Genomic DNA, 67,288 nt, shown 5'->3' on the forward strand with positions numbered 1-67,288 from the left:
CAGAGCTCACCTCAGGACTGGATGGATCCCGGGGTGAGGTTCATGAGCCAGGTCCTGGCTGGCCCGGTCAAGGCTACATGAAAGTAACTTGCCATGACAGCTTCGTTACCTCCAGCCGCCGTGATGGCGGTGATGTAGACCTGCAGGAACTCTGACGGGTTGGAGGACCCGTCATATTTTTCCGGCAGGTGAGGCCGAAACTTGGACGGCCATGCAACCGCGCGAAGGTGGTCTGCGAGCGCTGCGCAGCCCACGCCCAACACCGGCGCCTGGGGGAGTCCCTGCGGCCTGGCCGCAGCCGCATCGAGCTCGGGCGCGAGGTTCCGACCCTCAATATTGAGTCGTCGGTTGCGCGCCCGCTCGATGGAGACCCTGGCGTCCTCTCCCGCATGCCTGCGGTTGAGCTCCGCCCGGAGGTCTTCGGTCCGTGCACTCCTCACGGATGGTGAGTGCACGGAACCGGACGCACCGCCCTGGCGACGGCGCTGCCTGGAAACAGACCCCCCCGCCGAGCCTGGGGAAGCCTGTGCCAGGTTAAGGAGACGGTCGACGTCGTCACGCCATTGTCTGTGCGCGTCTGGCGACGCTGTCTCGCCAGGGGGGTTGCGGAGCAACTCCCTGGCTGCCATGAGGGGCCCGCTCGGTGGGAGCACCGATTGGGCCACTGAGGCCCGCTCCGCTGCACACGGTGGAGCAGCACGCGGGGCCACTCTGGAGGCGGGATGGCGCGAGGCGTGTGGCGCCGTTGACGCCACTTCTTCACCGATCTGGAGGTCATGGTGACCATTTTCCTGCGCCATTGAGGCCGTGAAGGTCGACCGAGCGCAAACCAAACCTAACCCCCTACCTGGCGCGCCAAATGTCGGAGGAATTCTCCAGCCGGGTGGCGGAAAGCACCCGCCTAATCTTAGTTAAGGATGGGTTTGGAGGGGATTAAGGAACGCTCGATCGGTATGCGAATGAACACAGGAAAGACGCAAGGGTTTTAGAGTGGTTCGGGCCGCCGTGGCGTAATACCCTACGTCCACTTTGGTGTCGTATTGGCCGCGTGAGCCTAAATGGAAGGCAGCATAAGCTTGTGTGTTTCTGATTGCTGAGCCCTTTTTTCTAACGAGTGCACTCTCACTTTTATAGTTCAAGGGGAGTGCTTACACTGTGCGGGACCCCGACAGGTGGGCCCGGCCAACAGGGGCCGTTCTACGAGAGATAAGGAGGTCTTCTCCTCGAGCTCCTCTCCGTAGTCCTCTCGATCGAGAAGTTGATGTGCGTATCCATAGCCAGGATATGGCCGTGTACAGCCTTGTCTTGCACAGTGTCCGGTGTCAGCGCCGCATAATAGTGTAGCCGTGCTGTCACTGTTGAGATGGAACCTCCCGTCAGGCGGTGAAGCAGCGCTGACCCGTCGCGCATGCACTGTTACAGCGCATGCCGTGGCTCGCCTATTACAGGCCATCATCACCCGTGCAGCGCCGTGACGGGACTGTACACAGCCCGCGCACTGTGCATGGTGATATGACGCGCCGCCTTCAGAACGGGCGGGCTTACCGTGGTGTCAGCCTACCTGCCCCGTGTGTCAGTGGCAGGCCGCACCTTTTGACTTTGGCGCGCCCGACTCAGCTACCGCATTAAATGCTGGTAGGTGGGGAGGCGACCCGCAAGGGGCCTCGGGCCGCAGGCACGCGGCGGGGCCAGCCCTGCTCCTCCCGCTGGGCAACACATGGCGGCACCGGACCCCTTCCCGGGGGAAGGGGGGCCCGGAGCCCCCGAGGCCGGTCGGAGTGGGCTGGCCTGTGATGGTCCGGTCATCACACGTGGCGGCCCTGGACCTCCAGGGGAGGCCGGGTGCGCAAGGGCTACCCGAGAGCTCTCCCGCCCACCTGGGTGTGCAGAGACCCCGGGCCTTATGGAGCTCGGGGGAGGGTCCGGAGACCGCGGTCCCAGCTGTCAGGCCCGGAGGCCGTATGCCATGTGGCCCAGGGGCGAGGAGGAGTATGGATTATGGGAAGCTGAAGGCCTGGACACCCTAGCGGGAGGTACCCCTATCTGTATGTACCGACATAGTCCATATAGAATAAATTTATTTTAAGCTACACTTAAAAGTATGACTTCAAATCAACAAGCTAATAGAAAAATATATAGCATATTGATTTCTATAATCATCTAATGGTTTAGGTTAATGAAAAGAGTTTGTTGAATACAAATAATTTATACATTATCTTGAAATTAAAAGGAAGAAGTGTATTTTCATCCATTAAGTATTGTAAAAGTGTGATATTTATCCTTTATATTTCAATTGGCTTAAGAATTGTTTAGTAACATCTCACAATGATTTAGGCTATACAATCATATGACGAATCACTCTATTGCCATGTGGACCGAGTAAAGCCACGCTAGAAGGAGTCGCATTGCCATGTGGACCGAGTAAAGCCACGCTAGAAGGAGTCGCATCGTTGTGCAATTTAGGGGAGCATGCCAACAACCACGAAAACTCATTAGAATGGCAACAGAGAAGCACAATTTAATAGTAGTATCGTACGTAAAACAAATAATCAAAAGAAAGAGAAAAAAGTTAACATGTATCAGATTGCGAGTGGGTGATACCAGCTGCAATAGTGAATTTATAGATCCTGTGCATGACATGTGATGGAAAAAAGATGCAATTGGTGAAAGACTAGTTATCTGTGCTATTTACGGGGGCCATCTTACTAGCTATTGTAGGAATAGACCGCCTAGCATGATTTGAGATTTTATTAATAGGCTGTGTGCGTTCCTTGATTTTTCAAGCATCATCTGGCATGGTTTGCTATGTTTCTTTGCTTCGTTAGCTCTATACCGAGTTAGTGTAAGAGACTATGCATCCTTGAGGGAGGCTAAAAGATTTCTTTTGGTAACCTCCATATGGGTGTACTCTATCTCTCTTCCCGTTCGTTGGATTATTTGTTTTAATTAGTAGCATCTGTGTATCATAGCAAAATCTCCTTTATCCAAAAATATATAACCTTCGGTTTACGTTTACCAGATTTACTATGGGCAACATTTCATCATGTAATATCTTTTCTAGGAAATTAAGGCATGTAATAAAATGACCAGCGTAACCCATATGCAACGTTATATATACACAGCTCGTAGGATAAGAAAATTGGCGTGCACAATTATTGTGTCCAGGCAAAAAAAGAGAGGCTTAGCTTGATCGGTCAAGTAAATTAGAAGCTACTCCCTCCATTTTAAATTATTATTAGTTATTTTGATTTTCTAAATTTGTAGTCTTTGTTATGCACCTAAACATAATTATTTATATGTAGATGCATAATAAAGAGTATAAATCTTAAATCTAGAAAAGCTAAAAGTCTATTTGGGACCGTGGAAGTACTGCCAGGTAGCAGCAGCACGCGTGGGTGCGTACGTGATTCACGTCATCACTCAACAAAGATTCATGAGTACCAACCCCTGCATAGTTTATCGGACTACGGAAGCAGAAGCTGCGCCACACATCCTCGTGTCCACAACCCAGAAAAGTCGAGAAGATCGAGGGCAAAGCTATACGCACGCTGTATCCTCGCGTGCGACACGTCGCGTCAGCACCTACGCGCAACTACACCAAGCATGAAGCATCAGTCGGCTGCAGACATGAGGTTAGTAGCATCACTGACGAGCAGAGGCGCCAGCAGGTCATCAGAGACTTGGTAGCTCGTTAATCCATAGCTGAGATCGATCACCGGGAGCAACTAACCCCACGCTAGGGTGGATTGGATTAGTCTGCTGCGGGTGCATGCATGCAATTGCAATCACCAGGCCGCCCGGGCTTTAATAAAGCTACTACTGGCCTGGCCCGGCCCGCCCGGCCCTCTCCCGCACTCATGCTTTGCGCTGCAGGTTAAGCAAGCTAAGCTAACCACCACCACCACAGGGCTGCTGCAGAGTAATTAACGCGCTAATAAAGCGGATTAGCGGAGGAGTAGACCGGAATTAAAGATGGAGTAGACCCGCGCTGCGCCCCACTGCACGGCCGGCCGGATTGACCAGCTGCCTGCCTTTGTTGCCATGCATCCGTTTGTTTGTGATCAATCCGCCCTTCATTAGTTAAAGTGGCCAACCACACGCTTGCTTTAGTTTAGCCTGAGGGTGCCTTTAATCCTTCCTGCTAATCATGCATCTCTCTCTCTCTCTCTGCTCTCTGTGCGTGTGTGTGTGTGTGAGAGAGAGAGAGGGGGGGTAAAGTGGAAAAAAGGTGCAGATAAAGGGGAGCAGCAGGCAAGGAGAAGTGCCAATGTAATGACGGTGTGGGGGAGATAAACTATTAGGCCCCAAATCTTCTGCTTTAGAGGTTCTTCAGATTCGGCGTGCGTGCGTGGCCTCCCTTTTGTGCGTGCGTCTTTTAAATACTCGGAAACTATGGCCTCTCTACAAATTGATACGCGGCCACGCGCGCTTGTCTTACTATATTATATGCCACACTCCAAAGTTTGCCCATCCGTTTTGGTTTCTTAGATTTTTATTTTGAATATTGCAGCATCATGGTCAGAGATCTCAAGTTTGATTTTGTATCTTAACGCTGCATTTCTCTTTTGTCTTTCCATTGAAAATTTAATAAAACTTCCGCCGAATGCGTGCTGGATGATCAATCAAAGTGTCTAAGAAATCAGATTTATCTACTCATTTGCATTCCTGATGGTGTGAACGTAGTGTTTTGGATGCATCGTAGTCGCAGATGGACTCGGTCCATGGGTCCGCTAGTGGTAGGCTGGACGACGCCACGGCTTGGGATACGCGTGCAAGTACCGCACGAACCACGATGGACGGCAATGCATGGGGGAGCGGGCCGGGGCGGCGACGCCGTAGCAGGTAAAAGCTAGCTAGCGGCCGGGCGACGGCGCCGCGCCACTAGTCCTCGTACTACCGCCGCTGCCGGGGTATGGGCACAGAAATTAGGCCGTCGGCCCCGGCCCCTCTCAGCTTTGACCTTAACTCGAGTACGATCCAGTCGTTACCTTGTTGGCTGCGTTGCGATGAAAAAAGGGGAGCACGTCTACGCACGGCGAAAGGAGAACGGAGCGGGGGCCCACAGCCGGTGTCCTGTGTCGTCGGCTTCTCCGTCCTCGTGGACGCGGAGTGAGCGAACCACGGCACGGTGGATGTGTCGAAATCCCTCGCAACTGTGTAGTAGACTTTGTACCAGCTGGCATGGAGCTCCACCTCCCTCCCTCTATCTACGGGCTCTTATCGTCGTTCGCAAAGGAACGGGGAACAAGAACCAGCATGAGAGGAGAGGGCAAAAAGCAATCGAAAAAGAAGAGAGACCGGATGCGGCAGAGGAAGGAGTTAATGCCCGGCGGGTTCGTCATGCATGCCTGCCGTCTCCCCATCCTCCACAGGAACAACCAGATGCAAGCGCACACACCAGAGTGCACAGTACCACACGCACACATGCACACACAAGGTCGCAAAGTTGGCGGAGCCCCCACAGTGACGGCGACGGAGGGGGTTCTGCCTCTGCAGGACAATTGATGCCACCACACCACCCATCCATTGGGCAGGAGAAAGAGAAGAGAAAAAGGCAGCAGCTACCGGGAGGGGCGCGGCCACACGCTGACACGCATACGCATACATGGGGCTACCATACAAAATGCGCGTGGCTATAGAGCCTGATTGGTTTGCTTCCAAATTTTATCTTGCTAAAACTAGGGCATGCCAAAACAGTGGTAAGAATTGTTTACCAAAATTTTAGCAGGTACTTTGTGAAGTAGGCTACTTTTCCGAATTTCAACCAAATGAATGCTAAAATTTATAGTTGCCAAAACTTTAGCAAATCAAATTTTGGAACCAAACCAATGAGACCTTTACTGCTCTATGGCTTCTTCCCCCGCCTTCTTTTTCCATTCACCCCTCTCTCTCTCTTCTTTTTCTTTTGCTCAGTGCATGCATGCATGCTCACTTCACTAGTTCACTTCCTCGCTCATCAGCCACAGAGAGAGTGGGAAAGCGTGCAGGACATGCATGTCATGCCACGGCATGGATGCATGCTTCCACGCTTGATGCTTGGGTGGTGGCGTGGTGGGGTGGAGCCGGGGAGGATAAAGGAGAGGAGAAGAGTGAAGGGGTACGTCTCACCCTCACCCTCACCGAGCAGTCGAGCACGCACCCTACCCACAGGCAGGCAGGCTTGTTTGGCGTGGCCTCGCAGGAGCCTTGAGGCTCGAGGCATGCGGTTGTTTTCTTGCAGGCAGGCCCGGCATCTCCGGGACATGCAATGCAAATGCAACAGTGCAAGTGGATGGTCCTGCCGGAAACCAGCCGGCTGCGGCTGCACGCGTGCTTCTTTGGGGCCGGGCGGGGGATCTTTAATCTCCACCGCCCAACCTTTCCTTTTTTTTTTCTTCCTGATGTGTTTTCCTCCTCTCCTGTCAGCGTCGCAGCCACCCGCATGCTATGCTAGCAGCTTAACTGGAGTGGCGCATTCTGCTTGATCTTGAGAGTGACACGACGGAACTAAATTGGTGCTCCATTTTTTGAGACAAAAAAGCAATAAAGTTGCTCTCATACTACCAGCAGCTCAAAATTCTGAGATCGAAAAGAGGATCGCATCCAATGAAACCACAAGTCAATTCCGATTTTGGAAAAAAAAACACTCCCATTCCAAGTCATGCGCCGCCTGCATAGCAGTAAAATCATATCAGGCCTCCTTCAAAAAAAAATCATATTAATTAGGTGCTGTTTAGTTGGGGGGGGGGGGGATCTGGGCGTTAACGAATTACGGTGGCAACTACGTACTACCTTTAAACGTGTTTGTTTGAGAAGGGCAGTAATCTGTTCGTAATAGAAAGCGACACGGTGGGTAATAAAACGACACACTAGTATTATTTGGCAGTGCCAAACGGATCATGATAACAATTTGTAAGGTACCTTGGAAGATTCCATTCCCATAGTTCATCATGCATGCAAACATGCGTGGAAGGAGGAAGGTGGCTTGCCACGTACAAAAGAAGGCCCGTGCATCATGTCGCGAGTATTGCAAACTCGTCAACCTCCGCTGCGCGTGCGGACTCCGGTTTGGTGCCGCCGAGCCCGCTGACTTCATGCCCATGCAGCATGCGTATCCTCCTCCTCCTGCACTCCTAGCTAGCTACGACCTAGTAGCACTACCAAACCTAGCTAGCTATTCGAGCACTGGAAACAAACAAACCCACCTCCTCTTCCCCCGACGAGGAAAAGCGACGAATTCCGTTGCGTCGCCCGCATCTTCCCCACCCTTCTTCTCTATCTTTAAGAATTGGGAAAAATGATGGCCATTAGCCCATCGTGCACCAGCTTTATAAATCCACGGCCATCTAGAATACATACAGTTGCTAGTATGCATACTAAGTAGTAGCAGCCAAACAAACTGGAAGTCGAATTAAAATAGGGAGCAGAAAAACACCTTACAGACCTGGAAATTAAGTTCCGGGGCCGTAACAGCAGAGTAGCTTCTTCTGTCATAGCCCCCTCGTCACGGAGAACTTGGACGTTTTACCACTTGGCTGCCGACAAGTGTCCTGTCCAAGAATACGCGCGGCGTCTACAGTGCATGTTACCAGTTGATAACAAAGCTAGGCTCAAGCGTCGCTAATCATACGCTCGAGTCTTGACGTTTCCTGGAGATTTTTTTCCTTCGCGATGCTAATCTTCGAGCGGCCGAGCTGGAGGAATGATGGCCACCGCGGGCGCCCTCCGAAAAGCCACCGGGCTCGCCGTCGTGGCACGGCTCGGACGGTGCACGCGCGCAAATACCAGCACGCCGCGGGGGTATTTCCGTCCAGGCCCGCCCCATAAGACTCCACCACTCCACGCGCCTGCCCTGCCTCCGCGCAGCCTCCGCCTCTGCCTTTCTCGTGAGCCAGCACGCGCGGCCACGCACAGCCCACAGCCTCGTCGTCTCCCCACGGAGGCGCCGCACGCCTCGCCTCCAGTCCGAGGCGTGCACGCTCCTCCTTGCAGAGCCCCCGTCTCTGGCGCGCGTGCTTTCTTCAACCCACCCCCCTCACCCTCGGTCGCCTCCCCTCCGCTCCATCCGGCTTGTCGCCGCTGCTTTCCCTCCCGCGGCGCTCGATCTGGTGAGTGCCCTGGCCTGCCTGTGCGTGTGGTTTTTCTGAGGGAGGCTTTCTGTGTGCTATGCCGTCGGTTACTGGTAGGTTCGGTCCCAAATTCGTCGATGCGGTCATCGTTGAGAATGGTGTCGAACTGGTTGGTGATTTGGAGCTCCACCCCCCCCCCCCCCCCCCGAGATGTTCGTGTGGGGGTTCGCATTGGGTTCCGTTGCGCTCCCTTCCGCTCAATTACGGGTCCGCCTAAATGGCCAGATCGATCTGTACACTCTTGTGTTGGAATCGGGCCTTCCAAGGCTTACTATCAGGTTTTATTTGTGTGGCGTTCAAGTCCAACGGGAGGAAAAGCGTGCTAAAGACCCAGCATTTCCTTTTCTCTCCAGCAGCTGTCCCGGTGTAAATTCCGCTCGTAGTTAAACCTTTGCTTCGTGTTGACTGACTATGCTTATGGATTCATATTCTGCTCTAACGGAACCTGGACCTTTTGAGCAAGCCTCCCCATTTTAGCCTGAATGGGTTGGACATTGAAATCCACTTTATTAGCCTCATTTTTCTCAGATTTTACTGGGATCAGATTTCTGCTCTGCAAAATACTATCGTCTACTGCACATCTCAGGGTGGTTATGTATCGATATACTTACCAAGAACCGAATTTCCATTCGTGCAGGTAATTTGCGGTGAAAAATAAGCAGAAGAGCTGGCGACTTGACACTAGCGTGGTGCGCTGGCAGCATGCGGTGGCTCGGTCTTTCGGTCGACGTGTTCCGCAGGGGGATCTCCTTGAACCTCTACTGCCGCGTGATTCTGTAAATCACCTCCGTGGCTATCGGAGACCTTCCTTCGCGCGCTTCCCGATTCATAGGCTTGCGAATGCAGTTCACAACTTCCCCATCCTGTCTCTGGCGTTGCTGTTAAGGTGCTGTGGTTGCTTGGCCAAAGCTTCTGAGGAGAACGGAGTGGAGTACTAATGGTGTGGAAAGCAGCTGCTCAGACGAGATTCCGCGTGTTTAAGCATGAGAACGGAATCGCTGTGAGAGTTTTTGCTTGCTTCCAGCCGCTGCAGAATTGCCAGGTAATGTGGAAAGAAGCCAGCTGTTGTTAAAGAGTTGCCTTTCTTCACCTGACGATCCTGACATTGCTTGGGCGTATTTTCTGTAGGCCGAGTACTTCCGCCATCTCCTCAAGCCCGTGACGTAGCTTCGCTCTGCTCTCCATTTGCTGCTGAAGAAACTTTCTGCTTTAGGTTTTTCTCCATCACAATTCAAGTGGGAGAATTTCCCGTTCATCTGAACTTTCTGCTGGTAATTACATATATCCTTCTCTCGTTCATGTTGCAGCTACCTGTTGTTTGATATGGTTATACTGATGCTCAATTTCTGCTTGGTAATCTCAGGTATTGTTTGGTGGTTGTTTCTTCATGGGGGACAAGGATAATCCTTGGTGCCATTGGCCTAATTCTCCATGGAAATTCAACACTGAAAGCTCTGCAGGCAATATCTGCCCACCTGATGTTGGGCTTGTTGACGCTAATTTGGTGGCATTGCCTACATGTCTGAACACAGTTGCTGCACCTGTGCCATTTTTCACAGCATCCATTGCTGAAAGACCTCTTCCAATGGCTCCGAGATTTGTCACGACATTGGTGCCCAGTTTGGAATTGTCTGCACTGTATCCCTCACATAAGAGACCTCTGGTTTTCTACCAGGAGAGTCATACTCCTATTGCAGCTCCTTTGGTGAGGAAGGGGACGCTGGATCCTGTGCCAGAGCTCCAAGGTAGCAATGAGACTAATCTAACTGATGTTGGAGCAGAAGAAACCGAGGGTATTCATGAGAACACAGATGAGATCAATGCACTCCTGGATTCTGACTCGGATGAAGGGTGTGAAAAGGTGCAAGAACTCAACAGAGTTAGGAGGCCATCTCCTGCTGAGAATGACACCTTGAGTGTGGAATCAGTGGCCAGTGCTGGTGCTAGTGCAGCAGGTTCTGCGCAACCGGCAAAGAAGAGAAGGCTCAGCTCTGGCACTGACAAGTCTGTTGTGGACACGGCCAGTTCAGCAAGGCTCGATCATTCCATCGAACAGAAGCTTCTTGCCAATGGCTGTGATGCACAGTCCTGTTGCATTGGTGAAGTGGAGAGCGACCACAAGTTTGCTCTGGGGGAAGGTGAAGCTGCAGAAGGCGACAACCCCGACGATCAGAAGCGGAGAAGAGAGAGAATCCAAGAGACTGTTGCTGCGCTCAGGAAGATCGTCCCTGGGGGCATCGCCAAAGACGCCACAGCCGTTCTTGACGAAGCAATCTGCTACCTGCAGTACCTGAAATTGAAGGTCAAGACGCTGGGAGCTGCCTCGCTCTAGCTCCTGCTGGACACTTGTAATTGGTTATTGAAGCCACTAGCTTCTACATGCATAAAGTGCTAGTATTAGTAATAAGGTGAAGATGCCAAAGGAGCTCAATTCGGTGCTTGATGAGGCCGCACTGGATCAAAATGAAAGAAGAAATGGATCCAGTGGTGCTTGCGTAGCTTCCCCTGTACCCAGAAGAAAGCTTTAAAGATGAAGTGGACAACGAACATGCAGCATGGCAATGCTACTTCAACTGAACCGTGGCATGCAATGCTTTCCTTCATTGTGGTGGAGTGCTAGTCCTGGAGGCCACAAGACCCACCTAGCTCGCCATGCCACTCTCCGGTGATGAGCTAGCCCAGCAGACTACCACCATCTTTCTGCCACAGCATCGACCTTCTTCTCCGTCCCAGGGAGTCCCTGTCGGTGGCTCAGTGCCTCCTGCCTCACCTTCCTCAAAAGGGCATCATGGCGTTGATAGAGCAACAATATGTTTATGCAAAGCTACAAGGATCTTCCGCCGAGCGTGATCCAAAGCAGCAAAGGGTGGGAGGGAAAGGAGCCCATCCCATGCAAAGGGCGCTGTTGTGCTGTTTGCGCCCATGGCTTTTTGACCTAACTACCAAAGCCAAAGGCCAAAGCGGAGGAGATGGCTCGAGGTTAGGTTTGCCGGCTGTATGGTGAGTTCCTGGGGTCCAACTCCAACCGGTCCAACACTCCAGCAAAGTGTTCCCCTGTGTGCCTGATGTGGAGCTCAGCCTCAAACGCCGTCATCCAACCCCCCTGCTTTGTTGTTCCTCTCTCTTCTCCCGCTACATACGCCACTACCATATTTGTAAGCAAGTGTGCTCGCTTTGCCGCGGTTTTGTGCGCGTTGCAATGATGAGCAACGCTTTGCTTCCTTTGGTGTACTACGTATTTACTGTTGTATTCGACTGGAAACGGCGCACTGTTCTACGTGCACGTCCCAGCCGCAGCAGCCAGATGGTAGAGTATCCTCAAGGATTCCCCTGTTGGAGCCTTGTTCATCAAGTGTGCATCGGGCTCATGATTGTTTGGAGGAGAGGCTGCATCATGAGCTTTCAGTCCTACCTCGTCCGCTGCCCTTGGAGGGTGCGTGGTGCCAGGTTGGGAACCGCCTGGCTGCCTGGCTGGCCGGCCGGGAACGGGACGGGACGCGGGGGGGGGGCGGGGGTGCGGCGCGCGGAGTGGGCGGCACGCGTGGGGGGACGGGGCGTGCGGCGAGCCTCGCGACGGGCATGAGTGCCGGCGCCTGCCCCTCTGCTTTGCTTTGCCCCGAGTGCCGTGGGAGGTGGGGGCCGTCCCCGCCCCCGCCGGCCAAAGCGGAATGGAACGGGAGGCCCGGTTCTCTTCCGTGGGATCCTGGCAGCAACCCGCTCTCGATGGCCCGTCGCGCGCTCGTGCCTGCCTGACATCATGGAACGCCAGAGGCCAGAGCGGCTGCGCGCCCCGGATCCCGGGTCCTCCACCACGCCGCCTCGACGGGGGATGGAGCGCGGCGGCGTCGTACGAGATCCCGCACAGCTGTAGGGACGGCCGGGCAAGTGAAAAGGCTGCGAGGAAGTTATTAGGCGTGTGATTTTCCCCCCCTGCACCACCCCAGGCGCTGGGACCGGGACGTGGGCAAGTGCGCAGCGGCCGGAGCAGCTTTCCGGCATGCGACGAGCAGGATCGGCGGCCGCGCCGGCACGCTTGCTTGCCCAGCTTGCCGCTGTCACCTTGGGCGCCCGTCCCGCGTGCGCCCCCCGTTCCCCCGCGCGCTCCTTCACCTTTGACCCCAACTCGCGTGGCGTGGCCGCGGGGGGTGCGTGCCTCGACGTTAGGCCCGCAGCGCCGCGCCCTTCCCTGCCTGGCTGCCTGCTCTCTTTTTTTTTTTTTCCATTTTCGGGTCTCCCTCGCTCGAATTCGTCCTAGGAACGGTGGCAAAGGTGTGTGTGGTAGGCCGCTCTCTCCCTGCGTGCATGCGATGGGCCAGGGCCCAGCTCCCTAAGCTAGGAGGAGGAGAAACAACCGGCTATCAAGTTTTTTCTACGCAGCCCAAACAAAGTAACGAAGTTATTTAAAAAATAATAATAAAGTTTTCTAAGAAGCTCCGCCAACGTACTAATATGTTGCTTAACATACTATTTTTAATTTCTAAACATCAATTAGTAGCTGGTCAATGGATTTTGCAATTTTTTGGGTGAGGGGGGCATGGCCCCCTTTGAGCTACATGTAGCTCCGCCCGTGCAGCCACATTTCTCCTAAAAAAAATACTTAAACCTTTGAGTCAGTCTGTGTCGGTACATACAGATAGGGGTACCTCCCGCTAGTGTGTCCAGGCCTTCGGATTCCCATAATCCATACTCCCCCTCGCCTCTGGGCCACGTGGCATACGGCCTCCGGGCCTGACAGCTGGGGCCGCGGCCTCCGGACCCTCCCCCGAGCTCCATGAGGCCCGGGGCCTCTGCACACCCAGGTGAGGGGGAGAGCTCACGGGTAGCCCCTGCGGACCCGGCCTCCCCTGGGAGGTCCGGGGCCGCCACGTGTGATGGCCGGACCATCACAGACCAGCCCGTTCCAACCGGTCTCGGCGGCCCCGGGCCCCCCTTTCCCTGATTAGGGGTCCGGCGCCACCACATGTTGCCCAGCGGGAGGAGCGGGGCTGGCCCCGCCGCGTGCCTGCGGCCTGAGGCCCCTTACGGGTCGCCTCCTCACCTACCCGCATTCAATGCGGTAGCTGAGTCGGGCGCGCCAAAATAAAAAAGGTGCGGCCTGCCACTGACACACGGGGCAGGTAAGCTGACACCACGGTAAGCCCGTCTGTTTCCAAGGCGGCGCGTCGTATCACCGCGCACAGTACGCGGACTGTGTGCAGTCCCGTCACGGCGCTGCGCGCGTGATGATGGCCTGTAATAGGCGAGCCAAGGCGTGCGCTGTAACAGTGCGCGCGCCACGGGACAGCTCCTTCTCGCCCTCTGACCGAAGGTCCCATCCCAACAGTGACAGCACGGCTTCACTGTTGGGTAACGCTGACGCCGGACACTGTACAAGACAAGGCTGTACACGGCCATATCCTGGCTGTAGATACGCACATCAACTTCTCGATCGAGAGGACTACGGAGAGGAGCTCGAGGAGATGACCTCTATATCTCTCGTAGAACAGCTCCTATTGGCCGGGCCCACCTGTCGGGGTCCCGCACGGTGTAAGCACTCCCCTTGCACTATAAAAGGGAGAGTGTACTCATTAGAATACAAGGTTCAACAATCAGAAACACAGCCAATACAACACCAAAGTGGACGTAGGGTATTACGCTCCGGCGGCCCGAACCACTCTAAATCTTCGTGTCCTTCCTGTGTTCATCTGTCCACCGATCGAGCGCTCCTAAGTCTCCTCCAAACCCATCCTTAACTAGGATTAGGCGGGTGCTTTCCGCCACCCGGTTGGAGAATTCCTCCGACATTTGGCGCGCCAGGTAGGGGTTAGGTTTGGATTGCGCTCGGTCGACCTTCATGACCTCAATGGCGCAGGAAAATGGCCACCATGACCTCCTGATCGGTGAAGAAGTGGCGTCAACGGCGCCACACGCCTCGCGCCATCCCGCCTCCAGAGTGGCCCCGCGTGCTGCTCCACCGTGTGCAGCGGAGCGGGCCTCTGTGGCCCAATCGGTGCTCCCACCGAGCGGGCCCCTCATGGCAGCCAGGGAGTTGCTCCGCAACCCCCCGGGCGAGGCAGCGTCGCCAGACGCGCACAGACAATGGCGTGACGACGTCGACCGTCTCCTCAACCTGGCACAGGCTTCCCCAGGCTCTGTGGGGGGGTCTGTTTCCAGGCAGCGCCGTCGCTAGGGCGGTGCATCCGGTTCTGTGTACTCACCATCCGTGAGGAGTGCACGGACCGAAGACCTCCGGGCGGAGCTCAACCGCAGGCATGCGGGAGAGGACGCCAGGGTCTCCATCGAGCGGGCGCGCAACCGATGACTCAATATTGAGGGTCGGAACCTTGCGCCCGAGCTCGATGCGGCAGCGGCCAGGTCGCAGGGACTCCCCCAGGCACCGGTGTCGGGCGTGGGCTGCGCAGCGCTCGCAGGCCAGCTCCGCGCAGTCGCCTGGCCGTCCAAGTTTCGGCCTCACCTGCCGGAAAAATATGACGGGTCCTCCAACCCGTCAGAGTTCCTGCAGGTCTACATCACCGCCATCACGGCGGCCGGAGGTAACGAAGCCGTCATGGCAAGTTACTTTCATGTAGGCTTGACCGGGCCAGCCCGGACCTGGCTCATGAATCTTACCCCAGGAACCATCCAGTCCTGGGGTGAGCTCTGCGCGCAGTTCACTGCGAACTTCGCCAGCGCGTACCAGCAGCATGGCGTGGAGGCCCAACTCCACTCCGTGAGGCAGCAACCCGGGGAAACCCTCCGGGCCTTCATCTCCCGCTTCACCAAGGTACGTGGAACGATCCCGCGTATCTTCGATGCGTCTATTATCACGGCCTTCCGACAGGGGGTCCGAGACGAGAAGATGCTAGAGAAGCTGGAGACCCACCAAGTGGAAGCCGTCACCACCCTGTTCGCTCTGGCGGACAAATGCGCCCGGGCTGCAGAAGGTCGTGCATGGCACTCTGCAACCCAGGCAGGACCCGCTCAGACGAGCGGACCCAGCGACGCTGCCCCCGGCAGCGGCAAGAAGAAAAACAAGAAGGCCCGTGGCTTTGACAAGTCACGGATTGGGGGTCCGGCCGTTGCAGCTGCGACGACCGGGGGCCAGAACTCCCGTGGCAAGCGCCCGCGACAGCAGCGCACCGACCCCGGGTCGTGTCCTGTTCATCCGGGGGCTCGCCACAGCGCCACCGAGTGCCGCGAGATCCAGAAGCTCGCGGAGCGCCTCAGCAAGAGGCGAGATCAAGCCTCCAAGGAGGGCTCCTCCCCACCGCGCCGGTCCGGTAAGGAGAAAGCCTCCGATGCCGACGCAGCCGCGACGGAGAGAGAGTTGGGGTATCAAGCCCCCAACAAAGACCTCAAGGGACTTTTCCAGCAGTCCGATTCCGAGTCCGGCGGGGACGAGCGCCGCAAGAAGCTGTACGTTATGTACGGCGGCAGTTCGGAGCTCGTCTCCCGGCGGGACGTCAAGGCCCTTCGCCGGGAGGTCCTCTCGGTGAAGCCAGGGGTGCCGAAGGCGGCGCCCCATCAGCGGTGGAAAGGCACCACCGTCTCCTTCGGGCCATCCGATTGCCCAGAGAACATGGCGGGCGCGGGGGTGCTGCCGCTCATCATGGCACCCACCATGGCCAATGTTCGCCTTCACCATGTGCTGATCGACGGAGGAGCCGGCCTCAGCGTCATCAGCTATGCAGCGTTCAAGCACCTGTAGATTCCGGAGTCCAAGCTGGCTCCATCACGCCCATTCTCAGGAGTGGGCCCGGATCCCGTGTACCCGGTGGGCACCATCACCTTACCGGTTACATTCGGGACGGAGGACAATTTCCGTACCGAGAACGTGCAGTTCGAGGTCGCGGAAGTTAACCTCCCCTTCAACGCCATCATCGGCAGACCGGCTCTGTACCGGTTTATGGCCGTCGCCCACTACGGGTACCTGGTCCTGAAGATGCCCTCTCCGGCAGGCGTCCTCACTGTCCAGGGCGATCGTGCCGCGGCTGTTGTGGCGGTCGAAAAGCTCCATGCGCTGGCCACGGGGCTTACCCCTGCAGCCGGCGCCCAGGGGTCCGACCCCTCGACCTCACGTGCCAAGGCTCAGGCCAAGGCACCGAAGGTCCGTCCGTCCGACACGGACGATGTTCCCGTGAAGACCGTCCAGGTCGGAGCGGAGGCCTCCCAGACCACCCGCATCGGTGGCAACCTGGGGGAGAAATAGGAAAGCGCGCTCGTCGCCTTCCTCCAGGCAAATGTCGACGTGTTCGCCTGGGAACCGTCACAGATGCCCGGGATCCCTAGGGAGGTGATTGAGCATCATCTGAAGATCCACCCCGACGCCAAGCCGGTCCGGCAAAAGCCATGCAAGCAGTCCATCGAGCGGCAAAACTTCATCCGTGAAGAGGTCCGCAAGCTGCTGCAGGCTGGCTTCATCGAGGAGGTCTACCATCCTGTATGGTTGGCCAACCCGGTCGTAGTCCCAAAGGCCAACGGGAAGCTTCGGATGTGCATCGACTACACCAATCTAAACAAGGCATGTCCAAAAGACCCTTATCCACTTCCGCGTATAGACCAGATTGTGGACTCCACCTCTGGGTGTGATTTGCTGTCCTTCATAGATGCCTATTCTGGTTTTCACCAAATCAAGATGGCTAGTGATGATAGGAAGCACACAGGTTTTGTAACAGTGGATGGTCTTTATTGTTATATAGTAATGCCTTATGGATTACTTAATGCTCTACCCACCTTTGCTCGTGCAATGAACATCACTCTAGGTGATTTGGTTAGAGATATAGTTGAGGTATATGTCGATGACATCGTTGTCAAGACTAGGGAGTCGGGTTCCCTCTTAGAAAATCTAGCTCAAGTCTTCAACAAGCTACGCGCGACCTCTACCAAGTTAAACCCCGAGAAGTGCGTCTTCGGCGTATTGGCGGGAAAGCTCCTTGGATTCCTGGTCTCCCACCGGGGGATCGAGGCCAACCCGGATAAGGTCCGGGCGATCGAGGCAATGAGACCCCCGGTGCGCCTCAAGGATGTGCAGAGGTTGACGGGATCCCTTGCAGCCCTCAGCCGCTTCATTTCGAGGCTGGCGGAGAGGGCGCTTCCCTTCTTCAAGTTGATAAGGGGGTCCGGCCCATTCGTATGGACCGAAGAGGCAGAACGTGCCTTCCAAGAGATGAAGCAGTACCTTACCTCCTTGCCGGTCCTGGTCGCACCGGACCCAGGTGAGACACTGTTTCTTTACCTTGCAGCAACGACCGAAGTGATCAGCATGGTGCTGGTCGCCGAGAGGTCCGAGCTTCTCCCGCAGGGGACCTCCGTGGACCCTCCTGCAGAAGAGGGAGGTCCGGCCTCCCCCACTCCAGCAATCGGCCCTATTTCGGAGGGTCCGGCCGGGTCCCGACCTGGAGAAGTGTTAAGCAGCTTGGGGGCCGACGGGACCCCAGCTCAAGTTGAAGGATCCAGTCCAACTGGCAGAGTCAGGACCGTCCAGAGGCCGGTCTACTACGTCAGTGAGGTCCTCCATGAGGCAAAGGCCAGGTATCCTGAGACACATAAGCTCCTTTATGCTATACTTGTTGCGTCCAGGAAGCTCCGCCACTACTTTCAGGCCCACAAGGTTGTGGTGGTGACCTCCTACCCATTGAGGGCCATCCTCCACAACTCCAACGCCACGGGCAACATCGCCAAGTGGGCAGCGGAGCTCGCTGGGTTCCAGCTCGACTTCCAGCCGCGTCACGCCATTAAGAGTCAGATCCTTGCTGACTTCATCGCAGAATGGACGCCCGCACCAAGCGTCTCCGGGGGTCCGGACCAAGGCACGGACCCCCCACGTCCGGAGGTCAGGGCTCCGGTCTTCACCGGACCTCACTGGACCCTTTTCTTTGACGGGTCCGCCCGCAGCAAGAGGGCCGGGGCGGGCGTAGTCCTCATCGATCCACGTGGCGAGCAGTTAAAGTACATGGTGCACCTCGATTTTGAGGCCACCAACAACATGGCAGAGTATGAGGCCTTGATCTTTGGGCTCACGGCGGCTCTGTCCCTGGGGGTCCGGGAGCTCCTGGTCAAAGGGGACTCCCAACTCATCATCAGGCAAGTCCGGGGGGAGCGTTGCTGCAACAACCCCCAGCTCGCAGCCTACCTCATTCATGTGAAGAGGCTCGAGAAGGACTTTGATGTGCTGGAACTGCAACATGTTCCACGCGAAGGCAACACAGCAGCTGATGCACTCTCCGCGAGCGCATCGACCCAGGCACCCGTGCCTGAGGGCATCTTCCAGAGACGCCTGCTGAAGCCTTCCGCCCAGCCTGCCGACCTGGGCGAAGGGGGTCGGACTAGCACCTCGAAGCTGGCGGTCCCGGCGGAGCTCCATCCGTGGAGCCCACCAAGGGTCGTGTGCTCCCTTGAGGGTCCCGAAGACCTCAGGGGGGCACGCCCAGTTTCTCAAGAAGGTCCCGATGCATGGATCTCTAAGGTCCGGGACTACCTGAAGGAAAATTACCTTCCTGAAGATCAAGCATCTGCTGAGCGCATTGTCCGGATGGCTAAGCGGTACACAGTGGTAGAAGGGGATCTCTACCGCCGTGGCGCCAACGGCGTCCTCATGCGGTGCATCACCCAGGAAGAGGGCTGCGACTTGCTTGCGGAGATCCATGGAGGCGAGTGCGGAAGTCATTCTTCATCCCGCACGCTGGTTGGTAAAGCTTTCCGGCATGGCTTTTACTGGCCGACAGCACTCCAGGATGCAGCTGAGTTGGTAAGGTCCTGCAAAGCGTGTCAGTTCCACGCAAAGCAAATACGCACTCCAGCTCAGGCACTGCAGATGATTCCTCCCTCTTGGCCCTTTTCTGTGTGGGGGTTGGATATTTTGGAACCTTTCCCTAGGGCCGTTGGCGGGTACCGGTACCTCTATGTTGCCATTGACAAATTCACTAAGTGGCCAGAGGCAGCCCCAGTGGTCAACATCACCAAGGCGTCAGCAACTGCTTTTCTCAGGTCAATTGTGTGCCAGTTCGGGGTCCCGAACCGGGTCATTACTGACAATGGGACTCAGTTCACGAGCCAGTACTTCCAGGAGTACTGTGAGGATATGGGCATCCAGCTCTGTTTCGCCTCGGTGGCCCATCCCAGGAGCAATGGCCAAGTTGAGCGGGCCAATGCCGAAATCCTCAGAGGGCTCAAGATCCGAACCTACTGTGACCTTGAGAAGCATGGCGCAAGATGGATTGAAGAGCTTCCGAGTGTGTTATGGGGGAACCGGACCACACCCAGCCGTGCAACAGGGGAAACCCCTTTCTTCCTGGTCTACGGGGCCGAAGCGTGCCTTCCCCCGGAGATCACCATGGGCTCTCTGCGAGTCCGGTCTTTTGATGAAGAGATGCAGGAACAGGAGCGTCGCCAAGACGTGGACCTCGTAGACGAGCGTAGATGGCGAGCAGCAGTCCGCAACGCACGGTACAACCAAGCGCTCCGGCGCTACCACCAACGGTTCGTGCGAAGTAGGGAGCTCCGGGTCGGGGACCTAGTCCTAAGGCGAATCTTGAACCGGGAGGGTATGCATAAGCTCTCCCCCAGCTGGGAGGGGCCCTTCAAGGTGACCAAGGTGTGCCGACCCGGATCTGTTCGCCTGGCTGCGGAGGATGGAATGCAACTACCCAATTCATGGAACATTGAGCACCTCCGTAAGTTCTATCCCTAGGACCTGGTTGGAAGAAAAATTTTCCTTTGTAATTGGTAGCATTGCCGTGCGGACCAGGGCGGTAGAGGTCCGCCCTCGTAAACCCGGCCCCTGGCGTACATCGCACAACTCTCCTGTACCAATTCATTTAACGGGAAATTTGTTCTCAAACGCGTCCTTGAACTCTATGCGATTCTAAGGTTTTTTCGCTTCTTGTTACGCTAACCCCCCACGTGGTTTTTCGCGTCTGTGTCGTGTCGAAGGTCCTACTTAGGTTGCTACACTATGTCTCTGCCCGGGACCCCTGTCTCGCGGAAGAAAAGGAACTGGGCACCCGGGAACTGGCTTCAGGGAGGCGTGCTCGTTCTTTGCTGGGGTCCAGGGCTATGTAGCCGCTTTGCCTGGTTCCGTACCCTAAGCCTACACGCCCTGCCCCCCTAGGACGGGTATCGTTGTACCTTGAACAATGGACCCGGGGGCCGGGACCCCTTAGATTCCCGAACTATGGCTCCGGTGCTCTAACTCGTTACGCAACGCAGTAGGCTTTTGCTGGCCGGACTGGTACCTCGTGGGGACGTCTACTAAGCGTCGATCTAAGTCATGTGCAGGACCTCGGTTCTATGGCAGCTAGTTCTGTCCTATCGCGACTACCTCCCAGGGGGCCACACGGGACCTTGGTATGCACAAGAACACCTTACAAACCGACAGCAGGAAAACAGCTAAGTTTCTCACAAAAATTGCGTTGAATATGCACAATATTATCTTACAATAACAAAAGTTGTATTACAAAAGAAATAACAAAAAGATACTAGCACTACTGCTCTCGTGGTCCGGAGGCACTCCCACTCTCTGCAGGTTCAAGACGTCGCCGGAGGCGGGCTGCGACCAGGTCCACTGCCTCCTGGACTCCTTCCCGCGCAGCGGCTGCCGTTGCCCGGAGGGGTCCGACCAGGACGGGAGTCAGCTGGACGGCAGGATCATGGCTTCGGAAGCTGGTGAGGATGTACTCCGCCATCCCCCGGGCAACCACTCGTCCCTCTGCCTCCAGGAGGTCCTGAAGGCCGGCCTCCGCATCCTGTAGCCGCCTGGCGGTGGAGTCCAGCAGTTGGAGTGCGGCACCAAATGGTGAAGGAGCCTCTGGTATCCAGATGGGGTTGGCTCCGAGCGCTTCTAGCAGAGGGTTCACCGCACCAACCCATCTTGTTAATCGGTTGGCGCCGGCGCGCTGCTCTGCCAGGAGCCCCTCCACCTTGGCCTCCCTCTCCTGAAGCGCTGCCTCGCGCTCCTGGAGCCTCCGGTTCCCGGCTGCCAGCTCCTCCTCCACGGCCTCTTCCCGCTTCTGGAGATCCTGCTGCCGGACCACCTCCTCTGCTTCTCGGACGGCCAGCTCTTCTTCTTTCTTCGCTGCCGCCGCCGCCCGATCCGCGAGGGCGGCCTGATGCGCCTCGGCCGTGGCAAACGCCTCCCTCGCCGCGCCTATCAGCTCTCGGGCGGCCCGCTCCGTCTCCGCCGCCGCCTCTTTCTGCCTCTCCACGGCAATCAGCCCCTGGAGAGCCTCTGCTTCCCGCCGTGTGGCCGCCAACTCCCGCTGGCGCGCTGCTTCCTCCCGGTCGCGCGCCTGCTCCAGCTCCTCCCGCAGGAGCTCGCGCCCCGCCACGAGTTTGGCGCGCTCCTCGGCGTAGCGGGCGGAGACAGAGTTGATGCGGCCCCCCAGGCGGACCTCCCAGTCGAAGAGCCGCTGGCGCTCCGCCTCCAGCTTCTCCCACTCCCGGCGCATGCCAGCCTCTAGCTCCTGTTGAGCTCGCTGGCATTTGGCTATGAGCCGGGGGAGCGGGACCTCCGCTGTGCTCGGGAGGAGGTACCTTCCCAGCACCACCTCCGGTTCCTCCTCCTCTGTCGGTGGGTGGGTGCTGCTGGCAACTTCGGCGACCTCCGGAGCCGCTGCCTCTGCTGGCTCTGGAGCCGTCGCCTCTGTCGCCTCCGGTGCAGCCGCCTCTGCCGCCTCTGGTGCCGCGACCTCCACCACCTCCGCTGCCTCTGGCGCAGCAGCCTCCACCGTGGCAGTGGCCCCCTCTGCTGCTAGGTCAGCTGGTGAGGGCCCGACCTCAACACCCGGCGCTGTCGCCGGTGCCTCGGTCGTCGCAGCTGACCTGGTGCCCTCCTCCTGGGGGGCAGCTTCGGGTCGTGGCGGTGTGGTGGCCTCCGGCTCCGGGCCCATGGGTCCGGGGGCTTCTGGAGCTGTTCCAGGCGGGGGCCCTGCTGGGAGCGGCGCCGAGGGCCCCGATGCTGGCTGGGGGCCGGATCCCCCAGTGGGAGCATCCGAAGACTGCGGCCTGCCGTATCACCTGTATGGTTAAGGACCGGAAGCCAAGAAAGAAAATGAAAAACCATGACAAAACCACTTACGGGAAGTCGGACCACTCCCATCTGCCCCGGGCTGCGGGGGGGGGGGGACTTTCCTTCCAGCCGAGGACCCCCCGGACCTTTGGTGGGTGTCCCTCGCCAGCGGAGTTGCTGGTGGCGGTGATGGGGTAGTAGATTGGCCTCGGGCGATGGTGGTGGCGTCGCCGGACGCCGTTCTGGTGGCGGTGGCGGAGGAGGCTGACGTGTCTCCTCCGGACCCCTCTCCGGCTGCTGGCGTAGTGGCGCGGGTGGAGGAGCTCTGCTCTGCTCCTCTGCCCCCGCCGTCTTCTGGCGTTTTGGCGCCGGTTCCCCGACCAGGGAACCGTCGCCGCGCTGGAGCCTCCGGGACTTGCTCCCTTTGGCTTGGCTGCGCCGCTCAGGTGCCGCCCCTTGAGCCTCGTCGCTCCTTTGGGCCGGGGCAGCACCCGCACTATCTTTCTGCCGGCGCTCTGGCGCCGGCACTTTCTCCTTTCTTTTCCCGCTGGGGGCCGGACCTCTGGGTCCCGGCTCCCCAGCACCTTCGCTGGGGTGATGCTGGCGGTCCGGAGAGGCGCCAGGGATCTGGAGCCCGCGGTTGGGGTCGCCCCCCAGTTGTCGGACCGCCAGGCCGCCCTCGTCCAGGGTCGGCATCAACGACAGGACCGATGACCGCAATGCCTGGTCCTCGCACAGGGCCTTGACCCCGCTCGGGAGGACCAGGGACTCCGGGATGAACGCCTCGCCGGTCATCGCCCGGACCGCTGCCTCCAGCTCCGCCCTGGTGAAGTCGCCGCCGGGCCCGCGTGCGATCCTGCAGCAGTCGTTCAGCCCCGTGTACACGTAGGCCATCCGGGACCGCTGCTGCAGGGGCGCGATTCGCCGCTTCAAGAAGTCGCCCAGCACCATCATAGAAGTCAGGCCACTCCTTGCCAACTTCTTGATCCGGTACAACACTGGGTCGAGCTCCGCCGGTATTGTCGGCCTGGCCTTCCAGGTGCTCCGGTCGCTCTGGGGGCCCTCCGTTGGCAGCTCCAGGCGGTCATGAGGCTCGTCAGCCATGATGACCCAGCCTTCACGCCACTCCTCCCACTTGGAGCTGGAGAAAGCGGCGATGTAGCAGCCCGCCATCCCGTGTCGGAGCTGGAAGTAGTAAGCGCCAATCTCGCCGCGCTTCTTCCCGGTCCCAACCAGGGAGTAGAAATGTTTGAAGATGGTGGTGCAGGGACGCACCCCCACGAACATCTCCATGAAATGGGCGAAGACCGCCGCGAGGAGGACGGAGTGGGGGGTGAGATGATGAAGTTGGAGGCCGAACTCCTCCAGGAGTAGGAGGAAGAAGGAGGAGATCGGAGGAACCAACCCGCACATAATGTACGAATTGAAAAGGACGAATTCCCCGCGGCAAGGTCGCGGAGGGGAATCTCGCCGGCCCTAACCTTCCCGGCGTTTGCTGGCGCGGTCCACCCCAGAAGGCGCCGCACCGCGTCCAGCTGTTCCCGGGTCTGGAAGCGGCGCGGGAAAGGAAGTGAAGCCATGGAGATTGTTGGGCAAGGATTGCGAAGGAACAAGGAAGAAAGAGGAGTCGGGTGCAAGGATGCCGATCGCAAGAGGGGATGCGGAGACGAAGGGGCGCTACGGCGTCCGTTGTTGGCAAGAGCGAAAAGGTAGCCATTCCCTTCGGCGCATACCTTTTATGCAAAAGGCTGCTCCCACCTTAGCGTCCTGCGGCGACCGAAGAGAAGCTGAGCGGTCGCCAGCGCCGCCTTCCCATCCCTCACACTCTATGACCAGTGGGCTCGGGCCCACCTGTCATTGGCATGGGTGCTGGAGGGTCGTGGGAAGGGCGGAATCTGAACCGCCCGAGCCGCGCGACGGGCTCAAATAAGACAAGAATCTGAACCGTCTGATGCGCGCGGTGCGCGCGGAGGGCGGGCCCCTCGGGGATCCCGCTACGGGCGAAAGGACACCTATGCCCTTGTCCGGCGGGAACGAGCTGTCCACCCGGCGCGATGCTGGGATTTGGCCCCACCTGCGGGTTCATCCCTCTCCCAAGGTGGGCCCGGGGCCTCTGTCGGTACATACAGATAGGGGTACCTCCCGCTAGGGTGTCCAGGCCTTCGGATTCCCATAATCCATACTCCCCCTCGCCTCTGGGCCACGTGGCATACGGCCTCCGGGCCTGACAGCTGGGGCCGCGGCCTCCGGACCCTCCCCCGAGCTCCATGAGGCCCGGGGCCTCTGCACACCCAGGTGAGGGGGAGAGCTCACGGGTAGCCCCTGCGGACCCGGCCTCCCCTGGGAGGTCCGGGGCCGCCACGTGTGATGGCCGGACCATCACAGACCAGCCCGTTCCAACCGGTCTCGGCGGCCCCGGGCCCCCCTTTCCCTGATTAGGGGTCCGGCGCCACCACGTGTTGCCCAGCGGGAGGAGCGGGGCTGGCCCCACCGCGTGCCTGCGGCCTGAGGCCCCTTACGGGTCGCCTCCTCACCTACCCGCATTCAATGCGGTAGCTGAGTCGGGCGCGCCAAAGTCAAAAGGTGCGGCCTGCCACTGACACACGGGGCAGGTAAGCTGACACCACGGTAAGCCCGTCTGTTTCCAAGGCGGCGCGTCGTATCACCGCGCACAGTACGCGGACTGTGTGCAGTCCCGTCACGGCGCTGCGCGCGTGATGATGGCCTGTAATAGGCGAGCCAAGGCGTGCGCTGTAACAGTGCGCGCGCCACGGGACAGCTCCTTCTCGCCCTCTGACCGAAGGTCCCATCCCAACAGTGACAGCACGGCTTCACTGTTGGGTAACGCTGACGCCGGACACTGTACAAGACAAGGCTGTACACGGCCATATCCTGGCTGTAGATACGCACATCAACTTCTCGATCGAGAGGACTACGGAGAGGAGCTCGAGGAGATGACCTCTATATCTCTCGTAGAACAGCTCCAATTGGCCGGGCCCACCTGTCGGGGTCCCGCACGGTGTAAGCACTCCCCTTGCACTATAAAAGGGAGAGTGTACTCGTTAGAATACAAGGTTCAACAATCAGAAACACAGCCAATACAACACCAAAGTGGACGTAGGGTATTACGCTCCGGCGGCCCGAACCACTCTAAATCTTCGTGTCCTTCCTGTGTTCATCTGTCTACCGATCGAGCGCTCCTAAGTCTCCTCCAAACCCATCCTTAACTAGGATTAGGCGGGTGCTTTCCGCCACCCGGCTGGAGAATTCCTCCGACAGTCTGTCCAGCTATAATTCATTAAGTGAAATCGCATCTTCTTCGCAGCAGAGAACTAAGTGTTTTAAGATGATGAAGTCTTGTTTGGGTTTATTTTAAGAAAAAAGTCTATTTTTAACAATAATTGTCTAAGTTTGGTTTTGTCCATCCAACTCTAAAATTAGAAATTTTAACCATCCAACTATCAAAACCGCTCATATTTGGCCATCGAGCGATTTTGCTGGGTGGTTTAGGTGATGTGGATGCCACCCAACGCTCCTGCTCCTCCTCCCCGATGATCTTCCACCCATCAAACTACCCACGAGTTCCCCCGCCTAAGAAGCATCGAGATCTAGTGTCCTCGCCGAATCGGGCCGAATCACTCCGGGCCATGGGCGCCGGCCGCGAGATCTCGCCGCATCGGGAGCACCTCTCTCCTGCAGCACCTCTCGTCGCCGGTGAGGGACGCCAGGGAGCAGAGCAAGCCCGCGGCGTCTCCATGGGCATCGAGGCAGCACTTGTGTCAACCTCCTCCTGGAGCGGCACACGCCATGCCGGCCTTGAGCCCCGACGGGTACGCGAAGAAGGACAAGCGAACTCGAGCTCCGCCGCGGGCCAGCACCATCAGGAAAGGGAGCTGCAGCTCCATCGCGGGCCAACGCGGCCGGATGAACTGGAGAGGCATGGGGGAGGGTGGTGGCTGGCGCAGGGTGAGAGGAGAGGGATAGGAGAGGAGATGGAGAGGAGGAAGAAAGAGAGAGAGAGGAGGGCTGACAGGTGGGCCCTACCATCATGTGGCATCCACGTTAGCAAATCCACCATCAAAACCGGTCAATGGCCAAATATGAACGGTTTTAAGAGTTGGGTGGCTAAAGATTTATAGTTTTGCAGTTCGATAGTCAAAATCAAACTAAAAGGATAGTTGGATGGCTAAAAATGGACTTCTTCCTTATTATAACATCATCCTTATTATAACATCAGTGGTATTTGGCACCCCACCCCTCTATACAAATGTTATGTTTTCACGCGACGCTTCGCGCGATTCGGCTGCATAAAGCCTCTTTCTCTTAACTTCAAAGTTGCAAATTTGTTTTCTCTTAAACTAGAAATTTGTTTCTAAAACCGTTTGAACATTGGTGTTGCTTAAAATTAACGTAATAAAATGAGATCCATTAGATTCCATTATTTTTCCTAAATGTGGAACCTGGAATATTTTTCTGCTTAATTAGTGGAGTGTATGGTTGGAAATAGGAAATAGGAAGCAGATGAATCACACTTCTGCTTTCTTTTATTCACATAAAAATTACAATCCACATCATAATGCCAACAGTTGCAATACCAGACACACTCTTGTGATCTTGTCACTTGCGTATACATACATCAATAATCAACAACATTTTCACTTCAGTTGCAGTTCACGGTGGATCAACCACCACTAAATCATGTGGTGAGGATGGGCGGGAGGACGTTGGACTTGCCGCCGAGCACCTTCGCCTTGGTGTCCGGGAATTGCTGTGTCATCCCGGTGATCTTGCCCTCGTCGCCCACAACGACCGGGTACGCCATGAGGTGCCCAGGGAGGTCGCCCTGGAACGTGTCGCTCGCGAACATGTCCCAGTACTGCTGCGCCACCTGGTTCATCCTGCGCACGCAAGCCAGGCTCGACGGTCGGAGGAGGAGGTCTCCCGCCCCCGCCGCCGCGGCCTGCCCCAGGTGCTCCTGCCACAGCGCGACCCGGAAGCCGTGGACCTGCCCCCTCGCCGGGCGGTTCCTGGTCGCCAGGTAGCTCGGTTGGTACGCGCCCATCGCGATCTCCGTGTCGCGGCCGCCGTCCATGGAGCGCTGGTTGATGTTGGCCGACCCCACGATGACGTACTCGTCGTCGACTGCAAACAGCCATCGAGGTAAGCAACGATCGAACAACAGAAACCATCGTTGATTAGAGACCAGAAAAATCGACGATGTTCTTGAAATCGTGCATGAACGAAGCAAGTTACCTATCATCGTCTTGGCGTGGACGTAGATCATGAAGCGCCTGGCCTGCTGCGCCCTCTCGTAGTCGGTGTCGGGGTCCGGGCGCTCCGGCGGCGCGTACTCGCCGGGGCTCGGCGCCTCGCGGTTGCCGAGGCAGAAGAAGGTGAGGTAGTCCCTGGGGTCGGCCTGGAGTCCCTTGGCTCGGATGGCCAGCGTGATGTCCTTGTACATCATCTCCATGGTGCGGCGCTGCCAGTCCAGAATGGCCTGCACGGAGCCGCTCTCCGGCACGCCCTCCGGCCACAAGGGCACCACCACGTACACGGCGAACCGCTCGCCGGCCTCGATCTTGCTCACGATCTTGAGCGACAGCTCCTTTGGGATGAGGTGCAGCGCGTTGATGGCCTCCACCGTCACGCCGTCGTTCTGCCGCCACGCGTAGGAGCTCCCCAGAAAGTACTGGTTCTCGATGTAGATGAAGTCCCGCGCGCGGCGGATGGCGTGGATGTACGCGTCCTGGATGCTGCGCTCGATCACATGGTCCTTCCCGCTTACAAGGCCGCGCGCCGCGGCCTCGTCGGGGTTCTCCGGGAACCCCGCCGCCGCGCCGCCGTCGATGGACCTGAACACCTGCACGTTCCAGGACTCGGCGTCGTCGGCCGCCTCGCGCGACGCCCACCCTTTGTCCAGCGTGACCAGGAGGTTGTCGCCGCTCCCCTGCTTCCGCCACCGCTGCTCGAAGTTCTCGAGCACGTCCCACGCCGCCGGGCCCTCGACGCGGCAGTGGACGTCGTGCCACGGCTCCCTGGGCCCGCCCTTTTTGATGGACGCGCCGGGGAAGTTGGGCTGGTGGAAGTCCTTGTTGTGCGTGGTGCCCAGCGTGCGGAACAGCGGGTGCTCCTGCGTGTCGTACCTCCCGTCGCACAGGTCGATGCCGCCGAGGAAGCTCACGAGGCCCGGCGTGTTCGGCCCCTGGCTGCCGCCGCCGTCGACGATCACCGTCTTCTGGTGGTGCGTGAACATGGTGGCCGTCTCGACGTCCTGCACGTAGCTCCGGTCCTTGTCGGGATTCCGCGGGCAGAGCACGCAGTGCACCTTCGTGCCGCGGAAGAAGCCCGCCGTGTCCTCGTCGTGCGTGGCCATCAGCCCGTCGCGCTTGATCGGGCCGAGCCCCATCGACGTCCGGTCGTCCCACACCAGCATCAGCACCGTGACGCCCTCGTCGGCCTTCCGGATGAGCAGCTGGCCGAGCGTCTCCGACGATGGCTGCCGCGGGTCGCGCACCAGCTGGACGTCGGTGTTCACGGACCACCCGGCGATGTACACCATCCGCCGGGCGGCGTTGATCGCCTCGAACACGTCCACCCAGCACCGGCGCGGCTCGTACATCCTGCCGCCGGCGAGCTGGACACGCGGCACGAAGCCGTCGGCGATGTGCGCGTCCTCGTACAGCCGCACCCGGCAGCCGCGGCGCTGCTCGAAGAAGGTGCGCGGGACGCCCCTGTACGCGGCGGTGCCGACGCCGGTGCCCCAGCCGCCTTCCGGGTCCGCGGCGACGTCCGTGAACTGGAGCTGGACGTGTATCTTGTCTCCGCCCCCCAGGGGCTGGCGCTTCTCGTCGCAGATGTCGAGCCACCGCTCCACCTTCCGGCCGGCGACGACGTCCTTGGTGGGCAGGTAGGCGCGGCCGATGAGCGTGGCGCCGACGGCGTTGTCGGCCTTGACGGTGAAGATGATGTTGCTGGCGTCGTGCGCGCAGTAGATGAGGAAGGACTCGTTCCATCGCGGGGAGTGGACGGGGTCCAGCATGCGCGTCCGCCCGACGCGCGCCTTGTCGATGTCCACCGTCGCGTACAGCTTGCCGTCCATGCCGAGGCCGATGGCGTTCTCCAGCGGCTGCTGCAGCGCGAAAGCAACGTCAGGATTACTTACGATGGCAAGGATTGGGCAGGTGTAGTGCCACAGAGACCCCGGAATGAGCTAAACCTTGCATTTGCAGAAGGGCAGCTTCATGATCCATGAGAAGACCTTCCGCTTCATCTGAATCTGGTTGCAGACAAGATCAAAATTTAGACAATTCGTTAATGAATGGCATTTGGAAAAGTCCTGTCTTTCTACTTGTCAAAACGTTTTCAACTCTGATCATGGTCCGGTTTACTAGACTATCCGTTATGCTGATTTTGATCGTCAACAGAGCATCAATATTACAAATAATGGATAGATTAAAAATGAAATGTCGATGCTAATAGATCCATCATAAATTATTTTCATAACATAATATCCTTTTCATTTTAAATATCATTTTCATAATAACAAGTCAAGGTTGCTGCACCTTGTAGACAATACTGATATCTTTATAAACTTATGTTTGTGATCAAAATAAGTATTTGCCATTTATGAGAAAATAGGGATCCATGATTAATCAGAGGAATGCCAGTAATCCATATTTTTTTTAGACTTTGCAAGATTACATGAGGACCAATGGTGGTCACCCTTTGATGATGAGTGATTGACAATATTGTGTGGATTGATGCATCTCTTTAGCTCATGATGTGCAGGTGTAGGATGCAACATGACGGTTGACAAATGCGGTGAAGTTTGTTTATGCCGATGGACCAAAGGTGGTGAAGGATGGATATGAGTAGGCTTGGACTGAAAGACCCGAGGAATCTGGGCGGGCTCGTGGGCGATCCATGTGCTGCACTGAAGAGCAAGAGTACATGGACGAGATGAAAACGGCGTCGCTCAAATCAAAGAGGAAGGTGATGGCAAGTTCGAGTAGACTGCCCGTGTGTGGGAGTGCAAAAGACTTGAAGGCGTTGTGGCACTTGGCGGAGGCCGAACACGTGTTGACATCGAGAAGGTCGCATGGCAGCCAAGTGGAGATGGACAGTTTGGGTGGTTTGGACCTCAAAACCATCATGCAAGGCAGGTTTCCGGGTTTGGGCCTCAAAACTGAGGGCACGTCTGGTGCGGCCGGATGGCGATGATGGAGGGCATATGATGCAATCGCGAAGCTTGCGTCAAGGCGAAGCAAAGTCGTGAAGGCGACGTGTCCGTCCGATGCTCCAATAAAAAGTTGGATAATTTTACCCTTGGAGGATATTTGGGTTGTATGCTTAATGGAATGGTGCTTTGGTCATTTGCCAGCGCCTATATAGAGATATGGTTTGTTTAGAAACCAAACCTTTAGGGAGGTGCTCTCATTTGAGTGTGTGAGAGTTTTGGTTAGGGTTAGAGAGAGGGAGAGATGAGAGACTCTTTGATTTGAGCTTTTGCCACTCTACCTTGGATTATGCCTAGAAGTGGCTATAACCAGACCTCTTGAGATAATCCAAAGATCAATTTCGTGACAAATTATTCTATTCTCTCATTTTTTGGGATTTTCGGGGCTATTTTTGGTGATTTTTCATTCATCACTTTTGGTTGCGAAATCCATAAATTTTGTTTGAGATTTTGTTGGTAGGATCCTTGTGAGCAACTTTGATTCATTTTCTCCTCAAATCCCTCACGAGTTTGGCTCGAATTTTGAGTTTTCCCAAAGAAGAACGTGTTCTCGTAAGGGCACTCAGTTTTTCCCCAAATTCACAATGAATACTTGATCTTTTCGTGATCTTCTTCTTAGATCTATTACTCCTTAAGGTAGTGCTTCTATGGTTCAAGTTTTGTTTGAATCTATGGAGTTTTGATAGAGTATTTTAGAGAATCGAAAAGGGCGACCAGAGGGGGTGAATGTGAGGCTTTATTACATCTCTCTAAACTACATATTTAAACCAGTTATCACAAAGCTACATATTTAGCTTTGGTAAACATGTACTCCGCTATCATAATTACTTGACATTTATGAGTATTAATGGACTTTGAGGTGTAACTTCGACCACTATTGATTAGAACGTATAGCTATACATCTAATAAATCTTTGAGATTATGAAAAACATATACATATAGTATTTATGCTTCTAAACTAAATATTAGGATAACTACCGATGATCAAAATTTTATATGATGATATTTTGATCAAAGAGTCAAGTATTTATGCCCAGGGATTATTAGTTTATCTTCAACTACATATATATCACGGAAACTGTAAGGATAGCATCCATGGGTAGCTGGTTGTATATTCATAAATAAAAGTTATACTTTGCGACAATTCACGCATGAATTTGTGATACGTAGACTTAAATATATAATTGTTGTGACCAAATTGACGCAAAATCTTCAAGCTAGCAAAGAAGGCGGCTAGAAAGATCTTCAGTGTAATTTTTTTTGGTACTCGGTACCTGCCTAGTGTTTTTTGATAAATATCCGACATGAGACACTCTTTGGGAGTCTTAAAAAACAAAAACATGATAAAATGCCTTGAAGTTGTAGTTTTGTCAAAGAGCCCATGGTTTTGCAAAAGTTGGTATGGATGGAAAGGCTCAAACCCCCAAAGTGCGTAGGCCCAGCCCAGCAGCGAACAAGGTTATGATACTGAAAGGGACACAAAGCCCATCGTCACGATGAGCAGCAAGACCAACGGAGGATTTATCCTTGTTTTTTAGTGGAAGGAAAAAGAAAACCAAGGATTATTTGCGCCTTATCAAGTGAGATACTGTATAGTTTTCTCTAAACAAAAAAAAAAAGAATATACAGTAGTGCTACCTTCTTGGTCGGCTGCAGCTGGCCGTCTGACGTGACGGACAGGTCGGCCGCCACGATCCTTGCGTCGATCACCCCGTGCAGCAGCAGCTGCGTCGTCTGTGGCTGTTCCATGGCGTCCGGCGGCTTCTTCTTCTTCGAGCGAGCTCCTCGATCTTCCGCCGCCTTGGCCTAGCCCTCGCTCTCTACTTCCTGGCTTCTTCAGAGCGAGCTGAGCCCCGACGACGAGGCCAAGAACAAGGTGCGCGCGCAGTATATATACTACCCCACTCCCGCCCGGATAAAGCAGCTGCCCAGGAAAGCACGCTATGCAAGGAGATATACTATTTATCTATATATCCATGGAGAGGAAAGTGCCGAGGAAGAACAGGGTGCTGTGGGTCACTCACCTGCGCTTTCCCTCCTTCCTTGCTTCAAGAACAATCTGATGAGAAAGGGATTAAGGGGAAGAACGAAGCCGAAAGAGAGCTCGCTGCCGGAAGGTATCGCGGCAAGGGATCCCTACCGTGACTTCACGAGCACGCGGGGAGCAGCAGTGCAGGAAAAGTAAAGGACAAGTTCGGCAACGATCATCAGTTAGTTCGTCGTCGAGGCAACAACGCTGGATTCCGATAGGGGTTTCGCGAGATGCGTCGTCGTCCTCTTGCTTTTTTATTCTATAGGTGCGTCGTGTGCAGGGAAAAGGAGCAGAAGTGCTGAAGAAGATCAGATTCTGGGGGTTTGGCATTCGGTTTTACAGCGCGGTCAGAACACGCGTGCTCTCTAGGTGCTGCACGTTTCACATCTGAAGAAGCAGACCGAACTGTGCCGTTCTGGTTTTTCTTTCAGGCTACAAGAAAGTCGTGCGCTTAGCCGGAGACTGAATTGAAATCTGACCTGAGACCTGCTGAATACCCTGGAAGATCGCACGATACTACCGATATTTTCCTCAGGAAAGGAGCAGCCGGCCATGATTATTCGCTGACGAGTGACAGAATCTGCCTACCTTGGCAATGCATTTCTCCTCGTCCAGATCGCGAGCCTAGCTCTCCAGAAACCGGAAAAGAATACACCTGCAATGAAAACCATATCTCAACCCCTACGTCACGAGATGGTAGCCGATAATTCCGAAGGCTTGAAATGATGGTTCATCAAGAACAAAATGCTCCTCGTCACAGGTAGCTTCCTTGCATCTATTCATTCTGATGCGAACCCAACTCCCAAAGCCAGCATCATCACCACCCCATGGCCGCTTCATTCGTTGCCACCGTCCTTGACACTGACCACCGGTGAGCCCTCCTCAACCAGACTAGAGCTTCGGCGCCAAACCAATAATCTAGCCACCATTAAGCTCCATTTCCTATGGCTTTGCCGCCGCCGTTCCTACCGCCACCCCGCTTGGCGGTGCCACCACACCAGCCCTAAGCCCCTAACCACCATGATGCGGGCCCTGTTGTCCACCGCCACTGTGGCAAGTGATGTCTAGCTAGGTCCGGCTATCACAATTCACAAATCACAAATCTGCCCAAGTCCCTAGCTCCAAAGATCTAATCCTAAAGCTTGCGGAGCCCGGAGTTTTACCGAAACTCGTTGTACGTGGAGGAGGAATTCGACCTTTTTCCCATGAAATTAGGCGACAGTTAAATGGCACAATTATGTTTCTTTCCAGTCATGCACTGAAATCTGACTTGGCGTGATGAATATCTGGGAGATCGCACCCACGATGCTACTAATTTCTTCAGAAGGTCCAAGAAACTTGCGCAGTTGTCTATCCTTCACGCACAGCATGATCAGTTGCTGACGAGAGTTGCAGTAATCAGAGAGGTGTGTGTGATTGACTCTAACCTGAGAAACAATATTGTTGGGAACTTGACAGTTCCTACTTCCTAGCTCTTCTCCACTCACTTGCAGGTTGTTCAGTGTGTTACAGCGATGAAACAACAGGAAAATACGCAGGAGTTGACCAAAATAAACTACCTGTCTTTTTGTACCTGACACTCGTGTTCGTTAGAAATATATATAGCTGTTCTTATATGTTGACATCTTGTCTGCTATGTTGACCATGCGATGGGAGGAGGCTGTGTATTCATTTGCCACTTGGACATTTTTAAATAGAGTCTTACATGTTTGGTTGCATTTTGCTGCCTAGGTACTCAAATTTCAAGTCTTGACCTGGATGTATCCAACTGGCTATCTACATTGTTTAGTGTGCTTGCAGAAACAGAATTTCTAAAAGGATTGCACACAAGATGCTGGATTATCTATAATTTGAAGATGTCTCTGTCGGTATGGTTTGAAAGAAAATTTCTGCAACTGCATCTCTTGCATGATCTAGCTTGAAGCTTTGCTTGCATTATAGTTCAAGTGGCCTCCTTTTCTGCCTTGTTATGGGGGGTAATGGATCTACTCATCATGGGCTGCCACAAAGTCAACTGCGCTCTAGCTGCATAAACAACACCTTCAGTTCCAGCTTCTTAGTCTTTGACATCGTAGATGCATAATTTGGTGTCAGTCTCATGGTTTACTGCTAATGAGGATCACGTCAGGCTTGCAAGCACATATTGTTGCTGTGTTCTGAACTTCTGATTTCAGAATCTCAGGGCAGCTGCTGAATTCCAAGATGGATCTGTTACTTATGATTGTGCCCTTGTACTACTTTACTCGAGAATTGTAAACAACCATTTTCCCCCCATGATGACTGGTGCATGCACTCCAACTGGTTCGTGGACAGAAAGTCATGTGCATGCTTCAGGTAAACATCGTCGGCGATGACGATATGATGGATGAACTGAAGTAGAGCCTCTGATGAAGATTTACAACCAAATCGTTACACTGCTATGAAAAAATGGAGTAGAGAAAATCTACAAATTCTAACCATATATGACAGAAATATTTCCATGAGCCTCTATTTTTAGTGGTCTCAAAAACTTAACAATTCTGTATGTACATAGCACTTCCAATCGACAAGATGACAACTAGTAACTCTAAATGTACAGTTGCTGTCAGATTCATCAAACCATGAGCAATCACTCTACTCTAACTATAGGATAGCTGAAATGAAGAACGCTACGAAAAGAAATTCACGGTCAGATATGCCTTCTGCAGGGTTCACCGCTGCGACGTCGCCGGCGCGGCCGGAACGGCCGTCGAGACCTGGAAGACCTCCGGGTTCCAGTCGCCGGCCGCGACGTCGCCGTCGATGACGAACCCGGCGAACGTGAGGCTGTGCGCGTAGTACTTCTCCACGTCGTCCTGAACTACCACCACCTTCACCTCCTCCCCGTCGCCGGTATGCAATGGCACCACCCTCCCGTGGTCGTCCGCCTCGCTCGTTCGCGACCCCGTCAGCGCCCGGAACAGCCCCGACCACCGCCGGCTCGGGCGCGCGGCCGACATTGTCCGCAGAGCTGCCGACGCCGACCGCCCGCTGGAGGCGCTCGGCAGCGCGGTGGACGCGGTCACCGCGCTCATTGCCCTGCGGAGGCGCTTCGCCTCGTCGATCTCCCGTTTGAGCCTCTCCGGCAGCCGCAGCGTGTACCGGTCCACCCGCTCCTCCGCCGTCTCCGCCTGCTGCTGCTCGTCGGGCGACGTGGGGTCCTGTCGTCCTGGCGTTGACTCGGACGGTTCCATGTCGATGCTGACAACCGTGTCGGTGGGCGTTTCCGCCTGGGCAGCGAGGTCAGCGGCCAGGACGTGGCCGGCGTCTGCGACGGCCGGGTCGGAGAGGTCGGCGCGGCAGACGGGGCAGGTGACGTGCGCGGCGAGCCACACGTCGATGCACGCGGCGTGGAAGACGTGGCAGCACCCGGGGAGGAGGCGGAGCTTCTCGCCGGCGTCGTCGAACTCGGAGAGGCAGACCGCGCACTCGAGCGCCCCGCGGCCGGCCTTGACCGCCCGCGCCGTGGCGTACGTGAGCACGGGGAGCGCCTCCATCGCCGCGGCGTCGAGCCCCGCGGCGCGCCTCCTGCCACCAATGGCCGCCGACGCGAACGCGGCCGCGGCCGCGGCCGCGACGGCCGCGTTGGCGCTCAGGGCGCCGCGGCGCGCGGCGTCCGCGGCCGTGGCGAGCTCGGAGCGGCGGCGGAGGTAGGCCGAGAAGAAGCCGAGCATGAAGAGCGCGGCGATGATCCCGACGAAGAGGAGCGACGTGGTGAGGCTGAAGCTGCCCCCTCCTCCTCCTCCTCCTCCTCCTTCGCCGCCGCCTCCGGCTCCACCGCCGGCCGGCGGTGACGGCGGCGAGAACGCGCCGGAGATGGCTGCCCCGGGCGGCGGGTGCAGGACGTACTGCGACGAGGTCGGCCGCGCAACTGCGAGAGCGAGGACCAGCACCCGGAGAAATGTGCGGCCGCGGCGCGGCCACGTGGTGGCCGGCGGCGCGGGCGCCATGGAAGCTTCGGGAAGGCAGTGGAGGGGCCGGGGGATCGAGGTGGTGCGCGGCGCGGGGGGGAGTGGGGAGGTGCGCGCGTGACGACGACGGCGATGTGAACTGTGATGGAAAACAAAAAATTAATGGAGAGGCGGACGGAGGAGAAGCCTGGAGACGACGTGCGCGCGAGGAGAGAGTGACGTGGGAGCGAGTAGGGGTCGACCGGATCGGAGCTTCCATTTGAGGACAGCCATAGGTTATATACCAAGGGGGGCTCCCGCGTTCGCCATTGTTTAAGCGCCGGAGAGCTGAGCGCGGACATGTGTGGTTAGGCCAAAGTCAAACCCCACACGTTCCGTGGTTGGTGACTGGCCGGGCGCGTGGTGGACGGGAAGTGAGTGAAGCCTTTTTCCGTGGACACCAAGCTCCATTCTCGCACATTGTCCTCACGTCATTAGAAGGTTGTGGAGCAGTTTCCGCGGCAGTAGCTTGCGAGTTCTTTCCAGGAGTTACCTTCTGAGAAAAGCTAAACAACACCCGGTTGTTTTGAAGGCTCCCGGCACCCGAATTCGTGACCGCCAGATCGCTACCTTTGTTGCGTTTTGTCCATCCGATCCCGCTGTCCAGCCTGCCATCCGTTTGTCTCATTTTCTATATCGCTGACAATCTGACCCCGCATCGCAGCGTCCTGCTCCATCTCATTTCCCCTTTCACTGAGGCCAGCATGATTTACTTTTCTGAATATTATGACAATCTGTGTAGTGAGAATGGGGTGATGCCTATTATGTTTGCTTTTGAAGAGGGATGTTTAGGCACATATATACACAATGCCTTGGGTCCTGCTTTTGTTGATTAAATCCATCTCGCATAAGGTGCAGAAGTGTACTAGTAGGAGGATATGTGCATCTGTTTTTTGAGGGGTTAGTTCATTATGACTTTTATACATAACAGCTCATCTGTTTTTTGACTGTCTTTTATACATAACAGCTCAATATTCCAAGACAAGGCCAAAACACCATAGGTCATTATATCAGCTATGTTCTAGCTCGTGTGTGTCTATACTTACTGTTGTTTAATTTCTTAGTAGATGGCCCGGAAGAGAACCAGTGAATTAGCAGTGGATTCAGGGAGTGAAGGTCACCGATGATTCAGACTCTGAAGTTACGACTTTCATGCTAGTCATTATTGGGCTATTCTATCTTAGAAGGAATGTTGATGTTTTTTATATAAGCGATTATCTTGTTTTTCTCTTCCTCTATTTTTGAATGATGGTAATCCGTTTTGCCTTCTTTTTGCAAATATATGATGTGTCATTCTGTTCACAAATTCATACTTTTTAATCTACTAGAACATGGCCCATTATTCAGCACTTTTTCTCAGTCTCTACTACACTCCATGAATTGAGTAACTTTTGAAGATATAATAATCCTGACTTAATTGTATCACAAATCAACATGGATTTCAAGATGCTAGTCTACACTTAGATGAACTCATCAAACTTGCGTTATCTTTTCCCAAAGATGAGATGTACAACATAGATGAGTTGATATGACAGTGAGAATAACACTATCATTTCAGTGTTGTTGGACTATAAATGCACTGGAATGGAGCTATTTTTTTATTCAACGGCATCTTCCTGATCTGTATATTTCAAGATAACATGTGTATTATAATGCTTGTGACCCCCTAGTAGTAATTGTGTGCATGACCCTTGTTGTGTCTGAGGATCCTAATCAATGTTTAGTGTCATTGTTTTACACTAGCGATAGACTAATATTACATGACATGATACACTGTCATTCTTGAATATATGTAATGTCATTATATCATAAGTACACTGTCAGCACAACTGCACTTTTTAGTAACTATTGTAACCTCAGTTCTGCTTCTCAAATTACTTCTTTTGTGGAGACCCAAACCTATTCCCACCATGCAGTGAACCTTTCTGTAAGGACATATCTTAGCACTGGTACATCTCTATTGTTCTATGCAATTTGTGATCAGTCCACAGTGTCCATTATTTAAGATAATGTATTCATATGTCTGTTTTTATGCTTTGAAATTCGGTGGGTATGCACTCCTGCTAATACATTATGCCCCTTGATTATATACAGTGTTTCAATTTTATTTGTTTTTACAGTGATTATCTAGCCGTCAGTTTGATGCGTTGACACTGTAAAATTGTCATTATTATTCTGTGCCTAGGTTTTTGTATGCATTAGTGCCAATATTTGATCTGCATCACAACATGACATCTTCTTTTTATCTCACAAAATCTATCCTGTTGCCCTTTTATTTTTCCTGCAGATGGCATGCAACTATGAGGTTAACCCCAACCTGGCGATACTGACTGTCCGAACATTTTGAGTTCATCCTGGACTCAGCTGACCCAATCTCCTCCATCGGCATTGCTTGTGACCTTTTCTGAGCACTTCACTTTCATCTGGTGCTCGAATTATGTTGCGAAGGGTCTGTGTGGCATGATTGTGAAGGTTGGCGAAGATGAATTTTGTTTGACTATATGTCAAGAATGTTCACCTTATGCCGTTCGACCATGACGTGGGCAGCATGCTAGCATCCTCTTCATCTAGGAGGAAAAATGTGATGCCTTTTGATGAAGTAATGCTGTCCTTATATGCCAACAACTACCAGGATTGGCTGGTACTTTTTCGATATGAAAGATAATATTTTATATTATGTATATATATGATTGAGAATTACTATGATGAACTCTGACGTATATCAGTACCAGTTGAGGCTGTATGAAAATATATGCCAATGTCATTTGCTAACTTATATATTTTTTTGGTAGTTTTTCCTTTAATTTTTCTGCATGCAAATGTGTACCCTTCACATTTATTCCTATATATTAGTACTATCAATCTCTTTTTCTGTCATGTGTATTCATTCCAAAATAGAGGGATGAGACAAATATGTGCCATTGTTGCGCTGTGCTTTTATGGCTGTCAGATTTTGATCTGATGGTTTACAATTCGGGTGTCAGATTTACCTGAAACTCTCGAATTTTTCTTTTCTCATAATCAGGTGTTTTGAATAGACTAAACAGCCGGTTGTTGGCAGATTTAGAAACACCCGGTTGTTAAATAGACAGGCTCTACCTTTTTACAAGCATCTTGTGGTGCTAACAAGATTGGCCATGGGACTTTGGCATGTTAACTTTTTAGGGATTCAATCAAAGTCAATTTTTTTAAATTCAATCAAACATGCGCCAAAATTACGAACTTGCCTTAATTTTGGCTGGACAAATTTTGAAACTCAACCAAGCAGATAGCAGCTCTAGGCGTGCGCTGTGTGCTCTAGCATTTTCCGAGTAGGAAATCTTCGTGATGGGCCGATCGACCAAAGCTTTGCTGCTGAGAGTGGCCGCTAGCTGTGGCGGCGCCATTGGTGACGCGAACGCATGCATGCGCGGGGCATCCATCCCTGTCTGCCCTGCACGCCTCGCCCTCCTGCCTACTGCTCCCTCCTCCTCCACCCTGTATCGACGATGGGCGGCCGTACACACATGAAACGTCGCAGTTGTCCGTGCAGTGCGCGTCCGTACGTTCCGGTCTCGTCATGTGCCTGCGGAGGCTGCTAATAGTAATAGCATGCCACGCAGCGCCGTTCCCCGGCCGCCACGCGCTGCGGCGCCGGACCACACGTCCACACGTACGGATCGGAGAGGCATGTCGGCGACGTACGTTACGGTGGCGTCGTGCGTGCACGAGCGAGCGAGTGGAGCTTGCGCGCGCACGGCCCATGAAGAGGGCTCTAGCTACGTGATAGTGCCAGGTTTTCGTGAGGACGAGAAGCTGCACTCCCAAGCCCAGACAATTTTGTGGCTGCTCAATGGTCTTGTATAGGAGTAAAGTACTGCTCGTTCTCGTTAATGAGCTCCGACTATTATACTGTGTACTAGCACTAGTATAGCTAGGATAGGACGAGCGAGGAGCTTCCTCCTCCGTTATGTCCGTACGTACCGTACGGTACGTCCAGTATTTGGGAATCGATCGACGCGAGTGCCGGACGTGCCCGGCGACGACGTAGCAGCCAGTACGGCGGCGCACGTGTCCGGTCCGAAGACGCGCGACGGCCGGTGGCGCCGTGGTGGTGTCTGAGGATCGATCAGCGCGTACCAACAGCACGTGCCGACGACAGCGCGATCGACGATGCATGGACGACCGGAGGCAGCTTGCAAACGTCGCGCCGCCCCCTCCCCGTACGAGACCCCCGTCTCCGCACAGGATCGGTGCGCGTGCAGCGCCGCCACTCGTACGCGCGCGCTGGGCGGGTGTCCGGTGCCGCCCGGGATCGGGGAGGCCTTAGGGACAGTGGGCGTCGCGAGAAGCCTGCCACCGGAGGCGAAGCCATACGTCGCCGCGGCGACTGGATCGGAACCGGGCCTCGGCCCTCCTCCAGCCAGGCAGCCACGCTCCCTAAACAGCGGCGGCGGCCGAGCAGCGGCGGCAGCGATGTTCGGAGTTGGAAGTTGTCTCTTAGGTTGGCAACGGGGCGGGTCGGGGTTGGGAAGGCAACCACCGTCCCCGCTCCGTTTCCCGAAATAGAGTCCCCACCCCGATCCTGATTTCTCTGACACGGTAAATTCTTTCTCCGTCTCCGATTTTCGCAGATCCCCGATCCCCGTTGGAGCTCCGTGAGGGAATGCTTCAGCAACATGTTGAAGATTGAAGCCGTGCAGATCGACGGACGATGTGCCGGTGCCGGTGCAGGCGGCGTCGGCGGCCGGTAGGACGCTCCCAAGGCAGCGGCCGAGCGGTGGGCTGGGGGAGGCGGCGAGCGAAATGGAGGCGGAGGAGGAGACTGAAGAGATATCGTGGTTAAGAGTTAGGATGCAGCCCACTAGCCCCGTTGCCGACCTGAGTTGTCTCCGCCGCGATGCGTCCGGTTCCAGTCGCGTATACACGAAATTTAGGAATCGCCTGGCACCGGGCCACCAGGGTGATCTTTTTCGCAGCGTGCGACAACACAGTTGTTGGTGCAAACCCACCAGAAATTTGCTGCAGCGATGCAGTAAAGCAGCCCTCTTAGCCTGGCGTTTTATGGCTCAGAACATATGATTTTTGGGCCGTTGCTCCGTGCAGCCCAACGGCCCATATATTCCTCCCGATTAAATCTAGCCCCTCTTTTTGCTTGCAATCTTGCATACCACCACTCTAGCATGCATGCCACAGTACTACGGACAAACATATCAATTAGATCTAAATATAACCTTCCATCCAGCTAACTAAAAACGTATACGTACCGCGTCTCGTTTCGAATATTTATTGCATCAAATTTTAAAACTAAATTTTCCGCCGAAACCACACCAAACAATTCACCTTTAATCTTAGCATACGCGATTGAATTTGATCCAACCACAGACGCCGACGCCCCGTCTTCCCCAGCCTCCCCGGCTCTGGCACCGCCCTCTGCCGCCACCCTCTATCGCCGCTGCCGCTAATTATCTCAGACCGAACTTCCCCGTCCGGTTTCTGATCCATCGGATGTCAAGCCTCCGTCCAGCAATCCGCCTTATTTTTTCCTAAAGCTGCCGGTGGCCAGCGGCGCCCAGCAATCCTATTCTTGAAAGTCCGGCCGTCGGAGCTTGGGGAGGAAGATGAAAGAGCGGAAGATGTTCTCTCCGAGCGAGGGTGTGTTCGTTTCCTCCCACAGGTCTCTAAAATATTTTTAGAGTGCTCGCTCCTTTTAAAAAATCACGACCTCTAAAGAAAGGACACTCGCACGATCAGAGGCTGGATTAGAGGCCAGTTTGGTGTCGAATCTCTAAACTTTAAATGTTTCGGGTTTTAGGCGCCGGAAACGAACGGACCCTGTGTCAATTCCACTCACAATGCGAGGAATAGATTTCACGGGAGAAGGCAGAGGTAGACCCGACCGGACGCTTCTAGCCGGTGACAGCGGCCACGTACGTGCGCACGTGTAGGCTCGCCGAGCGCACCACGTCCATTCGTCGGCACGTGTCCATCTTCTTTTTACGCCACCGGCCGACAGCGTAACGACTCGCCACTCGCACTTTTCAGTGTTCACCGATGCTAGCCTTCGCTTCCCGTCTCCATCCATCAACCGCACTTGAACTTGCCGGGACAAGCAGTAGACAGCAGCGTCTCGACCGACCGATCGATCCGCCATGGGGCAAGGCAAGGAGGTGAAGACCCGGCCCGACCCCAAGGTGGAGATCCAGGTGCGCCAGCTATGATCTGTACCATGATCCTGTTACCAGCTCAGAATTCCGTTCCATTTCTGACACTATTGTTACACCTGAGAACTGAAATGGCGAGCTCGCATGATCAGTGTGGTCAATTGATTGTGACATTGGATGATGCAGGAGAAAGGCGAGATCTTCTTCTTCTACCGGCCCAAGGTGGACAAGGACGAGGCGCACGGCCCCGACGACGTCCAGCGCATGTACATCGTACTGCGCCCGGAGTCCGCCGAGGACCGCGCCGTCGAGGAGAAGCAGGCGCCGGACTCCGGCAAGGAGGGCCGCAAGCACCACCGCCAAGGCGACGGCAACGGAGGGGGGGCAGGCAAGGAAGGAGGCCACCACGAAGGTGGCCATGGCAAGGAGGTATGTCCACGCGCGACATCCTTCAGTGTTGCACAGTGCAGTACTCCATCAAGTTGTTTAATTTCCCCACATGTATCGCTATAAGTCTAGAACCCACCATGATTTAGCTTCTGCTTACCGTGGTTGCATCGATTGATCGCGCAGGAGGTGAACGTCGAGGAGCGGCCGCTGCTCCGGCTGTTGGTCATGGGGAAGAAGAGCCTGCCGGACCCGGCCAAGCACGGCCGCCCGTACTGGGGATACGTCGAGCTCGTCACCACCAAGCTCCAGGACATCAAGGACGCGCTCAAGGAAGGTACGCCATGCTGTGTGCTGAACTTGGAAAACATTACTAGCTTCATAAAACGGTGTCAACACTGCTGTCGAGTGAAAGAAAAATCTGAGCTTTGTTTTAAAAAAACTCTGTTCGTTTGCTTGCAGAGGAGTACAGCACGGCGACGCGGGGCCAGCGCCGCCTGCCGGCGGCGCGTGCGCTCGGCGAGGGCGTGTACCGCATCCTGAAGCACGAGTCCGGCCGCGCCCCGCACACCCACCTCGTGTACAAGCTGGAGCTCCCCACCCGCGGAGACGGGGAGCCGCAGGAGGCGCTGAACGTGGAGCCGGAGGCGTCCTTCCTCGTGCAGATCAAGAACCCCGACCCGCCCTCCGGCGGCGGCGGCGGCGGCGGCGGCTTCCGCGGGCTGCAGAGCAAGCGCCGCGCGGCGTTCCCCGCGCACCTGCAGGGCGCGTTCGGGAGCCGGCGTTTCGCGCCGGCGGACCCGCCGGACCTGCTCAACTACGAGGGGTGCGAGCTGCTGCTCATCGCGGCGTCGGACGACGTGGAGGAGGAGCTCGGGCTGGAGCTGGAGGGGGAGGTGGAGGAGGGGGAGGAGCAGCGGGCGGCCGGGTGCTCGGACCTGGTCAAGATGTTCGGCGAGGTGGCCGACGTGAAGCCGCTGCTGAGCGGGAGCTGGGACTAGGCCGGGCCGGCCGGCCACTGAGCTGGTGTCACGCAGCGCGCTCGTCCCAGCTTTTTTGATAAATGGTGAGGGAGCTTGTTTACTGCTCTCAAAATGTTAGGTGGTAGGAGGGTGTCTTAAAAAAATGTAGGAAGGACTTGTTAAGGTGTCTTAATTTTACCTGCTACTTGCTTTGAAATATTTTGCACGGTGATCTGTAAACGTTGGGCTAGCTGAAGCTTAATCTGCGTGTTTCCTGTATTGTCTGGACCAAACCACCGTCTTTCGGGTGCAATGGCTACAAAATTTCAAGCTAATTGCAAGGTCTGTAATAATAAGGTCGAGATGAAACTGATTTGACTGTGTGGATGTTGGTGTACTTTTGCATGGGACGTAGGCAGAGGGAGTACTGAAGTTTGACGACTCTGGATAAGCAAAAGGAAGGCGCCTTTCTGGGTAAAGCGACGGCTGTTAATTTTGCGTTGCCTACAGCTAAAATTTACTTTTCTCCCCTTCCCTGAAGCAAGCCGCGTTCCTAGCTGCTGGGTGTTCCGCCTCCAATATCGTGTTAGAATTACCAAAAATTTAATATTAGTGGCACGTTGTTCATAAAAATCAATCTAATGCGGAATAAATGCTAATTATTATACCAGCGTTAGCAGTAGCAACAGCCATTTACGTTTGATCCGTAGAGAAAGTAGGCGTTCTTGTCGGTGCAGGAAATGCAGCAGCGAATCGGCGTCCTCCGAGCGCCAACGGGAATGCTTGGCCTTCCAAACCCCTCCAGTGCCCTTAGCGATCAGACTAGCGGTGGCTATAGAGAAAGTAGGCGTTCTTGTCGGTGCAGGAAATGCAGCAGCGAATCGGCGTCCTCCGAGCGCCAACGGGAATGCTTGGCCTTCCAAACCCCTCCAGTGCCCTTAGCGATCAGACTAGCGGTGGCTAGGATTTTAGATTGAGATGATTAGTTATTAAGGTGCTAACCACGATCTTATATTTACAGCACTGTGGGGCTGGGGGCCAACCTTTGGAAACAGGTCTAATGGGCCTGCTGATCACAGCCCATTAGGGTTTTATCATTAGGTTTTCTTAATCGTGTTTAGATGGTTTAAACGTTTCCTTAACAGTGAAGATCACAAATATCTTAACTGAAATTTATTTCCAATATTCTCCCACTTGATCGAACGGTTAAGACTAATGTTCGTATCATACTAATGTTCACCCTTAGTAGTAACAGAAAGTACGGGACCAATACATCGTCAGTAGCTTGATGCACTACTGGGATCCCATTACCCACAGTCTCACTGAAACACCTCGGTAGAACGCTTATTTGTTAGTAGGGAGTCATAATAGCCCTAAACCAGGACCTAAAGACTATCCACTAAACCCATATTAGTAACGTGCTGCTTAAATACGTTCGGTAGTAAGCCTTTAGTGAGCGGATCCGCTAACATAGAATTAGTTCTTATGTGCTCAATTTCAATAGTTCGATCCTGGCATCTTTCTTTCACAACACGATACTTAAGATCAATGTGTTTGGAAGCACCACTTGACTTGTTGTCACTCGAAAAGAATACTGCAGACTGATTATTGCAGTATAATGTTATAGGTTCCGTAATGCTGTCAATTACCTTAAGACCCGGAATAAAATTCTTAAGCCAAACAGCCCGTCCGGTTGCTTCATAGCATGCCACAAATTCAGCTTGCATCGTCGACGTTGCAACTAAACTTTGCTTAGAGCTTTTTCATGATATAGCTCCACCAGCTAACGTGTAGATATACCCTGATGTAGATTTTCTACTATCCACACATCCAGCAAAGTCAGCATCAGTATAACCCACAACTTCAAGGTTATCTGATCTTCTGTATGTGAGCATGAAGTCTTTAGTGTCTTGGCAATAACGTAATGCCTTCTTGACACCAACCCAGTGGACCTTTTCGGGATTTTTCTGATATCTTCCAAACATTCCGGTAGCAAAAGCCAAGTCAGGACGCGTACAGACTTGTGCATACATCAGGCTTCCGACAGCTGAAGTATAAGGTACGTCCTTCATCTCATTTGATTCCAATTGGTTCTTAGGACATTGGGCTTCACTAAACTTATCGCCCTTCGCTAATGGAACAGGTGTGGCCTTACTCTTATCCATATTAAATCTCTTAAACATTTTCTCAATATATGCTTTTTGAGACAATCCTAGTACTCCTTTGGTCCTATCTCGGTGTATCTCAATGCCCAGAACATAAGAGGCTTCACCAAGATCTTTCATATCAAAATTGGATGAAAGAAATCCCTTTGTCTCATGCAGCATACGCTTATCGCTGCTCGCTAATAGGATATCATCCACATAAAGCACTAGAATTATAAAGATGGTCTCATCCAAGTCACCATTAAGGAACGCAGTTTTAACGTCCATCTGATGTAGCTCTAAGTCATAATAAGCTACTAGCGCCATAACGATTCTGAATGAATCTTTTCTTAGACACAGGGGAGAAAGTTTCATTATAATCAACCCCTTCCTTTTGTGTAAAACCTTTGGCTACAAACCTTGCTTTGAATCGTCCGACATTCCCTTTAGATTCACGTTTAGTCTTGTAGACCCATTTACAGCCTACTGGTTTGACTCCATTTGGAATATCTACCAGATCCCAAACATCATTGGAACTCATGGACTTAAGCTCTTCTTCCATGGTCTCAACCCATTTAGCAGAGTTCTCACATGATACTACTTCTCTAAACGAGTTAGGATTATCAACTTTCCCAATATCATACATGTCTTCACTTAAATATGTCTCATAATCAGGAAAAACTGTCTGTTTGCTAGCCCGCTGTGATCTTCTTAATGGTTCAACAGGCTGAGTTGCTGGTTGAGGTGCAGTCTAAGGCACCTCGACAGGGTTCTCAACTTCAGCATTAGGCGCCATTTGCTCAGCTTGTTGTTCGCTCGCAGGCTTAGGAGCTACTTCAACGGGCGGAGCAGCGCTAGTACTCTGAACAGGAGGAACAATCAGCGGTACTAATTGAGGTGTTACTGTTTCTTGAATCACCGGGATGGGAAACTCAGCCCGTATTTCTTCAAGATTAATTTCCCTCCTCGGAAAGCTCCCACTGATTCCTGCATCCTCTAGGAATACAGCCTGCCTGGTCTCAACGAACTTAGTGAAACGATCAGGACAGTAGAATCGGTATCCCTTAGACTTATCAGGGTATCCGATGAAATAGTAGCTCACCGTCTTATCATCTAATTTCTTTTGCTGTGGATTAAATAACTTAGCTTCGGCTAGACAGCCCCACACACGCAAATAATTAAGCGATGGTTTTTTCCCAAACCACAACTCATAAGGTGTTTTTGGCATGGATTTGGAAGGAACACGATTTAGCACGTGCACAGCTATTTTTAATGATTCCATCCACAGCTCCACAGACAAAGTAGAACAACTAAGCATGCTACGTACCATGTCCATTAGTGTATGATTACGACGCTTAGCAACTCCGTTTTGCTATGGTTCGCCCGGCGTACTGTACTGGACCTTTATACCATGCTCTTCAAGATACTTAGCGAATGGTCCGGATATTTGGCCGAATGGAGCATGTCTCCCATAATATTCACCACCTCGATCCGATCTCACTAATTTAATAGTGACATTATGCTGATTTTCCACTTCAACTTTGAATATTTTGAATTTGTCTAATGACTCGGATCGATCACGAATGGGGTAAATATAACCATAACGAGAGAAGTCATCTATGAAAGTAATGAACGAGTCAAAACCATCAACAGACTTTACTGGGAACGGGCCACAAATATCAGTATGAATTATTTCTAATAGGCCCGAACTTCGAGTAGCTCCTTTTGTTAATTGTCTTAGCGAATTTCCCCTTAATACAATCAACGCATTGTTGATCTAAGTTTTAGAGATCTAATGAATGGAGTATCTCTTCTCTTATGAGACGCTCAATTCTCCCCCTCGAAATGTGGCCCAAACGACAATGCCACAATTTCGAAGAAGTCTCATCATCACGTTTACGCTTATGCGATACATCATCCACATTCATTGCAGAATAAACATTATCAAGAGAGAGCAAATAAACATCGCCTTGCAAATGACCAAGGCCCACACTTAAATTATGAAATTTAATGTTGCACACAGAGTTGCCAAAACTCACAAATATGCCCCGACTTATCTAAACGCGAAACAGAAATAAGATTTCTCTTCAAACTGGGAATATAAAGAACATCATGCAAACTAAGGTTGAAGCCGCTTGGTAACTCCAAATCGAACCTCCCAATGCCTTCAACCTTCACTTCATTGCCATCACCCACTCTTAGGCTTCGCCCCCCTCTCTTATAGTTCGGATCGAACTGAAAACCTGCAGTGAATTGGAAATATGCACAGTGGCACCTGAGTCAATCCACCAAGTATTAGGAGAAAATTTCACTAAGAACGATTCATCAATAAAAGATACATAATAAGTATTTGTACCTTTGTTCTTAAGCCACTCCTTAAATCCATGGCATTCCTTCTGCTCATGTTTAGGTGACTTGCAGAACTTGCACAGCCTCTCATTAGAGGTCTTCTTATGTGACACGGCCTTGCTCTTATGGCCCTTAAACTTTTTCTTATGCTGCCTGCTGCTGCCAGACTCAGCCTGATGCTTAGGAGTGTTGCTCATGCTAACACGCCCAAAGCGTTCGCTGACCATGTTGACAGCATCCATTATCCTTTCAGCTTTCTGCCTTTCTTCTTCCTCAACACAGTAGCTAATGAGCTCAGCCATGCTACAAGTCACCTTCTGAGTGTTGTAGCTTATTTTGAAGGGACTGTACTGTACTGGCAGAGAAGTCATGATGAAGTGCACCAGAAAATCATCAGAGATAGCCATATCCAGTGTCTTCAGCTTATTTGCCATGTCACACATGCTCATAATGTGCTCCCTGATTCCACTTTGCCCATCATACTGTGAAGTCAGCATTTTCATGATCAGGGTGCTAGCATAAGTCTTGGAAGAACTCTTAAAGTTCTCCTCCACCTTGGCAAGGTATGCCTTGGCGCTCAGATCATTACCATTCTGGTCCTTATCAGGAATAGCACCACAGATGGCCGGAGTGATCGTGTTCTTAATGATCATGTTGGCCATCCTGTCTGATCTCTCCCACTTCTCAATGGCAGTACGATCACCATTGGGATCAATGGGCTCTGCTGGCTTGTCTCGACGTAAGGCGAGATCATACTCGCACGCAGCAATGGCAACATTAACATCTTTATACCAGCTTGGATAGTTGGTGCCATTCAGGGTCTTAATAGATTTCAGGTAGCCCGTCACAGTGTTCACTGAAAATCATGAGAACAATAACTTCATTAAACTCACAATTAAGATGCGCATAAGAAGTATGAAATTAACCCTACGATGGTCTGATTAAAATCATACATAAATTTCAATTTGCATCACCGATGGGGAAAACAAACGAAATTTATCATTAAAACTCATAATTAAATCAACGATGGTCAGAATTAATTACAAGTGCTCTAAATAAACTTCCCGATGGTTCCATTTAAATAGAGTGCATCTTAATTGCTTATGGTGGATGAACATAATTTTCAGCGAATAAATGCAACTAAAACAGGATTAAAAACATTTACATAACTCATGCAAATTAATTAACATAATGCTGGTGATAATAAGTGCAACAGAAATAATTAAAACCTTTAAACATAAGAAACAGTAAATAAAAGGTTTTAAACATTAACTGGGCTAAAACTCGTAAACAGCACAAAACATCCCCTCTGCACACGCAGCCCAATCTACGCATTTGGCCCATCCCGCGAAAAAACCCTAATGCGGGTGTATCTGGACGGTCCATTCCAATCGGACGCTCAGGAACTCATGGCAACTCACATAAATACATTCCAGTTGGAACAAACCCTAACACAGCCTCACTTCACTTCATTTCTTTCTCTGGCACGGCAGCCGCTTATGCACGCGGGCGGCGCCGCGCAGGCGGAGAGGTGGGGCTGCGCAGCGTGGGCTGAGCTGCGCAGGTGGTCGGGCGGCGCTGGCGCGCAGTTGCTGCCCGAGGGGTGCTGTGCAGGCCACCGCGTGGCCGGGCAGCGCAGGTGGCCGGGCGGTGCGCACAGGCGGAGCTGCGCAGGCGGCCGAGCGGTGCTGCGCAGGCGGCCGAGCGGGCCCTGCGTAGGCGATGCTGGCCCAGCAGCGCGGGCCCCCGGCCGCGAGCGCCGCACGCTGCTCACGCGCGCAGAGCTCCGCGTTCTCATTAATTTCTTTTTCAATCTTAAGGTTAGGGTTCATCACGGGATTTAGGGATTTTTCAAATCGATCTAAAATTTGCATTCCCCTTTCCTCTCAAATGCTTACTGATGCATCTGGTTCATGATTTTGGATCTAATTTTGCGGAAATTAGACATGAACAGAGATCTAATTTGGGGAACATATTAAGTAGCAGTAAGCCCTAACCTTAATTGCATAGCTAATCATCAATTTTATCTCGGTTTAACCATGAATTAGTATAAATATTAAACATTTGCATCTAATCCGAGACACTTAGCATTAACAGATCAAGATTAAACTTAAACTTGACATAAACCGAATTAGATTAGATCTAATCTCATGATCAGAAATCTAATTAACCATAATTTAGATCTAATCAAGCATGATTAACACATAAAAGCCTTTCTGCAGGAACTAATTGCGACTAAAACATGAATCTAACTTAACTGTGCAATAGGATCTAATCTGCACAGCATTTTTGCATCTTAAACCGATGAAAAAATAGAGGCATAAACATGGCTCAAAAAATTGACCGTGCATGACTAGGTTAAGATGGCTCTTGATACCGATTGTTAGAATTGTCAAAAACTTAATATTAGTGGCACGTTACCCAGAAACTTAACATAATCTAGTTCATGACAAATCAATCTAATGCGGAATAAATGGTAATCATTATACCAGCATTAGCAGTAGCAGCAGCCATTTACGCCTGATCCGTAGAGGAAGTAGGCGTTCTTGTCGGTGCAGGAGATGCAGCAGTGAATCGGCATCCTCCGAGCGCCAACGGGAGTGCCTGGCCTTCCAAACCCCTCCAGTGCCCTTAGCGATCAGACTAGCGGTGGCTAGGATTTTAGATTGAGATGATTGGTCATTAAGGTGCTAACCACGACCTTATATTTACAGCACTGTGGGGCTGGGGGCCAGCCTCTGGAAACAGGCCTAATGGGCCTGCTGATCACAGCCCATTAGGGTTTTATCATTAGGTTTCCTTAATCGCGTTTAGATGGTTTAAACGTTTCCTTAACAGTGAAGATCACAAATATCTTAACTGAAATTTATGTTTATCGATCTAGTAGATTAGGCTGCAGTTGTGTCTGCGGTATGCCCTCGCTGATGACTCCTCCGCCCTCGTCCACCACCTGCCTGCTGCTTCCGTCCAGGTCACCCGACCACTCTTCCATGGCTCCGTCTCCCATCGTTGCCCACCATTACCATATCGTCCAAGACCTAAATTCTCCATCTCCTTCGACCGTATCATCTCTAAAGTTCACCCACCGATAGCGATGTTGTAGTGGAGATGGTAAGTTTGGATGTGCGAATGAAACAACTGCCTCATTTTCGAAAGGGGATTTCCTTATTTACTTTATTGAATTTCATAGAAGAGCTGCTTCTTGAAGTGAATGATCGGAATTCAGAGAGGATAGAGAAAGATAGTAAATTTTTGGTAATTTATGGTACACGGAGGACATTAGAGAGAGTACAAAAAGAAATACTAAAGTTTTAAAATTTACAATCTATTCATTCAATATTCCCTTTTTAGAAGATAATTTTTTGCATTTACATTATCTACCACATATAGAAATACCCTAATCTTCCAATACGCTAGTTTCAACAACTCTTGTTCTTTACCACGTGGCTACGAACCATGGTGTCGGGGGTTCGAATCCCTCCTCACCCATAGCCTTCCAAAGGGGGAAGGACTTTTACTTTCTCCCTGAGGGTAGGAAAATCATGATCGGAATAGCGGACGTAAAGCTATTGAACTTGGGTACTTTCTATTCACTCGTGGGATCCGAGCGGTGGAGGGGGGGCCACCGCGGTTCCTCTCTTCTTCAGAATCCATACATCCCTTATTAGGAGAGCTATCTCTCGAGCACAGGTTGAGGTTCGTCCTCAACGGAAAAATGGAGCCCAAACTGTACAGGCTTCTTTCAAAGCATACGGCTTTCTAAACGTATATAATGATCTCTAGACAGATGGATCTTATATGAATCGTACGATGAAGTACCACATGAGTGGATATATAGAAAAGGAATTCATTCTATTTCACTTCCTAGCACTTTCTATCATTTAATATCCATCCCTTTGGTCGAGGATCTGCATCGTGTTTGTTCTTTTTACATATAATTTACAGGCTAAACCACCTTAATTTGCATCGTGTATGGATGGAGGACGAGTAGTCGAGGATCTGCAGAGGACCAAAGACACAAGATCAGGGAGAAGGATAGGCTGGCGCCAGTTGCTGGTTTGGGGAAATACAATGCGTACTCTGCTCTGGCTTGGAGGATGTCCATGGATAAGCTGCTGGTGTGGCGTGCTAGGTCGAGATTCAGAGGAAGTAGCTTGTGCTCGTGTTGCTATTTTCTTGGACTGAGAAGGAGAGGACGTATGGCCTGCAGCTGCTTGTTATGCTGCTTTGGTTTGGGGGAAAGAATCATGTAGGCAAATAGATGAAGAGGAGCTGTTGCTTGATTCGACGGAGGGAGGAGGGAGAAGCTGGTGGACTTGCAGCTTGGTGGAGCTTGGATGCGTCCCTGGCTACAAAAATTTCCAGTTTCAAGGAACACATAATTTACGTACTTTAAGATTTCTATATTTTTAATAATGTTTCTGCGAATTATACCTGGAATGAAATCTATCAACCTTTTTTCTTGTGTCAACTTATCTACTTCTTTCATTCTTCTTGTGCGGAATTTTGGGAAGGAGGAGAAGCAAAAATTAATAAAGATTATAGGAATAGCAGTAATACTGAGCTCAGCAGGTGAGTCAAACTTACCTTTCTGCAGTAGTTCATCATTTTGTTTGGAAAATGAGATCACAACTATATTTCACACAAAACGAGTCAAACTTACCTTTCTGCTCAGCTCATTTGGACAAGTTTTCGTCTGCCAGCGGCAGGGTGAGAAAACAATTAGTTTGATTCAATCTTCTTGTTTGCAAATGTGCGTCCTGTACATAAAAATTGATTGTGTAGCTATTGTTCGAATATCCTATTAGAATTTGCATTAAGTATAGCTTTGGAAAGTGTTCTAACACTATGAAATATGAACCAGTACTCGGAGTGAGTTGATGGTAACTTTGGAACGGACAAGAACCCATAGTAACATCCGGGTATTTTTGCTAGTAAGAGATAAGAGATAGAGATGAGCAAGTTGACAACGGAACGGATTCGACGTGGCAACGAGACTAAAACTTAGTAGCCTTTTCCAGCGCCCGGTAACAGAAACCGTTCCCTGTCAATAACGATCGCATCAATGTAGGATTTCGGCGTCGTGGGCACCGACGGCGGCCGTCTGCCCGCGCTCCCGGACGACGTGCACCGCGAGATCTTCTTCCGCCTCCCAGCCCGGTCCCTCTGCCGTGCCCGCGCCGTGTGCAGGTCCTGGCGCGACCTCGCCTCGGAGCCCAGCTTCCTCCGCGCTCACGCCGGCCGCGCGGCCGCCGCGCCCCTCCTCCTCACCTGGTCGGACACGGTCACCGAACGAGACGGCACGAGGGACTGCACCGTCCACCTCAGCATCCATCAGGAGCGGGGCCGTCGTGCCGGAGACCGCCCTGCTGCAGCCGCCGGTGACGGCGACGACGGCCACGGCCACGGCCGCCAGACCCCGCTGCTGCGACCTCCGCCTCGTCCCTACCGCCCGTCACCCGAGCATCTCCGGCGGCATGAGATCGTGGGACGGGATCCTGTGCGTGGAGATGTGGGTGCGGCCGCAGCCACCGGCGTTCGCGGAGCACGTCCCCTGCTCGTACCTGCTCCTCAACCCGACCTCCAGGGCGTGCGCCATCGCCTCAGCCCCCGCCCTGCGCGGCGGTACGCCCGGCAGCCGTTCCGACCGGGGCTACATCGCCGGCGCCTACTCGCACCCCGTCACAGGCGTCTTCCACCTCCTTCACTCGTCGGGGAGCGCTATGGTCGACTGCGGCGAAAAAACACCTCGCTTCCGGGTTCTGACAGTGGACACACCCGACGCGGCCTGGCGCGAGGTCCCAATGTCCGGCGACGGCAACACTGCGAGGCTGCAGACCGTCGTTGGCCGTTTCAGCCTCCAGAGCTCCGCGACCGCGCACGGCCGCTTGCACTGGCGAGTGGCGCGGGCGCAGGCCAAGCGCCGGCCGCACGACAAGGAGGAGGAGGAGCTGCTGGTCTTCCACGCCGCGAGGGAGGAGTTCGGACGCATGGCCCTGCCGCAGCTGAACGAGGCCGGAGCGGTCAGGCAGCATGCCATCAGCACGGTGGCGGGCAAGCTGTGCCTCCTCGCCGGCCTCGCGTCGACGGCGCTGGAGGTGTGGGTGCTGGAGGACTACGACGCCCGGGACTGGCGGCGGAGGCACGTGGTCCATGTGGCGCCGAACTCGCCGCTTCACAGGGACCATTGCTTGCACAGCGTGCTTGGGAGCGTCGGGGTTTTGGAGGAGATCATATTCTTCAATTCCTCGCAGAAGGTTTACAAAGTCCAGCCCGGATCGCGCTACGGATCGAGGCCTAGCGGGTTCTTCGGACATGGTCAGGGGCTAGCAGTCCACGAGCAGAGCCTCCTGCCGCACAACGTCATCTTTGGAACGATGCCACGGGTTCGAGGTATTGTCCCAACAATGGCGGGCAGAGCCTCCTAGATGTGCGCTCGTTTCCTCTTAGGATCGTACCCAACTTCTGAAACACCCGGATCACATTTGGCAATTCATTTTTAATGGGGTGAGAAGATTGAGAAAGACAAAAGAAGAGGAGGGCTATTAGGTCGGACCCCAACAGCTTTACCCTGAGCTGAATGTGATGATACCCTTCAAGAGGCCAATTTCTCTCTTCTGATGAATATTAGGACATTAGTTTTGTTTCAAATGGTTGGATTTTTTCCATGTTCTTTTCTTCGTTTTATGTGTTTTGTCTGTGTGACTAGCTTAGGTACGTACAATGAAATTCAAGAATCAACAGTTTCTGTGTGACGACTCAAATCAGTATTAAAAATTTGTGAGGTAGTTTTTAGTATTTTCAATACGTGTTTATGTGATAAGTCCTCCATCCTTTCTAAATTATTATAGGTCATTTTGGATTTTTTAGATATATAGTATTTTTATGTATCTAAATATAGTGTATATCAATGTATTTAGAAAAGATAAAATAACCTATAATTTGGACTGAAGGCCTGAGGGAATATTTGTGTATGCAAAAGAAAGGAAATACAGAATTTGATCAACGGAAGAAAAAGACACTACTTTTGGAGGGGTATATTTGCAATGAATCAACTTGAAATGTATGGCTACTTTGTTTCTTAAAAAAAAGACATGTATGGCAACTTTGGCATTTTATAGGGGTTATTATCTATGTATGCGTTGAAGTTGCCTAAATGGCCTGGTCCACCTTAAACCGGGCTCAATTTAGCTCAACCATGAAGCCCTAGCTCAATCCGGGCCGAACAAATATGTGGCCGAAGCATGGGCAACAAATTCTGGACCCAATCAAATTGGCCAAAATGCTATATGAGATTGAGGTTTACACCAAAGATCGGTCTTAGAAAAACTTAGTCAAAACATTGATCTTTGGACGTGAATATGTGAAACAAATACGAAGTTGGAATATGGGCATGCATTACACATATTATTATTTTACCATTTATTCACGATTTTATACTAAAGTTTGCAAAAAAAAACGTGAAATGATGTCGTTGCCGTATCACCAATGCAATGGCAACACATCCTTAGAGAACAACATAACTGGTAAAAAGGATTGACAGAAAGGACCTTGTACTTGTCATTTGACCATAGGTAGCAACAGCAACAATATTCTTATTAGAAGTTTAAAGCCTGCTTTCGGAACAAGATTATTCATCACAATGGAAGCGTCAAGTTTACACAGCTGTTTAAAACATACCAACAAGCTGAGGTAATTACACGTACATAACAACTTAGCTACCACGGTAAGTGGTGAACGAGAAGGGGGAATGCAATAGAGGAACATGGAAATGCTCTGCCGTCTGGTTCGCCTTGATCTCAAATATTATGCTGACATAAGGGAAGAACCCTGCAGGCGCATACTTGCCAGTGTTGAAGCTTATGCGGTAGAAACCAGGAGCGACGTTGTTGACAATGTCCATCAGCTGACCGCTGCGGCCATCATTGTTTGTAACTGAAGTGCCAAGAGTTGCCCATCCATTGAAATCTTTGTTGCGGAACGATGGAGGAGCTGAAACATCCTTCCACATCTCCAGATGAACTTCGATTCCAGATGCAGGGGATCCACGGGCGACATCCAGCACATGGGTTGTAATGGGTGGCCGACTTCGGTTGGAGCTACCTGTAATTTCAGGAGCTTTATTGGCACAAGGCTGGGGGAGAGCTCCAAGATGTGCTCCAATAATCCGTATGCGATCTTTCCAAAATTTAGTAGATGAGAAAGCAGAATAATCCAAATTGCATATGTATGCAGAATAATTATCATTATACTAGCAAATTACATGAAGGAAAGAGGATGATAATGAAGGTTCAGATTCTGATGATGTAAGTATAGAATGATTGAAAGATCAAGTGTAAACTAGATGAAAATCGATGCCCTCCAGAGTCCAGAGCATATGCCCATTCAACAACGCTAACTCATTAGTTTATACATTGCTGTGAACTATTTGATTCCTTTTTTCGAAAAATATTTCTTGCAAAATGATGCCAAGATTTCATAGATGCATTGTTATTGTTCAGTTTCTGTTTTAGAAAATCTTAGCACTAACTCCATGCACATATTCAATTTTATGCAGTATTTCATAAATTGTGACTGTTAGTCAAAATAGATTACAAAAGGGTCTATGCTCTACTATATGGGTAGGAACAAGCGCCAAGTTGAGCTGCTCACTCAAAAGTACATGATGCGAATGAAACAAAGAACTTTCCAGATACATGCTGCTCACGACTGTATGCAAGGTTTGGACCTCTGAGCATGAATACAGATGTAGGATATATACAACAAACTTGCAAACATGTAAAGTAAAAAACCTATAAACAGATAGAATGGAATTGATACCTGCTGCTTTATCTGATTGGATGGTGGGACTTTCAGTCGTATGAGAGGGAACAGTAGGCTCTGATGAGAAAAGCTTCGCAAGACGCAGTTCAGTTATCTTAAGTTCTTCCTGTGCTGCATTCTCAAGTTCAACAATTGGCCTATTTGTGTAACGCCTCTGGAATAGGAGGATAATAATACCAAGGCCATTACAACCATTGAAAGAAAGACAGTGTTTCAATCATAAGTTAATGCATCAATCATGAAGTAAGCTCCACCTTGCAAAATGCAGTATACCAAGGAAGTAAAACTAAAAATAAAAATTGCATTCCGACAGCGTCAAACGCAACATAAACATCATCAGGATTCACTTTTGATACGAGGTTCAAGGTTCATGGGGAGCTTCATTTTAATAATGAGACTACAGATATGTGGAGAAATGATGTCATTATGTATTATCATTCCCTAAACAACAATACATGGGCGGGTGTTTTAACTTTGCTGGAAGGCCAATAAATACAAAACCTCATAAGTCAAAGGGGAGGACTATTATAGCAAAGATACAAACATAATTCTGTATGTTTTAAGCCCTTTTGGAAGCGGAACTTCGTTGCAGAAATATCACGTGCGAAAAAAAAACAGATGCTGGAATCTGACAGAACAATAGAATGTATTCAGACCTTAAGCTCAGCCAAGACCTCAGGTGCAGTCCTCCCAGACGCACAAATCATGAACACGAAGCCAAACTTCTCCCTGTACCTAGCATTCCACTCTGCCAGCTCCTAGAGCAGGTGGAGAAACAAAATTAATCCAGGGATCATGTTTTACAGATGCAAGGAAAACGGAGAGCTGATGTAGCACCTGAGCAGTCGAATCCGTGGATGTGGAGAGTGCTGCTGATTGCTCCTCCTTGCTCCACCTAAACCAGAAGGGAAACAAAGATTACCGACACAGTGACTGGTGCCATTTTGTTTGTCATGGGTCATACTGAGTGAAACAATACATCCGTTCAATTCCCTCTTTTTGACACTTGAAACACGCAATCATGTCATGTTGTTGCTTTCGTGGATTTTGTAACTGGGGGTGTCTTATGTAATTAGTACACCCAGTTACAAAATCCACACACAACCACAGTGACTTGAATCACGGGCGATCAGCAACAGCAAAACGAGAACTGAAAGTAAACAGAGGAATTGAGTGGACAGGAGGGGGGGAAGGCACTCCACCGACTTGGAGACAGAGGGGGAGGTGGTTCCGATTGCCGGGTGCGCCGCGAAGGCCTCGAGCCATCCGTTGACGTCGACCTTGATCCGATTCAGCGATGAACCGAGCGCGCACAGGAGCAGCAAGCATCATCAGTACAGGAAGTTGAGTGGTGGAAAAGAATTCCAAGTAGGGAGGGGATGGAGGCCAGCGCAAAGGCGAGTAAGCGACCCACCTCGTTGAGCCAGATGCGGCGGGCGGCGAGGAGGGCGTCGGCGAGGGAGGCGAAGGGGGAAGCGGCAGCCATCGCGGCGGCGAAGCGGCGGCTGCCGTTGACGCGCAGCACGTCGTCCACGGAGAGACGCGTCGGCGTCGCCATCTCGCCGGCGGTCAACTCGACAGCGCACGGGGGTGCGGGGATGCGGTGGCCGGTGGCCGGTGGCCGTGGGGGGTCCGGTCGGGCCTCGTGATAGATGGCTTTGCTCTGCGCTGCTCTCCTTTTCGTTTGTTTTTCTTATAATAAATTTAATCCGACGCGATGTCACTTCTCAAAAATTTGCACGCGCCAGGGCGATGTCGAAGAAATGGGGAACAAAAGGATGTCAACAAGCGAGTTCAGTAAAAATTTCGTCCCTATTAAACAATCTAATCCAACGGACAAGGACAAATGTTAATGATACGATCAGCGCAAATCATACCGGTGGAGAACAGTAATTGAGGGTGCCGATCAAGACAACATTTCCATCAAAACAGACTTGCCGCTTGCGCTGACCGTACGTCAGTAACCGCTTGGCAGGAGAAAATGAAGACGCATGACACACTAACTGGGCCCTCAACAATACATATAACAAAAGGAACCGATAAAATGTACACGAACTGTAACACGATGCATGACATTAACGAACGGATCACCCACAGCGATGAAGCTTACAATCCAGCAGCGCACAAACAGCAGTGCTAGTCAGCAGCAGCATAGCACACAAATGTCAACTGTCAACGCGGTAACAACACTAGACGAGGCAATTTAAGTATTCGACGACCCTAGTAATACCACCACCAAAGGTAGTAGCAACATATAGTGCAGAAGAAGAGAAACTTATGATCCACAAAACAAGCCCTACTCAGATGTCCTGAACATGGCACCAAATTAAACCACTACGACGACACGAGACTTTAATTGTCATGATTGAGAGGATTACGCCCTCTCGCCACGGATCCTCCTGGCCAGCTGGATGTCTTTGGGCATGATGGTCACACGCTTAGCATGGATGGCGCACAGGTTGGTGTCCTCAAACAGACCAACTAGGTAGGCCTCGGCAGCCTCCTGGAGGGCAAGCACGGCATGGCTCTGGAAACGCAGATCAGTCTGCAAAACAAGAACGAGTTTGATCAACCACTCATCAAGAACCAGATAAAGTGCCAAAACAGAATCTCATAAACAAGTTCAACTCATAGACATCTAACCTTGAAGTCCTGTGCAATTTCCCTAACAAGCCTCTGGAAGGGCAGCTTCCTGATCAACAGCTCAGTGCTCTTCTGGTACTTGCGGATCTCACTATCAAATTGCATTCAAGACATAGCAAATCAATCAAGCAGCAAAATACGAGGCTGGACATAGACAAACATTCAAGGATATTATTTACTAACCGGAGGGCAACAGTTCCAGGGCGGTAGCGGTGGGGCTTCTTCACTCCTCCAGTGGTCGGGGCTGACTTACGGGCAGCCTATGAAGCAATATTGCAAAGGGTACCATTGAGTTGAAGCTTCAAACCAATATCAACACCTAACAACAAAAAAGCATATATGAAGAACCTTACCTTAGTTGCAAGCTGCTTCCTGGGAGCCTTCCCTCCCGTGGACTTGCGAGCGGTTTGCTTGGTACGGGCCATCTGCAATAAGAAAGAAAAGATATCATGACACGTTCAGGTCCTCAAATCAGAACCTAAATAGAACCAGTAAACTGTTCTCATATGCACAGACAAGTGCTCATTTCAGAATGTGCAACAAACTAGTGATAATGCAAGATACTGGTAATTCTGTCAGCTATTATCATTTACATGTATGCATCATGTGGTCACTATTAGTTACTCTAGACCTGAATACAGAGTAGGGGGCAAGTACAATTGGACTAGAACAAGATAAATTATGCAAACACATTTCTAGTAACAAATTTAAGAGCACCAACCAACCTACCAATTGTTGGGTAATGGGTTACAGGGGGTAATTTGTGGTAGCCTAGCTTGTCTAGATACCTTACCAACTATTACTCATGCATACTACAAGTATAATCAAAATCTATGCATCTAACCACCTACGTTCCAGGAATGAACCACATTGCTAATGCAACAAACGATTAAGTTCAGGTGCCAGCAAAACATTCAGCCACAGCTCACAAATCTACTTAGTGAACATTTTAAGCATGGAATGGAAGAATATAGTTTTTCCAACTATTAATAATGCATGAATTCACAAAACAAAGCACGCATACACGTTAGTCTTCTTACAGGAATCTAGGATTCTTGCAATCAAATACCAGGTACCACCAGGTGAATCAAAATTGACTATCAATGTGCTGTGTTCAAATTCAAACACCAGCTCTTCAGTAGCAAGTTAAAAAAGGCTACAATTATCAACCACAGCAATGACACTTGCATTAGCCAACAGCTGTAACTGTAATTGTCACCTCAACAACTAGCACAACAATAGGAACACCAAAAAGCATATAGCAGTACCCAAATTTACATCATAGGAAACAACTCCAGCAAGAATGCAGAATTCAAACCTACAACGTGACTAGTAATAAAAATTTCCATGGGAAAGCATACTGAACCAGGACACACACTCATGTATGAGAATTGACCTAAGACACAACATCCTTATCATGTGCATCCAGACTTTCCAGACTAGGGAATGTCCAGCGAGGTGACAGTGACAAGTAGATGCTAAGAACAATAACTTAACCCACTAAATTCGCAAGACAATACAAAATCAGAAGTGCTATTCCGCGGCAAACTCATCATATGAACAATCAATTGCCATCCCAATAAATCACCATAACATCCATGTGTTGCGTTCGCAACAACACTAGATTCCACAGGGGGAGGGAACCATGCGAGCAAACACTAAACCCCTAAGTTCACCAGTAATTCAGATCAGGGCTGCAATTCGGCACGAAATCATAACTACTGCACCCAAATCGCCCCAACCATCGCTACAGTACCTAGCTGTCAGAGCCAATCCCAACCCAAATTGTGCCCGCCAGCACACAGCAGGCAGCTTCCGCCCGAATCGAAGCAGATCAGCCGAGCAAACCCTAATACCCCATACCCGCTGCCGCCCGCGCAACCCCCCAGGGGGAGCTCGGACCCGTCCGGTCCCCAACCCACGAACCTCGAAACGAAACAAGCGCAGACCCCCACGGCCGCGGGAAGCAACGACAGCGACGACGCCATCTCGAATTAGAAACCGCCGAGGAGGGGAAAGAGGAAAAGAGGCTCGCGGGCATACCTTACCTCTCCGCGCGAGGAAGAGGAGGCCGGAAAAATTGAGCAAGCCAGGCCGCTGCCTCCTAATATAGGGCGGCATCCGCGTGGTATATCGGTTCGCGGGGGCTGGGCGGCCCGGATCGGCTGCGGGTGTGTTTCTTTCTGGCGGATCGGACGGCCGCGAGGGGTTTGGGTCTTTCGGCGGAGATCCGTACGGCCAGTTACGACAACAGACAGCCACAGTGAAACGAGAACTGAAAGTAAACAGTGGAATTGAGTGGACAGGAGGGGGGAAGGCACCGACTTGGAGACGGAGGGGAGGTGGTTCCGATTGCCGGGTGCGCCGCGAAGGCCTCGAGCCATCCGTTGACGTCGACCTTGATCCGATTCAGCGATGAACCGAGCGAGCATCATCGGTACAGGAAGTTGAGTGGTGGAAAAGAATTCCAAGTAGGGAGGGGATGGAGGCCAGCGTAAAGGCGAGTAAGCGACCCACCTCGTTGAGCCAGATGCGGCGGGCGGCGAGGAGGGCATTGGCGAGGGAGGCGAAGGCGGAGGCGACCGCCATCGCGGCGGCGAAGCAGCGGCTGCTGTTGGCGCGCAGCACGTCCTCTATGGAGAGACGCGGCGGCGTCCCCATCTCGCCGGCGGCTAACTCGAGAGCGCACGGGGTGCGGTGGTGCGGTGGGGGTTCCGCCGTTCTGGTCGGAAACCATGATATACTAAACCTGACGTGGCTTTGCCGTACGTCCTGGTGGTGTTTAGCGAGTGTTTCTACTGTGGAAGAACAACCGCAACAAGCATTATGGTATTGTTTTGCTTTTTTATGTACCTTCTAAATTAAATCAACCATTAACATGCATTAATAATAAAGATGACTTTATGAACAGAGTTATACATATAGATGCAGACATGCAATAATCTATTTACCTTTCCAGTACAGAATTGTTGTGTGTGCTTGCTTTATATGAACTCGGCGGCTCTGATGGGACTGTAACCACGAGGGATGGAGAATCGCGCTATAGAATTAGCGAGAAATAGTAAGCTTTGAAAATATAGTAGAAACTTGTTTTATGCGTCGGCAAAACCGCCGGCGGCGGCGGTCATCCCGCAATGTCGGCCGTTGGCTTGGGACGGTTGCACGCTGTGCTATGATGCTCTCATCGCATCCGGCATGTCCGACCACAAGCGTCCTCAGATTGGTGCGGGCTCGTTGTGTCTCCGCGCGGGCGCTCCTTGGACTGCACCACTTTGACGCAAGGGTGGCAGGGGATGCGCGCGCAGACGCCGCGATGCGGCCAAGCCCGACCTCGGTGAACCGTCAGAGTCAGCCATCGCCATCAGCGCGTGGCAGCCCAGCGAGAGAGTAGCCACGCTAGTACGCCGACGAGGGGTAGCCTTCCGTGTAGCGAAATGACCGAGCATTCTTAGCCCATCGGAGGACACTTGTGGTCAGAGAGAGCATGTGAAGGTGGCGCCGAGCAACTGCGCGGTGCAGTAGAGCCGGGCGGTCGCCGGTCGGCACGACAATAATGTGGCTGCAGGTGGTGAATACGAACGTGACGGCGAATCCCGCGCGGCCGCTGCGTCAGCTGCGATGAACAGCACGAACGCCTATGCTCTTCTTGTATATTGCTCTTTGTAAGGGGAAGGGAGTTTCTGTGCATGTTCAAATACGATGGGAAGCGGTGAGCGTTTACCGGAGAAAGAATACCCAGGAAGAGTCTAGAGATCTATCGAGCAACGCTTGGAATGTGCTGAAAAAAAAAATCCCTACACGCTAGCTGTGTTCCGTCCGTCCGATCAAAACAACGCATGGACCAACGGTAGTTTCACCGTACACGTGGCTCATCCTGCACTCGTTTCTGGCCCGATGGCAGGCTCAAGTTTCGTCTATTCGAGATTCCGTGAGGTGGCTTTGTTCTGTGCCACTCTCCTCATTTGTTTTTTACAAATTTAATCCGACGATATGTCACTTCTAAAATAAAATAAAATAGATATTTTAGTTATTTAACTTTATCTCAAGAGTCAAGTTTATCTTTTAACTTTTAAATTGGTCAATGCAGTTTCTTAACTTTTGTTTTGAGATCCAACTCGTCCATTTGCTAATAATATTCTCTATAATAGCATAAGTTAAATGCAAAAAGTTCTTTTTATCCTTATTTTTTCCCTCTGTTTAGATCACTGTTCGCTCAACTTTCTGTAATACATAATTATGCAATAAATATTTTAATTTTACTCTCCACCACAAAACAATACAATCCATGTGTAAATAAAATTATATATTCTAAATTAAATACTTGTAATGTTAAGCTTCTAAATAAATTTATTAGAAGGAAAAGGAGTCAAAGGTAAAGAGAAGTTTTTCATAAATCCTATATTATTATGGAGTATAATATTAAGTTTGACTTAAAATAGAAATTGAGGGAACTACGTTGGTCTATATAGTAATATATTAATCAATTTAAAAGTTTAGGGATGAATTTAGAAGTTTAGGGATGAATTTGACCGCAGATTGGAATTGAGGCACTAAAATACCTGTTTCTTTTAAAAAGCCGGTGCGACATCGCGGAAATTGGGAGCAAAGAAATGTTAATAAACGATTTCAGATCAAAATCTCGTCCCTATTGAACTAACTAATCCAAATGACAAATGTATGATACGATCAAACACAACACAAAGCATACCGACCGAGATCAGTAATTGAGGGCGCCGATCAAGACAACAATTCCATCGAAACAGATTTGCCGGTTGCGCTGAACGTACGTTATTAACCGCTTGGCAGGAGAAAATGAAGACGCATGACACACTAACAGGGCCCTCAATATATATAACAGAAGGAACGGATAAAATGCACACAAACTGTAACAAGATACTTGACATTAACGAACGGATCAGCCACAGCAATGAAGCTTACAATCCAGCAGCACACAAACAGCACAGCTAAGGGGGTGTTCGTTTCCTCCTCTCTAAATTTTAGACCCATCACATCAAAGAGAATCTTATCATTTAGAAGTATTAAATAAAATCTTTTTATAAATTTTTTTTGACAGATGGGTGTTAATTCGCGAGACAAATTTAATGAGCCTAAATAATCCATAATTTGCCACAGTGATGCTACAGTAATCATCCACTAATCATGGATTAATATACCTCATTAGATTCGTCTCGCGAATTAGACCTGGGGTTCTGCAATTAGTTTTGTAATTAGACTTTATTTAATACTTCTAAATGACAAGATTCTCTTTGATGTGACCCCTCTAAAATTTAGAGGCAGGGAAACGAACACACCCTAATCAGCAGCAGCACAGCACACAAATGTCAACTGTCAACGCGGTACCAACACTAGACGAGACAAATTAAGTATTCGACGACCCTAGTAATAGCACCAACAAAGGTAGTAGCAACATATAGTGCGGCAGAAGAGAAACTTATGATCCACAAAACAAGCCCTACTTAGATGTCCTGAACATGGCACCACATTAAACCACTACGACGACACGAGACTTTAATTGTCATGATTGAGAGGATTACGCCCTCTCGCCACGGATCCTCCTGGCCAGCTGGATGTCCTTGGGCATGATGGTCACACGCTTAGCATGGATGGCGCACAGGTTGGTGTCCTCAAACAGACCAACTAGGTACGCCTCGGCAGCCTCCTGGAGGGCAAGCACGGCATGGCTCTGGAAACGCAGATCAGTCTGCAAAACAAGAACGAGTTTGATCAACCACTCATCAAGAACCAGATAAAGTGCCAAAACAGAATCTCATAAACAAGTTCAACTCATAGACATCTAACCTTGAAGTCCTGTGCAATTTCCCTAACAAGCCTCTGGAAGGGCAGCTTCCTGATCAACAGCTCAGTGCTCTTCTGGTACTTGCGGATCTCACTATCAAATTGCATTCAAGACACAGCAAATCAATCAAGCAGCGAAATACAAGGCTGGACATAGACAAACATTCAAGGATATTATTTACTAACCGGAGGGCAACAGTTCCAGGGCGGTAGCGGTGGGGCTTCTTCACTCCTCCAGTGGTCGGGGCTGACTTACGGGCAGCCTATGAAGCAATATTGCAAAGGGTACCATTGAGTTGAAGCTTCAAACCAATATCAACACCTAACAACAAAAAAGCATATATGAAGAACCTTACCTTAGTTGCAAGCTGCTTCCTGGGAGCCTTCCCTCCCGTGGACTTGCGAGCGGTTTGCTTGGTACGGGCCATCTGCAATAAGAAAGAAAAGATATCATGACAGTTTCAGGTCCCCAAATCAGAACCTAAATTGAACCAGTAAACTGTTCTCATATGCACAGACAAGTGCTCATTTCAGAATGCACAACAAACTAGTAATAATGCTAGATGCTGATAATTCTGTCAGCTATTATCATGTCCAAGTATACATCATGTGGTCACTATTCATTATTCTAGACTAGAACAAGACAAATTATGCAACCATATTTGTAGCACAAATTTAAGAGCATCAACCAATCTGCCAATTGTTGGGTAATGGGTTGCAGAGAGGAAATTGTGGTAGCCTAGCTTATCTAGATACCTAATCAAAATCTATGCATCTAACCACCTCCGTTCCAGGAATAAACCACATTGCAAATGCAACAAACAATTAAGTCAAAGTCTCAGCAAAAATATTCGGCCAGAGCACACTAATCTACTTAGTGAACATTCTAAGCATGGAATGGAAGAATACTGCAACTATTAACAAAGCATGAATCCACAAAACACAGCACACATACACGTTAGTCTGCTTACAGGAATCTAGGATTCTTGCTATGCAATCAAATAACAGGTACCACCAGGTGAACCAAAATTGACTATCAATGTGCTGTGTTCAAATTCAAACACCAGCTTTTCGGTAGCAAGTTAAATAATGGCTATAATTATCAATCGCAGCAATGACACTTGCATTAATTAGCCAACAGTTGTAACTGCACTTGTCATCTCAACTACTAGCACAACAATAGGAACACCCAAACGCATATAACAGTACTCCAAATTTACATCAATGCAATAAGAAACAGCTCCAGCAAGAATGCAGAATTCAAACCTGCAACGTGACTAGTAATAAAAATTTCCATGGGAAAGCATACTGAATCAGGACGCACACTCATGTCTGAGAATTGACATAAGACACAACATCCTTATCATGTGCCTCCAGACTTTCCAGACTAGGGAATGTCCAGCGAGGTGACAGTGACAAATAAATGCCAAGAACAATAACTAAACCCACTAAATTAGCCAGGCAATACAAATCAGAAGTGCTATTCCGCAGCAAACTCATCATATGAACTATCAATTGCCATCCCAATAAATGATCTTAACATCCATGCGTTGCATTCCCAACAACACTAGATTCCACAGGGGGAGGGAACCATGGCAACAAGCACTAAATCCCCTAAATTCACCAGTAATTCAGATCAGGGCTGCAATTAGGCATGAAATCATAACTACCGCACCCAAATCGCCCCAACCA

At 51.9% G+C, this 67,288-nt stretch overlaps 9 protein-coding genes across 13 annotated transcripts in view; 3 read left to right on the forward strand and 6 right to left on the reverse strand.

Moving 5' to 3' along the window:
* Positions 1-7,849: 7,849 nt before the first annotated feature.
* Positions 7,850-11,460, forward strand: LOC112875530 (transcription factor SAC51-like). Its single transcript, XM_025939408.1, has 4 exons — positions 7,850-8,087; positions 8,746-9,150; positions 9,237-9,379; positions 9,472-11,460. The coding sequence occupies exon 4, from the start codon at positions 9,496-9,498 to the stop codon at positions 10,438-10,440; it is 945 nt and encodes a 314-aa protein (XP_025795193.1). The 5' UTR covers positions 7,850-8,087; positions 8,746-9,150; positions 9,237-9,379; positions 9,472-9,495; the 3' UTR covers positions 10,441-11,460.
* Positions 11,461-26,603: 15,143 nt separating this feature from the next.
* On the reverse strand, positions 26,604-32,590 carry LOC112872962 (phospholipase D alpha 1-like). 4 transcript variants are annotated; one of them, XM_025935996.1, is made up of 6 exons: positions 32,469-32,590; positions 32,353-32,387; positions 31,967-32,269; positions 29,309-29,368; positions 27,346-29,218; positions 26,604-27,234 (listed from the first exon to the last, which is right to left on the reverse strand). In XM_025935996.1, exons 1-6 carry the CDS (start codon positions 32,534-32,536, stop codon positions 26,784-26,786), a joined length of 2,790 nt encoding a protein of 929 aa, XP_025791781.1. In that variant the 5' UTR covers positions 32,537-32,590; the 3' UTR covers positions 26,604-26,783. The 4 variants fall into 4 exon arrangements, with proteins under 4 accessions (XP_025791781.1, XP_025791780.1, XP_025791783.1 ...); XM_025935995.1 differs by having other exon boundaries at positions 27,346-29,221; positions 32,469-32,589; XM_025935998.1 differs by having other exon boundaries at positions 32,353-32,570.
* Positions 32,591-34,834: 2,244 nt separating this feature from the next.
* Positions 34,835-36,465, reverse strand: LOC112875981 (E3 ubiquitin-protein ligase ATL31-like). The gene has a single exon (XM_025939998.1). It carries the CDS (start codon positions 36,326-36,328, stop codon positions 35,051-35,053), a length of 1,278 nt encoding a protein of 425 aa, XP_025795783.1. The 5' UTR covers positions 36,329-36,465; the 3' UTR covers positions 34,835-35,050.
* Positions 36,466-42,384: 5,919 nt separating this feature from the next.
* On the forward strand, positions 42,385-44,120 carry LOC112877386. Its single transcript, XM_025941684.1, has 4 exons — positions 42,385-42,513; positions 42,658-42,900; positions 43,045-43,195; positions 43,321-44,120. Exons 1-4 carry the CDS (start codon positions 42,460-42,462, stop codon positions 43,857-43,859), a joined length of 987 nt encoding a protein of 328 aa, XP_025797469.1. The 5' UTR covers positions 42,385-42,459; the 3' UTR covers positions 43,860-44,120.
* A 4,391-nt stretch (positions 44,121-48,511) lies between these two features.
* On the reverse strand, positions 48,512-50,827 carry LOC112873275. The gene is made up of 3 exons (XM_025936270.1): positions 50,803-50,827; positions 48,628-49,169; positions 48,512-48,532 (listed from the first exon to the last, which is right to left on the reverse strand). Exons 1-3 carry the CDS (start codon positions 50,825-50,827, stop codon positions 48,512-48,514), a joined length of 588 nt encoding a protein of 195 aa, XP_025792055.1.
* A 2,609-nt stretch (positions 50,828-53,436) lies between these two features.
* Positions 53,437-54,741, forward strand: LOC112873276. Its single transcript, XM_025936271.1, has one exon. The coding sequence runs from the start codon at positions 53,791-53,793 to the stop codon at positions 54,739-54,741; it is 951 nt and encodes a 316-aa protein (XP_025792056.1). The 5' UTR covers positions 53,437-53,790.
* A 1,135-nt stretch (positions 54,742-55,876) lies between these two features.
* Positions 55,877-58,814, reverse strand: LOC112877772 (uric acid degradation bifunctional protein TTL). Of its 2 annotated transcripts, none has more exons than XM_025942137.1 (6): positions 58,551-58,814; positions 58,343-58,416; positions 57,974-58,031; positions 57,793-57,894; positions 57,134-57,290; positions 55,877-56,416 (listed from the first exon to the last, which is right to left on the reverse strand). In XM_025942137.1, the coding sequence occupies exons 1-6, from the start codon at positions 58,692-58,694 to the stop codon at positions 56,028-56,030; spliced, it is 924 nt and encodes a 307-aa protein (XP_025797922.1). In that variant the 5' UTR covers positions 58,695-58,814; the 3' UTR covers positions 55,877-56,027. The 2 variants fall into 2 exon arrangements, with proteins under 2 accessions (XP_025797922.1, XP_025797921.1); XM_025942136.1 differs by having other exon boundaries at positions 55,877-56,491.
* A 367-nt stretch (positions 58,815-59,181) lies between these two features.
* On the reverse strand, positions 59,182-61,909 carry LOC112877773 (histone H3.3-like). Its single transcript, XM_025942138.1, has 5 exons — positions 61,823-61,909; positions 60,133-60,204; positions 59,963-60,039; positions 59,780-59,870; positions 59,182-59,681 (listed from the first exon to the last, which is right to left on the reverse strand). Exons 1-5 carry the CDS (start codon positions 61,898-61,900, stop codon positions 59,511-59,513), a joined length of 489 nt encoding a protein of 162 aa, XP_025797923.1. The 5' UTR covers positions 61,901-61,909; the 3' UTR covers positions 59,182-59,510.
* Positions 61,910-65,093: 3,184 nt separating this feature from the next.
* The window catches only part of LOC112877775 (histone H3.3), a 2,602-nt gene continuing 407 nt past the window's right edge, over positions 65,094-67,288 (reverse strand). Inside the window, exons 2-5 of the mRNA XM_025942140.1 lie at positions 65,953-66,024; positions 65,783-65,859; positions 65,600-65,690; positions 65,094-65,501 (exon numbers count right to left, since the gene is read on the reverse strand). Coding sequence (XP_025797925.1) covers positions 65,331-65,501; positions 65,600-65,690; positions 65,783-65,859; positions 65,953-66,024 — 411 coding nt within the window. The 3' untranslated portion in view covers positions 65,094-65,330. The remainder of the gene's footprint in view (positions 65,502-65,599; positions 65,691-65,782; positions 65,860-65,952; positions 66,025-67,288) is intronic.

This window comes from Panicum hallii, chromosome 9 (genome assembly GCF_002211085.1).
Source record: "Panicum hallii strain FIL2 chromosome 9, PHallii_v3.1, whole genome shotgun sequence".
Lineage (NCBI taxonomy): Eukaryota > Viridiplantae > Streptophyta > Magnoliopsida > Poales > Poaceae > Panicum > Panicum hallii.

Bases quoted from the DNA above. Each gene is read 5' to 3' on its own strand.
- LOC112875530 (XM_025939408.1), top strand. From the start codon at position 9,496: ATGGGGGACAAGGATAATCCTTGGTGCCATTGGCCTAATTCTCCATGG.
- LOC112872962 (XM_025935995.1), bottom strand. From the start codon at position 32,536: ATGATCGTTGCCGAACTTGTCCTTTACTTTTCCTGCACTGCTGCTCCC. The intron at 32,270-32,352 runs GTGAGTGACCCA...CTCCTTGCATAG, and splicing joins AGGAAGGAGGGAAAGCGCAG to CGTGCTTTCCTGGGCAGCTG. The intron at 27,235-27,345 runs GTAACTTGCTTC...GGCTGTTTGCAG, and splicing joins CCACGCCAAGACGATGATAG to TCGACGACGAGTACGTCATC.
- LOC112875981 (XM_025939998.1), bottom strand. From the start codon at position 36,328: ATGGCGCCCGCGCCGCCGGCCACCACGTGGCCGCGCCGCGGCCGCACA.
- LOC112877386 (XM_025941684.1), top strand. From the start codon at position 42,460: ATGGGGCAAGGCAAGGAGGTGAAGACCCGGCCCGACCCCAAGGTGGAG. The intron at 42,901-43,044 runs GTATGTCCACGC...TTGATCGCGCAG, and splicing joins AAGGTGGCCATGGCAAGGAG to GAGGTGAACGTCGAGGAGCG. The intron at 43,196-43,320 runs GTACGCCATGCT...GTTTGCTTGCAG, and splicing joins CAAGGACGCGCTCAAGGAAG to AGGAGTACAGCACGGCGACG.
- LOC112873275 (XM_025936270.1), bottom strand. From the start codon at position 50,827: ATGGCTGCTGCTACTGCTAATGCTG. The intron at 49,170-50,802 runs GTATAATGATTA...CATGATTTTCAG, and splicing joins TGCTGCTACTGCTAATGCTG to TGAACACTGTGACGGGCTAC. The intron at 48,533-48,627 runs GTGACTTGTAGC...CAACATGGTCAG, and splicing joins TAAGCTACAACACTCAGAAG to CGAACGCTTTGGGCGTGTTA.
- LOC112873276 (XM_025936271.1), top strand. From the start codon at position 53,791: ATGAGATCGTGGGACGGGATCCTGTGCGTGGAGATGTGGGTGCGGCCG.
- LOC112877772 (XM_025942136.1), bottom strand. From the start codon at position 58,694: ATGGCGACGCCGACGCGTCTCTCCGTGGACGACGTGCTGCGCGTCAAC. The intron at 58,417-58,550 runs GTGGGTCGCTTA...AATCGGATCAAG, and splicing joins GCCGCATCTGGCTCAACGAG to GTCGACGTCAACGGATGGCT. The intron at 58,032-58,342 runs GTCGGTGGAGTG...CTTCTGGTTTAG, and splicing joins ACCTCCCCCTCTGTCTCCAA to GTGGAGCAAGGAGGAGCAAT.
- LOC112877773 (XM_025942138.1), bottom strand. From the start codon at position 61,900: ATGCCGCCCTATATTAGGAGGCAGCGGCCTGGCTTGCTCAATTTTTCC. The intron at 59,871-59,962 runs GTTAGTAAATAA...GCAATTTGATAG, and splicing joins CCTGGAACTGTTGCCCTCCG to TGAGATCCGCAAGTACCAGA. The intron at 59,682-59,779 runs GTTAGATGTCTA...CTTGTTTTGCAG, and splicing joins AAATTGCACAGGACTTCAAG to ACTGATCTGCGTTTCCAGAG.